Source organism: Trichosurus vulpecula, chromosome 1 (assembly GCF_011100635.1).
Source record: "Trichosurus vulpecula isolate mTriVul1 chromosome 1, mTriVul1.pri, whole genome shotgun sequence".
NCBI classification, from domain to species: Eukaryota; Metazoa; Chordata; class Mammalia; order Diprotodontia; family Phalangeridae; genus Trichosurus; species Trichosurus vulpecula.
Window position 1 is genome coordinate 85,494,632 of NC_050573.1, and position 68,656 is coordinate 85,563,287.

At 39.3% G+C, this 68,656-nt stretch overlaps 2 protein-coding genes across 4 annotated transcripts; one reads left to right on the top strand and one right to left on the bottom strand.

Moving 5' to 3' along the window:
• Positions 1-4,936: 4,936 nt before the first annotated feature.
• Positions 4,937-5,357, bottom strand: LOC118833741 (40S ribosomal protein S15a-like). Its single transcript, XM_036741128.1, has one exon. The coding sequence runs from the start codon at positions 5,352-5,354 to the stop codon at positions 4,962-4,964; it is 393 nt and encodes a 130-aa protein (XP_036597023.1). The 5' UTR covers positions 5,355-5,357; the 3' UTR covers positions 4,937-4,961.
• A 32,178-nt stretch (positions 5,358-37,535) lies between these two features.
• LOC118834658 (zinc finger protein 883-like) lies at positions 37,536-59,464 on the top strand. 3 transcript variants are annotated; one of them, XM_036742102.1, is made up of 6 exons: positions 37,536-38,081; positions 40,116-40,164; positions 41,842-42,003; positions 54,150-54,276; positions 54,515-54,625; positions 55,049-59,464. In XM_036742102.1, exons 3-6 carry the CDS (start codon positions 41,989-41,991, stop codon positions 56,476-56,478), a joined length of 1,683 nt encoding a protein of 560 aa, XP_036597997.1. In that variant the 5' UTR covers positions 37,536-38,081; positions 40,116-40,164; positions 41,842-41,988; the 3' UTR covers positions 56,479-59,464. The 3 variants fall into 3 exon arrangements, with proteins under 3 accessions (XP_036597997.1, XP_036597999.1, XP_036597998.1); XM_036742103.1 differs by lacking the exon at positions 37,536-38,081 and adding an exon at positions 38,757-38,801; XM_036742104.1 differs by lacking the exons at positions 40,116-40,164; positions 41,842-42,003 and having other exon boundaries at positions 55,049-56,882.
• Positions 59,465-68,656: the final 9,192 nt, after the last annotated feature.

Sequence of the window (68,656 nt, forward strand, 5' to 3'; positions counted from 1 at the left end):
CTTTTGTGTATAGCCAGCATAGTGCTAGGTGCTAAGGGAGATACCAAATTTGATAAAAGGTGGCACCTGCCCTCATGGAAGTTACATTGTAGTAGGAGGAGAAGACATAAATAGAGCATTGCTATTAGGCCCAGGGGTTTTCTGACAAGGATTATCACACAAAGATTAAGACAGCAGTGGATACTGAAATCCGCACAACCAACAATTTAATCATTCAATAAACAGGCATTTACTAATTCCTTCTATGCACGTTAGAAATTGAATAAGAAACACTTAACCACTGCCCTCAAACAGTTTATATTTGGTTAAGGAGTTTTGATATAAAGTTGTCCTTTCCTAGTACAAATACATTTCACGAAAGGACTTGGTTGGGTGACTTCTTTGGAGCTCAACCTTCAATGACTGTTAGGTAAAGACTTTCCTTTCCCTATAGCTCTCCTTCCTTTCACAGACAAACTGGAAAAGCTATCCTTATTCATTGCCTCCAATTTTTCTCAATCTTATGTGATCTTGTTTCTGACCACATGTCACAACAGAAACTGTGCTCTTCAAGATCATCTGAAATTGCTGAATCTGGTGGCCTCTTAAAATCCTCAAGCTTCTTGAAATTTTTTCGGTGTTTGACAGTGTCCTTCTGCCTGGATACTCTTTTCTCCCTGGATTTTTATGGTACTGCTGTCTCCTGATTCTCCTGTTCCTTCTTAGTCTCTTTAGCTAGATCATTATTTATGTTCAACCCACTATGTGTGGTCATACCCTTCTTGTTTTGCCTCTTTTTTCTATACATTCTCTCTTTTGATGTCATCAGCTCCCAAGGGTTCAATTATTGTCTCCATGGGGATATGCCTCCCCAATCTATACATTCAGCTCTAGTCTCTTTCTAAACTCCAGCCTCACATCACTGACTGCCAACTGAGCATTTAGAAATGGATGTCCCATGGACCTCTCAAACTCAGCATATCCAAAAAAAACCCCATTTCCCCCCTTCAAATTTACTTCTCTTCCTAACTTTCCTATTTCCACTGAGTTCACCAACACTCTTCCAGTTAACTGGGCTCACAACCTCAGAGTCATTCTCATCAATTCTCTTTCCAAACTCCCTGTGTCTAATCCATTGTCAAGACTTATAATGTCTCTGGCATGTATCTCAATCCATCCTCTCCTCTCCACTTACACCCCAACTTCCCTGGTTCCAGCCTGCATGATTTATGTCTGGTTTATCACAACAGTCTCTTTATAGGTCTTCCTGCCTCCAGTCTTTAGTTTCCATTCTATACTCCACAAAGCTGCTAAATAGTTATTGCTAAAGCACAAGCCTAACCATGTCACTCCTTAGGTCAAGAAGCTTCAGTAGCTGAGTCTTGCCTCTAGGATAAAATACAAATGCTTCTGGCATTTAAACCTCTTCACAATCTAACTATAGCCTACCCTTCTAGGATTATTACATGTTATTCTCCTGCATACACAATGCTAGCCAAATTGGTCCACCAGCTGTTGTCCACATGTGACATTCCATCTCTTGTTTCCATGTCTTTGTAAAGGTTATTCCCCCAGCTTGCAATGCATTCCTTCCTCACCTCTACCTTGCAGAATCCCTGGCTTCTCTCAAGGCTCAACTCAAGTACTCCCTACCATGGTAGGCCTATTTCATCCTCCCAGTTGCCAGTGTTTCCCCTCCCCGCCCCCACCCAATTGATTTTGTATTGACTCATCTGTGTTCAGATTGAAGACACAAATGGTTTCATTTCTGTCTTTCTATCCCCAGCATCTAGCATAGTTCCTGGTATGCATTTAATAAATGGTTATTGAATGAATAAACGAAAACTATTTGTTTTTGCATTGCTTCTTTCTAGCATGACTTCTCCGTCCTCTTGCAAGATTGGAGCTTCATTGGAAGGCTTTCCCACATTCAAGACATACAAATAGCTTCTTTCCAGTGTGAATTCTCTGGTGTTGGATAAGGGTGGAACTCTGACTAAAAGTTTTCCCACATTCATTACATTCACATGGCTTCTCTCCAGTATGAATTCTTTTATGTCGGGTAAGGTTAGACCTCTGACTGAAGGGTTTCCTAAATTCCTTACTTTCAAGCAGCTTCTCTCCAGTGTGAATGGTCTGATGTTGGATAAAATTGGAGTTCCGACTGAAGCCTTTCCCACATTCATAGCATTCATGTGGCTTTTCTCCAGTATGAACTCTATAATGTTCATTAAGGATTGATTTTCCACTGAATGCATCCCTACATTCAGTGCATTTAAGTGGTTTCTCACCAGTGTGAGCTCTCCGATGTCTAATAAGGACAGAGTGTCGGGTGAAAGCTTTTCTACATTCACTCCATTCATAAGGTTTCTCTCCGGCATGAATTCTCTGATGGTAATTCAAAATTGTTGTATTAGTGAAGGTTTTCTCACAGTTGTTACATTGAAAAGGTTTCTTGCTGGAATGAATTCTCCCATGTTCCATGAGGTTGGAACTACTGCTGAAGGCTCTCCCACATTCATCACATCTTTTACTTTGTCCAGTATGAACTCTCTGATGCTGAATAAACTCTGAAAACTGAGTAAAGGATTTCACACAGTCATTACATTTGTAGGCTTTCTCTCTGGTTTGCATTTTTCCATGTTGAGTAAGATTTGAATTTAGACAGAAGATTTTCCCACATTCATCACATTTATAAGGTTTCTCTTTTGCCTGGATTCTCTGATATAAAATGAGATGTGAGCAGTAACTGTAAGCTTTGCCAGTATCATTATATTCATAACACTCTTCTCCACTATGGAATCTCTGATGCTCAATGAAAACCGAGTACTCAGAAAACCTTTGGTCACATGTAGGACATTTATAAATTCTTTCTGTTTTGGAAACTCTGTGGCATATAACAACCTTTGAGCTCCCACTGAGAATTCTACAAAATTCATTATGATTTATTTAATTTATTTAATATTTTTAGTTTTCAGCATTGATTTTCACAAGAGTTTGAATTACAAATTTTCTCCCCATTTCTACCCTCCCCCCACTGCAAGATGGCATATATTCTGATTGCCCCATTCACCAGTCAGCCCTCCCTTCTGTCACCCCACTCCCCCCATCTCCTTTTCCCTTACTTTCTTGTAGGGCAAGATAAATTTCTATGCCCCATTGCCTGTATATCTTATTTCCCAGTTGCATGCAAAAACTTTTTTTGAACATCTGTTTTTAAAACTTTGAGTTCCAAATTCTCTCCGGTTTTCCTTCCCCACCCACCCTCCCTAAGAAGGCAAGCAATTCAACATAGGCCACAGGTGCATCATTATGCAAAACCCTTCCACAATGCTCCTGTTGTGAAAAACTAACTATATTTTGCTCCTTCCTATCCTATCACACTTTGTTCAGTTTTCTCCCTTGACCCTGTCCCTTTTCAAAAGTGTTTGCTTTTGATTACCTTCTCCCCATATCTGCCCTCCCCTCTATCATCCACCCTTTTTTATCTTCTTCCTCCTTCTTTCCTGTGGGGTAAGATATCCAATTCGGTGTGTATGTTATTCCCTCCTCAGGTCAGATCCAATGAGAGCAAGATTTACTCATTCCCCCTCACCTGCCCCCTCTTCCCTTCCTACAGAACTGCTTTTTCTTGCCACTTTTATGTGAGACAATCTACCCCCATTCTATCTCTCCCTTTCTCCCTCCCTCAATATATTCATCTCTCATCCCTTAATTTGATTTTTTTTGGATATCATCCCTTCATATTCAACTCACCCTGTGCCCTCTGTCCATATATATATGTATATGTATATACATATATATGTATATGTATATGTATATGTATATACATATATATGTATATGTATATGCATGTGTATATGTATATGTATGTATGTATATTCCCTTCAGCTACTCTAATACTGAGGTCTCATGAATTATACACATCATCTTTCCATGTAGGAATGTAAACAAAACAGTTCAACTTTAGTAAGTCCCTTATGATTTCTCTTTCTTGTTTACCTTTTCATGCTTCTCTTGATTGTTGTGTTTGAAAGTCAAATTTTCTATTCAGCTCTGGTTTTTTCACTGAGAAAGCTTGAAAGTCCTCTATTTTATTGAAAAATCCATATTTTGCCTTGGAACATGATACTCAGTTTTGCTGGGTAGGTGATTCTTGGTTTTAATCCTAGCTCCATTGACCTCTGGAATATCATATTCCAAGTCCTTTGATCCCTTAATGTAGAAGCTGCCAGATCTTGGGTTATTCTGATTGTGTTTCCACAATACTCAAATTGTTTCTTTCTGGCTGCTTGCAGTATTTTCTCCTTCATCTGGGAGCTCTGGAATTTGGCAACAATATTCCTAGGAGATTTCTTTTTGGGATCTATTTGAGGAGGCGATTGGTGGATTCTTTTAATTTCTATTTTACCCTCTGGCTCTAGAATATCAGGGCAGTTTTCTTTGATAATTTATTGAAAGATGATGTCTAGGCTTTTTTTTTGATTATGGCTTTCAGGTAGTCCAATAATTTTTAAATTATCTCTCCTGGATCTATTCTCCAGGTCAGTGGTTTTTCCAATGAGATATTTCACATTGTCTTCCATTTTTTTATTCCTTTGGTTCTGTTTTATAATATCTTGGTTTCTCATAAAGTCACTAGCTTCCACTTGTTCCAATCTAATTTTTAAGGTAGTATTTTCTTCAGTGGTCTTTTAGATCTCCTTTTCCATTTGGCTAATTCTGCCTCTCAAGGCATTCTTCTTCTCATTGGCTTTTTGGAGTTCTTTTGCCATTTGGGTTAGTCTATTTTTTAAGGTGTTATTTTCTTCAGTATTTTTTGGGTCTCCTTTAGCCAGTCATTGACTTGTTTTTCAGGGTTTTCTCACATGACTCTCATTTCTTTTCCCAATTTTTCCTCTACTTCTCTAACTTGCTGTTCCAAATCCTTTTTTTTTTTTTTGTCCATTGGAGCATTTTATTTGTATGTTTGTTTTACACCCTTAGAAAAAGAATCCCAGGATTTTTCCTCCTGTGTGTTTTTGTCTTGCTTCCTCATGGTCCATGATGCCAGCTGAGGTTGTAAGCACAATAAACCCAAACTGACAGGATGGTAGGAGATTATTCTGCCACTTTTCCAGATCTTTCGATTGAACATCAAATCTGGGGCTGATTACACCACACTTGTTTAATCTGCCCGTGAGGTTCACAACAATTTTTCCTGCTCTGTGATCATCAACGATCTCAAATTCGCCAATATAACCATGCTTCATCATCACAGTTAAGAACTGGACAATTACTTTGGAGCACGGCCTGATGAGAACCTGGCGTTTTCCTCGCTTTTCTGCATTGTTGATGCTTTTGAGAGCATCTGCCAGGACATTCATGTGCACCATGGTGGCAGCGCTGCAAGATGGCGGAAAGAGCTCCAAATCCTTTTTGAGGTCTTCCATGGCCTGAGACTGGTTCATGTTTTTCTTGGAGGCTTTTGATGTAGGCTCTTTGACTTTGTTGACTTCTTCTGGCTGTATACTTTGGTCTTCTTTGTCACCAAAGAAAGATTCCAAAGTCTGTGTCTGAATCTGAGTCCATTTTCGCTGCCTGGTCATGTTCCCAGCCAACTTACTTGACCCTTGAGTTTTTTATTGGGGTATGACTGCTTGTAGAGTATAGAGTACTTTGTCCCAAGCTTGAGGACCAGTGCTACTCCTCCCCCAAGAACCGCCAACCCAGACCAGACTCAGGTCTAAGCTGGCACTGCACTCCCGCTCAGATCTGCCACTTAATTCCTCCCACCAAGTGGGCCTGGGGTTGGAAGCAACTGCAGCTGTAGCTCTGTAAGTAGCCTCAGAGCTGCATCACCCCTGCTGCCCCCTGGGCAGTGGCCAAACCACAAACTCCTTTTACTCTGTCCCAGAAGCTTTTCCCACTAACCTTCTCTGTTGTCTTTGGTGTTTGTGGATTGAGAAGTCTGGTAACTGCCACAGCTCACTGATTTAGGGTGCTAGGGCCTGTCCTGCCCAGCTCCCGGTCTGGTTGGTCCAAGCACAGCTCACGCTGGGCTCTGCTCCATTCCCATTTCTGTGCCATAGACCTTACCTTGCAACCATCCAGGCTGTCCTGGGCTGGAGCTCTGCTTCCCTCTGCTATTTTGTGGGTTTTGCAGTTCTAGAATTTGTTCAGAGTCATTTTTATAGGTGTTTGGAGGGACCTGGGGGAGAGCCCAGGCAATTTTCTGCTTTCCAGTCGCCATCTTGGCTCTGCCCCCTCTACAAAATTCATTACGTTCATGGTCTCTCTCTATTTTGACTAATTTTTGGTAGAAAACTGATACTTCCTGTGAACATCTCTGCTGGAAAACATAATTATCCTGTTTCTTCCCACTAAATTAATTTCTTTATTGTTGAAGTCACATTCACGGCCTCTCCCTCTGGTCAGGAGCTTCTGATATATAGCAATCTTTGAATTCCAATGACCATTTCTACCAAATTCATCATAGTCCTGCCCCCTCTCCTTACTGGTAGGTTTCTTGTAGTCTGCCAGTTCCTGGGGGTTTTTATTCTGTCTTACCTAAATGGTATTATTTATTTTCCATTCTAAATGGACTTTCTGTCCAGAGGCGTTTTCAAAGTTTGGGACCTGGGAATTGTCTCTTAGGGAATTTTGATATGTTTTTACATGCAATTTAGCCTCTTCAGGTAAATCCTCCTTCAGAATAAAATTCTTTGTTAGATCTATTCTTACAACCTGAAACAAAACAAATATGCAAATATTACCCAACTTCATATCCTTTCCCTGCTCATTCCTGACTTTCACTTTCTTCTTCTATGCTATTTCATTTGGTCTCTTAATCTTAGTCATACTTTTCATTCTTCTTGAGGGAGGGACACTTGATTGTGCTTACCTTGTCCTCTGTCATAAGAGAGAGGGTAGGTTGCTAGATTTGCAGTCAGAGGAACTGGATTGAAATCTTATCCCTTCCACCTACTACCTATGTGACCTTGGGCAAGTCACTTAATGTCTCTGTGTTTCAGCTTCCTCAAATGGTAAAATAAAGAGGTTGGACCAGATGACCTCTTAATTCTCTGATATCTCTAAAACTATGATGTCCAAAGGAACATGTGAAAGGAAGTGATGGAGGCGGTAATGAGAGGGACTTATAATGTTGCAACTGAGGGGAAAAAAGCAGGAAGAGGAAGAAGGTGTTCCATTCCAGGCTCCCATGATGATGATGATGATGATGATGATGATGATGATGATGATGATAAGTTGTACCTTCTCTGCTAAGTATACAGTGCTTGCTTTAAGACCTACAGACTTACCCAGAGGGGCTGCAGTGTGGAACACTGAGGAGAAATCCTTCTCTTATATTTCCAATTATGCATCAGCCCACAAAACAGCTCTGCTGTCCAGGATATTGCAGTGGAAAGAGGGCTGGGCTTGAAGCACCGGCTTCAGATCCTATCTCTGTTACTTACATGACACCATAGGCAAATTTCTTAACCTCTCAGAGACTCAATGTCCCCATTTGTTAAATGGGGATAATAGCAACTATAGTATATACTTTACCTCACAAGATTGTCATTTGGCTCATATAAGGTGTTGGTAAAGCACTTTATGAAACCTTACACCACTACATAAATGTCAGCTATTATTATGTTTTCTTGTTCTCATTTTTTTCTTTTGATGATCCCTTGTACCTTCCTACCTTTCCAGGCTTCTTTTACTTTATTTCCCTCCACATACTTTTTGTTGTGTAATCATACTATCCTACTTACTATTTCTCTCACCATCTCCAGACTATTTTTACTGGCTGTTCTCTAGGCTTGGAATGCTCTTCCTCCTTGTCTCTACCTCTTGGGTTCCCTGGCTTCTTTCAAATCCCAGCTAAAGTCTCACCTTCTACAAGAATCCTTTCCTGATCTCCCTTAATTCTAGCACCTTCACCCTGTTGATTATCTCCTATGTAATCTTTGTGCATAGTTGTTTGCATGAATCCTCCATTTGACTATGAGCTCCTTGAGAACAGACTGTCTTCTGTCTTTCTTTGTATCCTCAGTGTTTAGCACAGTCCCAGGTACATACAAGGCATAGTAGACACTTATTTATTGACTACCAGTTTATTTACTGACTGACTGATAGAATTCAGATAGAAATGGTCTGAGGACAAGTTGCTACCCAATTATTCTTTTATATTTAATATTCTATGGACTATTGTTCAGGTAGACAAAATGTCTCCTTTTTGTAACCAAATAAAATTGATGGAATACAGATCCACCTTCTGTAAACTGATAGCATCTTTGGGACAACTCCAGGAATAGACAAGACAGAGATAATCTGGACCTCATCATATTCCCACATGGTTTTAATTTCTTTTAGTATGTATATTTGGGGCTTTTAAAATTGTTATTTTATTTTTCGATGAACAAATATTTCTTTTGTCTTTCTCCCACCCCTGCTCCCAAATTGAAGGGAAAAAAAGAAAAACAAAACCCTTATGACAAATGAACATAGTCAAACAAAACAAATTCCCATTCTGTCCATGTCCAAAAATGTTTGCCTCATTCTACACACTGAATCTATCACCTCATTGTCAGGAAGTGGGTAGTATGACTCATCATCAGTCCTCTGAAAACATAATTAGTCATTGCAATGGTTAGAGTTCTTAAGTTTATCAAGGTTGTTTTTATTCCCAATTTTGTTATTCTCCTGGTTCTGCTCATTTCATGCGCCATCAGTTCATATTATATTTCCAGGTTTCTCTGAAACCATTCCTTTGGCCATTTCTTATAGTGCAATTTATTCTATTACATTCATATACCATAATTTGTACAGCCATTCCCCAAATGATGGGCACTCCTTTAGCATCCATTTTTGACACTATAAAAATGCTACAAATATATAAACAAACACATAAATACTCTTCCTCTTTCTTTGATCTTTTTGTGGTATCAGCCTAGTAGTGGTATTATCAGGTCAAAAAGCATGCACAGTTTTGTTTTGTTTTGTTTTGTGGGGGGAAGGCAGGGCAATTGGGGTTAAGTGACTTGCCCAAAGTCACACAGCTAGTAAGTGTGTCAAGTGTCTGAGGCTGGATTTGATTCCAGGGCTGGTGCTCTACTCACTGCACCACCTAGCTGCCCCAAACATGCACAATTTAGTGGCTTTTTGGGCATAGTTCCAAATTGTTTTCCAAAATACCTTGACCAATTCATAGCTCCACCAACAGTGCATCAATGTGACTATTTTCCCACAGCCCCTCCAGCATGTCATTTTCCATTTTTGTCATCTTTGCTTCTGATGAGCATGAAGTAGAACTGATGAATTACTTTAGTTTGAATTTTTCTAATTACTGGTGTTTTGAAGCATTTTTTTCATATGGCTGTTGGTAGGTTGGATTTTTTCTTTTAAGAAATACCTATTCATATCCATTTATCAATTGGGTAATTGCTCTTATTTTTACCATTTGAATCAAATCCTAATCTTGGAAATGTGTAGGCCTATACTTTGAAAGCTTTCATTCCATGTAGTTTGGAGATTGTAAGTATTTGGTATACTGATATGTTGTTGTTGAATTTTTATAGGTTAATGTTTGGTTCAGGAGATCATGTTTTATATGTGATGATGTTCTAGTTCCAGTATAGTTTTCTTGAAATCTCAAGAATATTTTGGGGTTTATATTTGTTGTCCATGGATTTGGTATCTGTTTCCATATCTAAGTTCTCTATAGTTTGAAAACTTTTCTTTCAGTTTATGAGTATTCAGTATGGCTACATCTATTAAAACTGTTCTTAAATTTTTGACAACATTATGTCTAGATAGTTGCAGGTAACAATTCTTTTACTGATTACTGTTATTATTAACAGAACTGGAAGTTCTAAAAGGGGAAGGGTGCTCATTTAACAAGTCTTCTCTACCTCCTCTAGCACATGGTATATACGTTCTATTCATCAAATGTACACTGAATTATGATTAGGAATGAGACATATGTAGCTCTGCCACAAAACTAGGGATTCATGTAATTCAGAATCAATATTATGTTTGCAATATGCTCAGTATAACTGCAAAAAAAGTTGCCATATTTTTCAAACTGACATGACCACAAAATAAGATGGCACAGTCAAGTAAGAAAAATAAAATAAAGTCAAATATGGTTTGGGACTTAAAGTACTTTGTATCAAAGCTTCCTTAGAGTTTTTCTGAAAAAGATATTCTTGGAATCACATTCTTTCTGGACTGATAATCTTTTACAGGAAGGATTGCAAAGAGATACTATAAAAGGTAATTGAGAACGAGTTAAGAATTAAATAGAATATGCCAGATATCGGGAACGTAGATTCTGGATATATCTGAACAGTTAGACACCTCAAAATGTCTGTGTCTAGTGAATTAGGGGAATTTCTGGGGTGTTTCCCTAGCCAATAGTAGAATGGGCAGTATGAACTTTAAAGGACTTTCTCCAGTCCTGTAGGATCCAGGCTGTAGGATCCATGAGTTAATTATAATTTATCATTCTCCGATAGGACATGAATACATCAAGAATAAAGGTCGTTTCCCTCAGATCTCACATATTATTAGGATATTAATAATGCTTTTATCTCTTATTCCTCAATACATTTGTGTATCCCTTTCACCAACATAGATTACAATCCCTTTCCGGCTTGAGTGTTGCTTAGTCAAAGAAGTCATTCAACCGCAGTTAATGAAGAGTCCGTGGAACTTAGGCTGAACTTTTGACAACATAAAACCCGTAACTGGAAGCTTTGTTGTTATGGACTGTTTTTTAGTGCTCTGCCTCATGCTTTGCTGGCATAACCTTCAGGAATCATCCCTTAATGTCACACAGAGTAACAGAAGTGCGATTCTTTTTATGAATTGCCTTTTTCCATTTATCATATGGATATTGGTATTTCTGGTATTTCTGTATCGTCTTATCTTTCCAATACCTTAGGAAGTCAATAAAAGCAGATAGCCTGCCTCATTTCAATTTTGTCTGTCCTCCGAGGATTGCTTTGCAAACACTAAGTATTTAAGTGCTGGTTGAAGCAAATTGACCATTCTAACATCTCTTCTTCGTTTCCTCGCACAAGATAATTTGGGAAATGAGGCCCAGAGAAGGGCAGGGTCTTGTCCAAGGTCCTACTGAGAGTCAGGGTCACAGGCAAGTTCAGAGCTCAGTTCTGATATAACAGCTAGGTCTGTTTCCGCTCTTGTCTCCATGCTTGAGAGCCTGCTCTATAGCCCCGGAAACACTCCTAGGCCTTTGTTTCTTCCGCCGCGCCCCCCCCCCCCCCCCCCCCCCGCCCCTTGCCTCTGCAAATCCACCTCCTCTAGACCTCAAGAGGGCGTGTCTGCGCGAACGGGGCTGTGGGGGGTGGGGGAAGAGTGTGGAGAAGCAAGGAAGAATTCTTGACCCGGGGAGATAAGGCCAGGTCGCCCCTCCTTCTCCCTTGTGACTCTTTAGCGCTTCACCCTTGCCTCCTAGTGACCAGCGCCCATAGTACCAGACAACACGGTCCTGGGCCTGCGAGAGGCGGTGCTGGACAGGAAGTGAACCCGCACTCTCCACCCCGATTCCTCCTTCCCCTCTGGTTTGACCTAATCGCATTCCGGGACACTCTAGGAAGTGTGGAGGACTTGGCGCCTCGGTCGTTTCTCGCTAAGGCGGCTTACGTGGAGGAGGGGAAAACAATCATAACTATAAGAACAGCAGTAATAATAACAACATAACATTTAATATAACGCGTTTAAGGTTTACAGGTCACTTTGCATGCGCCACATTTAATTCTCAAGACCAGTCTGTGAGGTAAAGGGCGATTATTCCCATTTTATGGATAAGGAAAGGGGCTTAGAAAAGTTGACTTTTGCCCAGAATCACAAAGCAGTAAGATCTGCCCCTGGGCCCAGCGGTGCTGGGTCATTGTACTTTCTCTCCTCTTGCCCTAAGCTCCACGCGCCCCCTTCTCTGCAGGAGATGGGGCCAGGTTCAGGTCTAAGATGAGCTCGGTCTCTTTTCTTCCACTCTTGGGCTTCTTACTTCTCCCCACCCAGTGCCCCCAGAGAGTGTTTACTCAGGTTTTGGTTTCTAAGGTCCCTCCAAAGGGGGGACGACGAAGACATTCTATGTAGCTATAGGACATTTACTAACAAGAATTCATTGGCAGTAATACTTAAAATAGATTTGGTAAATTAGAGTTACTGTTATACTCTCTCTGGGTGTTGATACCTAAACCTCATCAGGACTTAAAGCAGTTTGTAGAAATGCTGAATAGACATTATTACACTTCATCCTATGTGTTCTGGCCAGTCAGCCAGGTCTGGGTTTGGGTTCCTTCTCGTTTTTGTCATTTTCTCTGAAACTTCCATTGCCACCAGTCACCTCTATCTGATAGATCCAGAACCTCCAGACTGCTTCAGTTCTGATGGTAACCTTTAAGCCTAGGCATACATCTCTTGAGATTGGTATTCAGGCACACAGAATCAGGCAAAGAGTCACAACCACAAAAGAAGAATGCTGAAACCCAGGCTCAGACTCAGGCTCACCTAGGAATGGAATGCACTTTAGCTGCAATTCCATTTCCGCTGGAGTATGGCAAAGACCAGTCTATTCCCCTAACCCCACCCCATTCATGGGAGAGCTACTTGCCACATAGACAGTCTGAGGAAGCAAAGTGCCAGACTCCCTTTTAAAAGGTCCACTGATTTGTCATAAAAATTGCCAGAGGACTTGTTGACAGGCACTGCTGCCAATCATACTTATCAATGTACAGAGACATTTTAACAACTAGTTTATTAAATGCTCAGCATAGACCCATAATACACAAAATCCAGTGCATCCTGAGTGGTCATTTCAGTAACCTTGTATGTGTAGGTCTTACATAAACAGGATGAACATAATGTAATTGTACAGAGGGCAAGAGGGGGAAGGTAAAGAACAGAGAGCAGAAGGTGAAGATCTGCATGAGTAAAATTGCAGGTTGGTTAGGAAATACTAGGGATAAAGCTGATTTTACAAACTAACAACACCAGAACTATATCTAGTTACTTGATATACTTGTCTTAAGTAAACAGAGGTAATAAAGTTGAGCCAGAAATTCTCTTATCACTAGAGCTCAAGTTGGATATCAGCTAAATTCTGTAACTTCAAACTAGTTATGTGACTTGATGTCTTAAGGAAAGACATCATAAAGCCAATACAGAAAACTCTCTTATGACATTGTTTCTTCCTGATGACTGGCCAGCATGCACCTAGTCAGTAAGCTCTTTCACACACACACAAGTTTAACATGACCAGGAAGGACAGTTTTGAGCATGCCTTATTCAAGCTCCAATTACACTATTAAGTGTTTGAGATAGGATTCAAACTCCCAGCTACTATGAATCCAGAGCTCTTTCTTCTATCACATGCTGTTTCTTAAACAGAAGAGGTCAGGGAGAGGGAGGAGGGGGAGGAATAAATATGCAGAATTGTTTCTAGACAAAGGTGAAACTGTTGCCTTTTCTTCTGGGGAAAGTAGTATGACACCTGAACCTCTGGCCACAGAAATCTTTTCCAAAGTTGTCTGTAAAATTTAAAGACTTCTTTTTACTGTAAATGAAAGGCTTCGGTAACTTTCGTTTAAAAAAAAAAGATACCCCCTCCTGCCAAAGAGGTAATGGATTTCAAAATCTAGAATAAGTCGTGAATATTTGGACATGGCCAATGCATAGCATGTTGTGGGGTTTTTTGTTTTCCTGGAGTATATGTAGTTTTGTGAGATTTTATCGTTGTTGCTGGGGAAACATATTTTTAAATATTTACTAGCCCCACTGGTATGCTTCTGTCCCCACCTCACTCCTTTGCTGAGATGGGAATTCCACAAGTCTGGTACATTGTGCATATTTTCAGACCTTTCTAATGTATCAATCAGTTTTGCTGATTTTTTTAATTCAATAAATTATATTTTTTAAATAGGATGACTCTCTGGGAGGAAGGAAAGGGAGGAATACTGGAAGCAATTTTGGTGATATAAGAGAAAATTTTAAAAAAAGACTTTTTTTTAAAAAAAACATGAAATACTTAAGAACTCTGAGTAATGCAATGGCCACCAGAGGACTGATGATGAAACCTGCAATCTTCCTATTGACAAAGGGGTGATGGATTCAAGATGCGGAATGAGACATAGTTTTTTGGCCATGGAAAATATGTGGATTTGTTTGACTACGAGTATTTGGCCCAAGAAATGTATTTTACTTTTTTTCATGGGTGGGGTGGTTTGGAGAGAACCTAGTGATAGTGTTACCCCCCCAAAAAAGGATCACTGAATCATTTTATTAAATGCATGAAAGACAACAGAAGGAAGTTCAGAAGGAATTACAACCAGGACAGCTCTGAAAGTAACATATTGACTTTATTATATAGTTTTTAAAAAGCAAGTTATATATAATAGAAATTTGAAGTTTCACATGCAGTCATGTTTTTCTGATCTACTATATGCAGAAATTATGATGTGTATTCATTAAATTCCCAATTTAAAAAATAAAAGTCATCTTGGACTCATTGAAAGCACTGGACAATTTCAGAATTCAATATAGCCTCTCCTCTTTTTCTTACTTAAAAGATTGAGGATTTACAGGTGGAGAAGATCTTAGGGATCATCCCCATCCAGCCTCCTCACTTTACAGAGGATGAAATCAAAGCTACACTTTGAACTCAGATCTCCAACTCCAGTGCACTTTCTGTTAGAGGACACACCCTAATAAATACTAGGTATAATTTAATGTCCGTCTTTGGCAATTGTTCCAGAGTTATGTCTAAGATACATGTCCCATGATGATCATAGCAACAACACTTCATCTTTTTAGCACTAGTAATATAATAGTACTGTTGAATGGTATGAATTATTCAATACCACAATCTCAGAATGCAATTTCAGATAGCCCAAAAGATAATAAAATGACAATGGGTGGGTTTAATTAGGCTGCATTATATAACCAACACATATAAAATACATCATGGAGGGAATGGTAACATTGGAAAAAGGTAGGATGATAATATCCGGAGTGAGGAAATACATGGACATCCTTGATGCTGTATACACAAAAAATATTAAAAGAACCAAAAGATGCTTCTAACATGGGATTTATGGGAAAACAGACAAGACTTTCACAACATGAGAAGTCATTAATGGCTTTCAATCTTCACCAATGAGAAGGGTACCCACAGCACCCTTAGAATCCTCATTAATGGTGATCTATCAGAAGCTGACGAATCAATTGTTCTCGATATCATAGAGGAGATTTTTGGCCAGAAAGGAGTCAGACTAGATGACTTCTTAAATTCTGTGAATCCGTACAACGCTTCCCTTTTCTTGTCTTAGGCTTGTGCCCAAAAGGCTGTCAGCTCCGCCTACCCCTTAGCCTTTGTTTTGTTCCCTAAGACAGCTTTTGTTCAGCCTTTAGTACTTTAGCCAAGAACTAGCTGAACTCTTTCCCCAGATAAGATGGCACCAGGTCGCTTATTCAAGGCCTCCCAAGAAGTCTCCTATACCTGGACCTCGGGCTTTCCTTTTAGTTCACATCCGGCGAACATTTTCAGTGGGGGATAGCGGGAGGGAAGAGGGGGAGGGAAGAGGGGCAGTCTTAGAATTAAAGGGAGAGATGAAGCTTCATTCACTGTTGGGGGACGGGGGTAAGAAGAAGAAAACGAAGGTGGAGCTTCCCCTCATAAAGCTTCTTCTCATGGCTGATTTCTTTTTCCTTTCTTCTCTTCCTCCCTTTTTCCCTTCCTGTGTAAGACATTTTTTGGGGTCCAGTGAGCGCATCCTTACCTAACGGGGCACCGAGACTCCAAACTCTCCGGCTTCCTAGAGCGTCACCGGAAGCGTGTAGAGAGGATAGGCATGCGGAGACACACTTCCTGGCCGGGCTCGCGGACAGAGAGAGCGTCTGTACAGTTTCCCGGAAGCTGAAATGGCGTCTAGGGGGAGTCTCCTCTTTTTCCTCCTATGTTTTCCCCACCGACCCCTGCTTTTAAGCTGGAGTGAAGGGAGAGCTGCGATTGTTTGAAGGGTCATGAGTCGGTTTCCTTTGGGTAGCATCGCTTATGTTTTCTGGGCCCTCCTTACGGCGTTGGTACGGATTTGGAGTTATGCCCTGAGGGTCCCTGAGAGAGTCACTGAAGTCAAAGCTACGTTCACCACACTGAAACATTTTAATTTCTAGTTTCAGTTTTGTTTCATAGAAACAAAAACTGTTTGAAGGGCCCTCATTAATTTTAAGACTATAAAGGGGTAATAAAATAAAGTTTGAGAAGTGATGATAAAGACAAGGAGGTACAAGATGGAACGATGAGTTTGGGAGACAGCAAATAGGCCATTTTGGCCGAAATATTGAGGATTTGAAGGGATATAGTGAGATACGAAATCAGTATAAAAAGGAAGATGAGAGGCAGATTCGTAGGTCTTAAATAACAAACAAAAAATTGTATTTAATCACAGGAGCCAAACTTTTTTTTAATTCAAAATCTTCTATTGCCAATTTAAAGCCTTTAATAATCAATTTCCTACTTTTCCAGTTTTGTTTCATATTACTGTCCTTCATATATTCTCTATTCCAATCAGTCTGGCTTCTACTAGTTGTTCCCCATATACTAGTCCCATGATGGCTATTCCATCACCCACTTCTGTGCCTTTGTAGGAGAGGTCTTCTATGTTGAACCACACTCCCCATCTTTATCTGAATGTTTTAGAACCTAGCACGTTCCAAGGCTCAGTTCAAAGTCATTTCCAATCTCCCTAGACATTACTTCTCTCTCCCTCTTGAAATTTTTTTTGTATTACTTTGCCTGTGTTTCATATTTGTGATCATTGTTGGTTATGAAAAGCATTTGACTTAGTAGAGCAAATTGCTACCAGAAGGACTTTTCCAAGTCTTTTACTTGTCCACTTACTTGTCCATTTTACAAGTCCATTACTTGTACCTCCCATCTGCACATCAAAATCATTCAACACTAAAAGAAAAATCTAGTTTAGCACCTCCTTCATCATCCTTCAAAACTGCATTAACCTTGGTACTCGCAACACATCAAAAGCCTGGATACTCTCTGCCCCTCTGACTGGAAAGCAGAACAAAAAGTTCTACTTAAAATCTCCATGTAAGGATGTCTACATGCTTCTAGGTAAGCTATCTTTTCACCTACCTCCTACCCCCCACAATTCTGTGGACTTGTCCAACATACCCTTGTATAAGGTACCATCTTTCCTGCTTTTTTCCAGCTTCCTTTTCTGTGTTGTCCTTTCCCATTAGACTGTAAGTAACAGAGAGGGCACCCCAAAGATATCTCAAAAACGGTCAGATGAACTGAATCTAGCTTGGTAAGTAAATGCTAACACCTAGCATTTACATAGCACTTTAAGTTTGGAAAGCATTTTACAAATATTTAATCCTCTCAACAATACTGGGAGGTAGATGCTATTATTATCCCCATTTTACAAATGAAGAAACTGAGACAGCGAAGTGACACAGTAAATAGAGCCATAGATCTGGAGTCAGGAAAACTTGAGTTCAAATTTGGTCTCAGGCACTTACTGGTTGTGTGACTTTGGCAAGTCGCTTCACTTCTTCCTGCCTAAGTTTCTTCGCTGTAGAATGGGGATAATAATAGCACCTACCTCCCAGGGTTGTTGTGAAGATGAAATGACATAATATTTATAAAGCATTCAGCATAGTGCTGGGCATACAGTAGAAACTTAATAAATGCTTGTTTCTATTCCTTTGCCTTTCTGAGGCAGAGAGAAGTTAAATGACTTTGACCAGGGTCATACAGCTAGTGTCTGAGGCTAGATTTGAAATCAGGTTTTCCTCACTCCCAGTTCCATTGCTCTATCCACCATCTCACCTAGCTGCCCTACCCTGATGCTGCACTAACAAGTATGGTCACATTATTGACAGAGGGAGATGAGAATAAGATAAAGTAGTTATGGCCCTCAAGCATACAATTATATCTTTACCTGGAATGTCAATTTTCCAGTGAAGTGGAGAGAGGCAGTATAGTGTAATAGAAATTGCCATAGACATGGAGGCAGGAAACATCAATTGAAGTTTCGTGTCATCCCCTTGGAGCCATATGACCTTAGGAAAATCACTTCTTGAGTCTCAGTTTCTTCACTGGTAAAATAGGGGTCATAACATTTGTAGTATTACGACATAGGATTGTCGTATCCTGACAATGGATGTATATATTGAAATGGTAAAATGCTGTGTAAGTAAAATTCATTATTATTTATTGTCTCCTTTGTATTTCAAACATTGAATTTTTTTTACAAAAGTTTATCATCCTTAAATACACGTTTTTGCTTTTCCAGAATTTTTAATTTAAAAATCCATTTTCCTACCCCTTTAATCTTTTGTTCTCATCAATCTGATCCTTTTTTTAAAATCAGAGTTGAGGGGCGGAGCCAAGATGGTGGCAGGAAAGCAAGGACTTGCTTGAGCTCCCCTCCAAATCCCTCCAAACACCTGGCTCTGAACAAATTCTAGACCTGTGGAACCCATGAAATAGCAGAGAGAAACAGATCTCCAGCCCAGGAGAGCCTGGATGGTTGCCAAGAAGGGTCTATCCCATGATGCTGAGAGTGGAGGTCAGCCCAGCATGGGCCATGCCAGGACAGACCAGACCAGGAGTCAGCCAGCTGGAACAGGCCTTGGGGCCATGAAACAGTGACCTGTGGCAGTTACCAGACTTCTCAACCCACAAACACCAAAGACCAGGTTAGGGGGAAACTGTGGGATCGAGTTCAGAGCAGTCCAGCCACCAGCTCTGGGGGTGGAGGAGGTGGTGCAGCAGCGGTAGCAGCAGCACGAAACTCCTGAGGCTGCCTCAAGAGTGCCGCTGTCAGCAGCTTCCCGAGTCCCTAGCTCACAAGGTGGGAGGAATCTAGCAGCAGATCAGAGTGGGAGTGCAAGGAACGCTTTGTGGGCACAAAGACAGATTCTTTTGCCGTGCCCTACTTGGATCTGAATTGCGGTCCTGGTTAGCAGTTCTTGGGGGAGGAGGAGCGCTGCTGTGACAGAGCCTGGGGTGATGGTGGAGTGGAATGAGCTCTGAAAACAGGAGTGCTTGGACCCTAAAGCTTGGGACAAAGTACTCTGTACTCTACAGGCAGTCATATCCTGACAAAAAGCTCAAGGGTCAAGTAGCTGGCTGGGAACATGAACAGGCAGTGAAAATGAACTTAGACTCAAACTCGGACTCAAACTCAAACTCTAGATTCCTTTTTTGGTGACAAAGAAGATCAAATCATACAGCCAGAAGAAGTCAACAAAGTCAAAGAGCATACATCGAAAGCCTCCAAGAAAGATATGAATTGGGCTCAGGCCATGGAAGAGCTCAAAAAGGATTTGGAAAAGCAAGTTAGAGAAGTAGAGGAAAAATTGGGAAGAGAAATGAGAGTGATGCAAGAAAATCATGAAAAACTAGTCAACAGCTTGCTAAAGGAGTCCCAAAAAAATACTGAAGAAAATAACACGTTAAAGAATAGACTAACCCAAATGGCAAAAGAGCTCCAAAAAACCAATGAGGAGAATGCCTTGAAAGGCAGAATTAGTCAAATGGAAAAGGAGGTCCAAAAGACCACCGAAGAAAATACTACCTTAAAAATTAGATTGGAGCAAGTGGAAGCTAGTGACTTTCTGAGAAATCAAGATATTATAAAACAGAATCAAAGGAATAAAAAAAAATGGAAGACAATGTGAAATATCTCATTGGAAAAACCACTGACCTGGAGAATAGATCCAGGAGAGATAATTTAAAAATGATTGGACTACCTGAAAGCCATGATCAAAAAAAGAGCCTAGACATCATCTTTCAAGAAATTATCAAGGAGAACTTCCCTGATATTCTAGAGCCAGAGGGTAAAATAGAAATTGAAAGAATCCACCGATCACCTCTTGAAAAAAGATTCCCAAAAGAAAACTCCTAGGAATATTGTCGCCAAATTCCAGAGTTTCCAGGTCAAGGAGAAAATATTGCAAGCAGCCAGAAACAATTTGAATATTGCGGCAACACAATCAGAATAACACAAGATCTAGCAGCTTCTACATTAAGGGATTGAAGGGCTTGGAATATGATATTCCAGAGGTCAAAGGAGCTAGGATTAAAACCAAGAATCACCTACCCGGCAAAACTGGGTATTATGCTCCAAGGGAAAATATGGATTTTCAATAAAATAGAGGACTTTCAAGCTTTCTCAATGAAAAGACCAGAGCTGAATAGAAAATTTGACTTTCAAACACAAGAATCAAGAGAAGTATGAAAAGGTAAACAAGAAAGGGAAATCATGAGGTACTTACTAAAGTTGAACTGTTATGTTTACATTCCTACATGGAAACATGATGTGTGTAGTTCAGGAGACCTTTCTCAGTATTAGGGAGTTGAAGAGAATATAGACAGAGGGCACAGGGTGAATATGAAGGGATGATATCTAAAAAAATGAAATAAATTTAAGGGGTGAGAGAGGAATATATTGAGAGAGGGAGAAAGGGAGAGATAGAATGGGGTAAACTATCTCATGTAAAAGTGGCAAGAAAAGCAGTTCTGTCGGAAGGGAAGAGGAGGCAGGTGAGGGGGAATGAGCGAATCTTACTTTCATTGGATTCAACTTGAGGAAGGAATAACATACGCACTCAATTGGGTATCTTACTCCACAGGAAAGTAAGGGGTAGGGGAAAAAAGGAGGATGATAGAAGGGAGGGCAGATGGGGGAAGAGGTAGTCAAAAGCAAACACATTTGAAAAGGGACAGGGTCAAGAGAGAAAATTGAATAAAGGGGGACAGATAGGATGGAAGGAAATATAGTTAGCTTCACAACTTGAGCATTGTGGAAGTGTTTTGCATAATGATACATGTGTGATCTATGTTGAATTGCTTGCCTTCTTAGGGAGGGTGGGTGGGAAGGGAAGAGGGGAGAGAATTTGGAACTCAAAGTTTTGAAAGCAGATGCTTAAAAATTTTTTTTAAAAAGTTGTTTTTGCATGCAGCTGGGATACAAGATATATAGGGAATGGGGCATAGAAATCTATCCTGCCCTACAAGAAAGTAAGGGGAAAGGGCATTGGTGGGGGATGGGTTGAAAGAGGGGAGGGCTGACAGGGCAACAAGGCAATCAGAATATATGCAATCTTGGAATGGGGGGAGGGTAGAAATGGGGAGAAAATTTGTAACTCAAAATCTTGTGGAAATCAATGATGAAAACTAAAATATATTAAAAAATCCGAGTTGAGGTCATCCTTCATTGGTACATTTTACCCATACAAAAATATGTCATTTAACCTCAATTGTATGTGTTTGGGAGCAGGGAAGATGCAAATCTAGGATAAGATACAGTCTTTGCCCTCATGCTGCTTACAGACTGGTAGTTAGATAACACACTGAGACAGATTGTTGCAATACACATTGTTACATGGTAAGTATTATATCAAATACTTTGTTAAAATTTACATAAACTATATCTACAACATTTTCATGATCTACCAGTTTGATAGCCATGTGAAAAAAGAAAATATAGTTAGTCTAGAGTGACCTGTTATTGATGTGATGCCCACTTTACGTGATCACCACTTCCTTTTCTAGATATTTACTGGCCATCTCTTTAATGATACTTTCTAGAATTTCACTGAGAATCGAAGTCAAGTTTTCTTGCCCCAAATTTGCAGATTTTATTCTCTTCACTTTTTTGAAATTAGGGGCAGCATTTGCCAATTCTCCATTTCTATGTTGTGCTTCTCCACAATCTTTCAAATATCACTGGTAGTGGTTCAGTGGTCACATTATCCATTTTTTTCATTACTCAAGGGTTTGTTTCATCTTTGCCAGATGTCTCAAATTCTCAGGGAAGCCAAGGGGTGTCTCACTATCTCCTCATTTGTCTTATGTATCAACTCCCCTTTAGTCATTTTTGTTCTGTCTTTTTCCAGTCCAGAGGCCACTCTCCTCAGAAGAGAAAATAAATGCAAATTAAGGATTGAGCAGTGCTCTCTTGTCTCTTTTATCACTTGTTTTTCCTGTTTTCCAAAAGATCATCATTAGGAAGAAGTCTAGACATGGGAGGGAATTGGATTTAAGTGAGGCAAAGCTGCACAAAGTCATTAGCCTCACTATCTCCTCCAGAGTCATTGAAGCACAGTGGCCCAACTAGTCCTATCCCATTTTTGAGACTTTCTCCAATGTGGCTTTAAAAAATCCATTTTTGTTGACCTTGGCTTTTCTCAATAGTTGTACCTTCTCAGATTTATAACCTCAGGATTATTTATCTTCAGTTATTTGCTCTAGCTGCCATCTTCCATACCTACATTTTAAAAATTAACTTTGTTGGTATCTTTGGTCTTTATATCACCTGAATTTCCTAATATATCTCTTCCTCTCCCTCACCCAGAAAGCCATCTCATGGCAAAGAACTTTTCAAATACGGGGAAAACCCAATTTAGCAAAACTACCACATTCACTAAGTTGTACAATATATGAAATGCTATCTATCTGCAGCCTCATACCTCTGCATAGAAGGGAGGGAGATGCATTCTCATATCTTTTTCTTGGGCCAAGATTCATCTCTATAGTTACACAGAATTCTATTTTTATTTTTGGCTCTTTCCATTTATATTGCTGTAGTTGGTGTGCATATTTTCCTGGTTCTGTTTTCTTTACTTTATATCAGTCCTCATAAATTTTCTCAAGCTTCTCTGTGCTCTTCACATTCATCATTTCTTATAGTGCATGAATTCCATTATGTTCATCAGCCACATATTTTAAGGGCATTCTTTAATTGATGGACATCTGTTTTATTTCCTTATTTATTTTATTTATTATTTGCTGCTACAAAAAATGCTGTTACAATTATTTCAGTTTATGCCTTCAGTAGAAACTCTGGGTTAAAGGATATACATAACTTAAATATCCAAATTGTTTAGCCTCTTCAGATAACTCCTATTTTCCTCCTCCTTGAAATTATTTCTCTTTGTGTCTTCTGAATTCGGATTCAGAATTCAATCCTCTTTAACTAATTTTTCTTGTAGAATTTCAGTCCATTCCCAACAGTCATTTAGCCTCTCCTCAGAAACCTCCATGGAAGGGAGTTCTCTAACTTTGGAAACAGCCTCTTCCACTTTCAAACAACTGTAATTATTAAGTGTTTCCTCATATTATGCCAAAGCCTTTCTTTCTTCAACTTCTAATCACTGTTTCTGGGTCTGCCCTCTGAAGTCAAGCAAAATAAATCTAATCTAATCTCTCTTCTATATATTAACTCTTACATGCCTGAAGACAGTGATCATGTCTTCTATAATATTAGTTCTTTAAACTAAGCATTTCAGTACTTTACTATGGCATAATTTTGAATCTTCACTATTCTGGTCACCCATGTATGGTCATGTTTCATCTTTTAAATCAATCTTCTGAACTCTGGCATCCAGAACAGTATGCAATGCTTAATTAAAATATTTTACATATATTTTTGTTTGATCCTCACAATGTACCTTTAAAGTAAGTACTATTTTTCATCATTTTACATATGAAGAAACTGAGGTTGAGAAAGTTGAATTACTTATCCAGGGCTACATAGCTAAGAAGTGTTTGAGGCAATATTTGAACTGAGGTCTTCCAACACTCTATTCACTGTTCTACCTAGCTGTTAATTCAATCTTACATCATATTACTTCCTCTAATTTCCAACTTTGATGCTTTGTCTTGGCCTGGAGATAACCCTAGGTTTTTTAAAGGTTTTCCATTTTACTGGAAAATGTGGCTAGTACTGAAGAGCTAGCAGGACTTTCAGTATGGACTTTAGTGATGAACATCCAAGGACTGGCTTCCCTAATTTAAAAGAAGATCATTCCAAGAGGATTTGCCACCTTGCCACCATGATATTTTTCAACCAACATGGTTAATGAAGCCCTCTAGTAAGGTGTGAAGGGGTTATGATTTGCATGAGGATAAGAACTACTCACACCAATTAATTCATGGATTTTAAAAAAAATTTGAAGATCCCATTAGCTTTTATCTACTTAATGATAATTATCCACACTTAAAACACTTAAAGATTTACAGAATGCCTTCCTCATAATAACCTTGTTATGAGGTACACAGTGCATGTATTATTATCCTCATTTTACTTATGAGAAAACTGAGGTTCAGAAAAGTCATGTGACTAGCTCATATAGCTAGTGAGTTCTGGAGCTGGGTTTTGAATCTACCTCTCCTGATTCTCAAGTCCAAAACTTCTTCCACCTCAAGATATTACACCATTATATTACAATGCTGATTCACAATGAGGTTACAATCTAGCATTGCTAGATTTTTCACAAGCTTCTCTCTAGTTATGCATCTCTCATCTTTTACTTGCATAGCTGAACTTTTTTATACCCAAGTTTACTTACCAGATTTCAGCTTAACAGATTCATCCCATTGTTGCATGCTGCCTAGATCTTTTTAGATCTGGATTCTGTATTCTAATATATTGCCCAAACAGGTGGTGAAAAGTAGTGTATAGAATTCTGGGATTGGCATCAGGAAGTCCTATGTTGAAATCCTACCTGTAACACTTCACAGGCTTTGTGACCTTGAGCAAGTCATTTAACCTTTAGATATACCAGGAATTCCCTAGGAGGTACCTACTAAGTCATAGCTGGGTTTTGATCTTTGTTGGTAGAAAGACTTCTCTACTGTCAAACTCATAGGCTGCTGTCAGCAACTAGCCCAGATTAAAATGTTAACCAGATTAAAACATTAAAATTAAAAATTTAATTAAAATTTATTTTAGATTAAATTTTAATTAATTACCTAAGATTAAAATTAAATTAAAATTGTTATTAAAAATTAAACCAGATTAAAACATAATTAGAAAATGTTTAAGAAAATAAACAAAATATAATACAGCATAAAGAATGTCAATTCATCATTTTCTAAGTCAATATTTGACTCACAGGGACAAATTTCTATTTGAGTTTGACACCACTGTTCTACTGTGATGAGATTATGAATGCTTCATTTTAGGATGTTAGCTATTTTTTATGTTGTCCAAAATTTTGATAACTATGCTATCTAAACCTTCACCCAGTAATTGAGAAAAAATTATTGTATAGAACGGGACCAAGAATATAGTCCTGTGGTGTTTCATAGGAGAACTTTCTTCAGGCAATCTGTTCATTGGTCCTCTTCAAGAACGAAGGTCAAACAACAACAATCTTATTAAACACAACTCTGGCTCTGGCCTTCCAATAGTTTAAAGACATTAAAATGTACTATTATCTAACCACCCCTCCACATGTGTCCACAAATATATTATGACAGATTTTTCTGAAATCCATAAGAAACATGCTTAATCATCATCCTCTGGAGCTGTTGTTGGTCATTGCATTGATCATAGCTTTAAATCTTTCAGTCTTTTTTCTTTACATGTTGTAGTCATTGTTTAAATTGTTCTCCTGCTTCTACTCATTTTAGTATTAGTTCGTAAAAGTCTTCTCATGTTTCTCTAAATCCATTTCTTTTATCATTTTTTATGGTGCAATAATATTCCATTATGTTAATTTACTATTATTTGTTTCGGTATGCCCCAAATGTTGTATGCTGCTTTAGATTGTTGCAACAAAAAGTTCTGCTATAAAATATTTTTGTTCATAGGGGCCCTTTTCATCTTTCTTTCATCTCTTTGGGGTACAAACTTAATAGCAGTATCACTAGATCAAAGGGAATGGACAGTTTAATAACTTTGGGGGTGCTGTTTTTATTTTTGGCATTGTTCTTATATATTTAAATCAATTTCTTATATATCTTTGATATGAGACATTTATGAAATTTGCTGTAAATATTTTTCCCATTTAACAGTTTCCCTTCCAATTTTAAATGAATTTATTTTGTTTGTACAAAAGTTTTTCAAATTGATGTAATCATAATTGTTAATTTTATCTCCATGGATATTATTAATTGCTTTTCTCTAGTCACATAATCTTTGTTATTAATCAGTCAAGTCCAACTTTTTGTGACCCCATGGACCATAGCATGGTAGGCCCTTCTATCTTCTACTATCTCTGAAGCCTGTCCAAGATTATAGTTATTGCTTCCATTACACTATCTATCCATCTTATCCTTGTCCTCTGCCATCTGTTTTTCCTTTTGCCATCAAGGTCTTTTCCACTGAGTCCTGTATTCTCATTATGAGACCAAAGTATTTAAGCTTCAGCATTTGACCTTCCAGTGAATAATCTGAATTAATTTCTTTAAGTATTGACTGTTTTTCTCTCCTTGCTGTCCAAGGGTCTCTCAAGAGTCTTCTACAGCTCCACAATTAGAAAGCATTGATTCTGCAATGCTTAGCTTTCCTTATAGTTGACCTCTCACAGCCATACATTGCTACTGGAAAAATCATAGTTTTGACTATATGGACCTTTGTTGGCAAGGTAATGTCTCTGTTTTTTAGGATGCTGTCCAGATATGCTGTCCAAGAAACAAGCATCTTTTAATTTCATGGCTGCAGTCACTGTCTCAGCCAAGAATCTAAAATCTGACACTGCTTCCATTCTTCTCCCTCTATTTGCCAGGAAGTGAAGGAACAAGTTGCCATGATTTTAGAGTTTTTTTAATGATAAGCTAGCTTCCAGCCAGCTTTTAAACACTCCTATTTCACTCTCATCAAAAGGCTTCTTAATTCTTCCCTTTCTGCCACAAGAGTAGTATTATCTGCATATATGAGATTGTTGATATTTCGCCTGGCAACCTTAATTCCAATTTTTGATTCATCCAGCTTGGCATTTTGCATAATGTATTCTGCATATAAGTTAAAAAAATAAGATGATATGCAGCCTTGTCATACTCCTTTTCTAATCTTAAATCAATCAGTTGTCTCATGTTCAGTTCTAACTGTTGCTTCTTGACCTGCATACAGGTTCCTCAGGGGACAAGTAAGATGATCTGGCACTCTCATCTCTTTAAGAACTTGCCTCATTTTGTGGTGATCCACACAGTCAAAGGCTTAGTGTAGTTAATGAAGCAGAAGTAGATGTTTTTCTGGGACTCCCCTACTTTCTCAATAATCCAATGAATGTTGGCAATTTGGTCTACAGTTTCTTTGCTTCTTCAAAAACCATCCTGCACTTCTGGTAATTCTTAGTTCACATATTGCTAATGCCTAGCTTGCAGAATCTTAAGCATAACCTTGCTGCTGTGTGAAATGAGCTCAGTTGTTCAGTAATTTGAACATTCTTTGGCATTGTCCTTCTTTAGTACTGGCTAACTGACTTTTTCCAATCCATTGGCCACTTTTGAGTTTTCCAAATTTGCTGACATATTGAATGCAACACTTTAACAGCATCATCTTTTAGGATTTTTAATAGCTCAGCCAGACTAGCCTTATTGTTAGTAATACTTCCTAAGGCTCACTTTACTTCATTCATCAGGATATTTGGCTCTAGATCAGTAACCACAGCATTATGGTTATCAGTCATGTTAAGATCTTTCTCATATAGTTCTTCCATATATTCTTGCCATCTCTTCTTAATCTCTTCTACTTCTGTTAAGCCCCTGCCATTTTTGTCTTTTATCATGCTCATCTTTGCATGAAAAATTTCCTTGATAACTCTCATTTTCTTGAAGACATCTCCTGTCTTTCCTATTCTATTGTTTTCTTCTATTTCTTTGCAGTTGCTTATTTAAGAAACTCTTCTTATCCCTCATTACTTTTCTCCAGAATTCTGCATTCAGTTGGTTATGTCTTTCCCTTTCCTTTTCCCCTTAGCTATTTGTAAAGCCTCATCAGCCTGCATTTTGTTTTCTTGCTCTCCTTTTTCTTTGGAATGTTTTTTGTTGCTCCCTCCTATACAATATTGCAAATTTCTATCCATGGTTCTTCTCTTTCTACCAGATCTAATCCCTTAAATTTATTCATCATTTCCACTTCATATTCATAAAGGTCATACTTAGGTCATACCTTTAAGGTCTGATGGTTTTTCTGACTTTCTTCAATTTAAATATGAATTTTGCAATAAGAAGCTCATGATCTGAGCCACAGTAAGGTCCAAGTCTTGTTTTAACTGATTGCATAGAGCTTTTCCACCTTGGCTGCAAAGCATATAGTCAATGTGGTTTCAATATTGACTATCTGGTGATGTCCATGTGTTGCTATGACCAGTGAGTTATCTTGACAAAACTCTATTAGTCTCTGCCCTATTTCATTTTGTACTCCAAGGCCAGAGAAGTGCCAGAGATGAATAGAGGCAGCGAATAGTAAACAGATGTCATGTGGGTATCTGAAATTCTTTAGAATAAAATGCTAATTTCTCCACCTAGTATTTAAAGTGTCTTAGAATCTATTGCCAACCTACCTTTCCAGTTTTGTTTCATATTACTCTTCTTTTATACTTTTTGTGTTCAATCAAACTAGACCACTAGTTATTTTCCAAATTCAACACAGTATCTCCTGCTTCATTGCATTTTCTCAAGTCATTCCCTAAACCAGGAATGTAGCAGGATGCAGTAGAAAAAACATTACCTATAGGGTCAGAGGACCTGAAATATAACCTGGCACTTAGTAGCAGGATGACTCTATAAAACAAAATCATTTATCCTTTCTGGTCTCAGTTTCCTTATCCACAAAATAACAAATTTGGACTGTATGACTTCCAAAGTCTCCACTTAAAGTCTAGCCCTAAAATCTGTGATCTGGGAATGTACACTTTCCAATTCCACCTCTCTGAATCCTTATCTTCCTTAAAGATTTAGCTCACATACCACCTCCTCTGTGGAAAGATCCTCAGTCCAACACCTGTTCTCAATACCACCTCCTTCTGGGAACAATATTTTTTTATTATTTAATTAATATTTTTAGTTTTCAGCATTGATTTTCACAAGAGTTTGAATTACAAATTTTCTCCCCATTTCTACCCTCCCCCCACTCCAAGATGGCATATATTCTGATTGCCCCATTCACCAGTCAGCCCTCCATTCTGTCACCCCACTCCCCCCATCTCCTTTTCCCTTACTTTCTTGTAGGGCAAGATAGATGTTTATGCCTCATTGCCTGTATATCTTATTTCTTAGTTGCATGCAAAAACTTTTTTTTTTGAACATCTGCTTTTAAAACTTTGAGTTCCAAATTCTCTCCCCTCTTTCCTCCTCACCCACCCTCTCTAAGAAGGCAAGCAATTCAACATGTGTATCATTATGCAAAACCCTTCCACAATGCTCATGTTGTGAAAGACTAACTCTATTTTTCTCCTTCCTCTCCTATCCTCCTTTGTTCAGTTTTCTACCTTGACCTTGTCCCTTTTCAAAAGTGTTTGCTTTTGATTACCTTCTCCCCAAATCTGCCCTCCCTTCTATCATCCCCTCTTTTTATCTCCTTCCTTCTTCTTTCCTGTGGGGTAAGATTCCCAATTGAGTGTATGTGTTATTCCCTCCTCAGGTCAAACCCAATGACAGCAAGATTCCCTCATTCCCCCTCACCTCTTCTCTTCCTACAGAACTGCTTTTTCTTGCCACTTTTATGTGAGATATTTACCACCATTCTATCTCTACATATATATATATATGTGCATATATATATATATGTATATTCTCTTCAGCTACCCTAATACTGAGGTCTCATGAATTATACACATCATCTTTCCATGTAGGAATGTAAACAAAACAGTTCAACTTCAGTAAGTCCCTTGTAATTTCTCTTTCTTGTTTACCTTTTGATGCTTATCTTGATTCTTGTGTTTGAAAGTCAAATTTTCTATTCAGCTTTGATCTTTTCATTGAGAAAGCTTAAAAGTTCTATATTTTATTGAAAGTCCATATTTTGCCTTGGAGCATGATACTCAGTTTTGCTGGGTAGGTGATTCTTGGTTTTAATCCTAGCTCCATTGTCCTCCGGAATATCATATTCCAAGTCCTTCAATCCCTCAATGTAGAAGCTGCTAGATCTTGTATTATTCTGATTGTGTTTCCACAATACTCAAATTGTTTCTTTCGGCTGCTTGCAGTATTTTCTCCTTGATCTGGGAGCTCTGGAATTTGGCAACAATGTTCCTAGGAGTCTTCTTTTTGGAATCTTTTTCAGGAGGTGATCGGTGGATTCTTTCAATTTCTATTTTACCCTCTGGCTCTAGAATATCAGGGGAGTTCTCCTTGATAATTTCTTGAAAGATGATATCTAGGCTCTTTTTTTGATTATGGCTTTCAGGTAGTCCAATAATTTTAAAATTATCTCTCCTGGATCTATTTTCCAGGTCAGTGGTTTTTCCAATGAGATATTTCACATTGTCTTCCATTTTTTCATTCCTTTGGTTCTGTTTTATATTATCTTAATTTCTCATAAAGTCACTAGCTTCTATTTGCTCAAGTCTAATTTTTAAGGTAGTAATTTCTTCAGTGGTCTTTTGGACCTCCTTTTCCATTTGACTAATTCTGCCTTTCAAGGCATTCTTCTCCTCATTGGCTTTTTGGAGCTCTTTTGCCATTTGAGTTAGTCTATTTTTTAAGGTGTTATTTTCTTCAGTATTTTTCAGTGTCTCCTTTAGCAAGCTGTTGACTAGTTTTTCATGGTTTTCTCACATCACTCTCATTTCTCTTCCCAATTTTTCCTCTATTTCTCTAACTTGCTTTTCCAAATCCTTTTTGAGCTCTTCCATGGCCTGAGACCAGTTCATGTTTTTTTTGGAGGCTTTTGACATAGGCTGTTTGACTTTGTTGACTTTTTCTGGCTGTATGTTATGGTCTTCTTCATCACCAAAGAAAGAATCCAAAGTCTGAGTCTGAATCTGAGTCCATTTTCGCTGCCAAGCCATGTTCCCAGCCAACTACTTAACCCTTGAGTTTTTCATCGGGGTATGACTGCTTGTAGAGTAGAAAGTACTTTGTCCCAAGCTTTTGGGGCTGTGCTGTTGTTTTCAGAGCTATTTGTACACAGCAAGCTCTGCTTCACCAGTGCTCCTCTTCCCTCAAGAACCGCCAACCTGGACCACGACTCAGATCTGAGCAGGCTCTGCACTCTTGCTCTGATTTGCCACTTAATTCCTCTCATGAGGTGGGCCTGGGGTCAGAAGCAACTTCAGCTGTAGTTCTTTCCTCAGAGCTGCACCACCTCTGCTGCCCCCAGGTGGCCAAACTGCAAACTCCTTTCACTCTGTCCCCACAGTTTTTTCCCACTAACCTTCTCTGTTGTCTTTGGAGTTTGTGGGTTGAGAAGTCTGGTAACTGCTACAGCTTACTGATTCAGGGCGCTAGGGCCTGTTCTGCTCGGCTCCCAGTCTGGTTTGTCTGGGCGCAGCCCACACTGGGCTCTGCTCCCCTCCACTCTCACCTTCGGTGATAGACCTTACTCAGCGACCATCCAGGCTGTCCTGGGCTGGAGCCCTGCTTCCCTCTGCTATTTCGTGGGTTCTGCAGTTCTATTATTTGTTCAGAGCCATTTTTATAAGTATTTGGATGGCCCTGGGTGAGAGCTTTAGGCACATCCCTGCTTTCCCCTGGGAGCAATATTAAAATGCATCTGCCAGCTGAAATCTAAGTCAGCTTTATTAGGTGACAATGGATGTCCATGTAATCTGTTTATTTCACCCTCTTACCATTTTTGTTGTTTATCATATTCTAGCCTGTTGAGATCTTTCTGGATACTGATTCTGTCATCACACATGTTAGTTATCCCTCTTGTTGTTTTTTTTCATTCATAAATTATACATAAATATACTATCTACACTTCCATTCGAGTTGTTGATAAAAAGGCTGAATACAAAATGGGCCATGGAGAGATAGCATTCCCATATGGATTTCCCTCTTGGTCAGTTGATTAAGAGTGACTCTTTACATTGTCATTCAAAAAGTTCCAAATTCACTTATCTATGCTATCATCTTTTTCTTGTCTTTCCAACTTGTTAATAAGGATGTCAGGAGAAACTTTATCGAATGTCTTGCTGAAATTCATACATAACATGTTTGGGGCATTCCCCTGATCTATCAGATATGTCAAAAAAGGAAGTGAATTTAGTTTGGAAATGAAATTTTAAAAAGTTTTATTGACATATTTTTTAACTCTATGGTTATTTCTTGCTATACACCATTCTCCTATTCAACTCACCCCATGAGTTCAAATCTAGCCTTAGACACTTAGACTCTGAGTAAGTCACTTAATTCCATTTCCCTCCAAAAGAAAAGAAATATAATTAGGAAATATTTAATAACATAAATAAAAAATATATTGAATAAAAAAAAGAAATTGAGATTTTAGCTGGGACTTGAAGGAAGCCAGGGAAGCCAGGAGGTGGAGATGAAGAGGAACATAAGGAACAGGCATAAGGAACAGCCAGTGAAAATGCCTGGAGTCTGGAGATGGAAACTCCTTTGAGGAACAGCAAAGACATAGTGTCATTGCTTCATATGGTACATAGGGTTTGGGGGACAGGAGAGAGTAAGGTATAAGAAGGCTGAAAAGTGGGGTGGGAGGCAAGTTATTAAGGCTTTGAATGCCAAACAAGGAGTTCCTATTTATCTTGGAGGTGATAGGGAGCCATTGGTTTATTGAATAAGAGTGTGACCTGGTTGGACCTGTGCTTCCAGCCTACTTCTGGACTCTTGGACTTAATGTCAGGGTCTAGCTCTGTTCATTTCTGGAAGGAATGTCTAGGCTGGTCCTGCTGTGGATTTCTTGGGAATATTGAGGATTGTACTATTCCAGGATCTCAGGCACAGTACAGGCTGGGGACCTGCAAGCTTTTAGTATTTCCAAAGTGGTCTGATCAGGATAAATCTGATTCCTGACTCCCTTATCTGAGCTCTGTAAGTTCCTAACCTGAGTTTGGGTCTGAACAACATGTCTGTGGTCTTGCCCTATTTGGAGTTCCAGTAATTGCTGCTGGACTCAGTCACAAACAGCTGGGTAGAAAGCTCTGCTGGTTCAGAGAACTGCAGAGTTCACAGAACTGTAGGATCTTCTCTGGTTTGGCATTCCTGCCCTACTTATTCCTCTGCAGGCTTCATACTAGGCTGGGACCTGGAACTGAGACCCCCACTCTGTTCCTGGGGATCTACTGGCTATTATGGCATTCAGATTTGCTCCTTGCTTGGTATACAGTTTAGAATCACAACTTCTTCTCACCCCTGAAAGACACCCTTAGAGGCAGTTCCCCTCCTCAGTCTGTCCTGGATCTATGACCCACAGCTGGGTAGTGACAGAGCTGCCAGTTGGCACCTGTTGCTGAATCCTACACAAGTTTAGGCCTGTCTGTGTTGCGTCTAGGACCTCCTCTTGATCTGGTACAGAACTTTTCCTTTGGAGTAGAATGTTCTATACAGCATGATCCTGTGTAGACCCCTTCCCCAATGTCTATATAGCTCTCCTATTTTCATGTATGTTTCTCTTTACATACATGTGTGCATGGGTGAGTCAGTCTCTATGTATATCTATCCTTATTTTCTGTGTACTTGCATATGTATGCCAATCCCTTTGTACATGTATGTCAATATGTATGTGTGAGTGGGTATCTTGTGAGTTTCCATGTACATGCAAGTTTGTACATGTGTGTCCGTGTGTATACATGAGTTGATATCTGTGTGTATTCCCCTGTGCATGCATATTATAGTCTGTCTCCATATACTGATTTGGGTTGGCAGAATACCTCATTGTGACTTTTTCTTGGATTTCCCTATTAACTCTTAATATGTTTTCTATATCTATTTGGAGAAGCTGAAGGAGAGAGAGGGGAATTTGATTTACCTCTTTCCTTCTATTCTGCCATGTTAACTCTATCTCCCCCTAAATTTTCTGATATTTCTCCAAATTACTCAGTCATTACTTCTGTAACTGAGATATCCTATACTGAAACTAGATTTCTTCAGGGAAAGGTCCGTAAAGGGATACAAAAACCAGGAAGAATCTGGAGCCATGTATTTACTCTCTAGAAACTAGAAGCCCAAAGACCAGAATCTTTTCTTTCAATTTCTCTCACCAATTCTGCCCCTCATTCAAGCATAGAGCACCATACCATCAGTCTCTACCACTGAAGAAAATCTTATGCAAATGATCATTGAGCCTTGGATTATTTCACAAGAATATCTCTCCTGCATTCCATTTCTGTATCTCCAACTTGATGCCCCATTAGCATGCCAAACTCAACATGTCCAAAATATTTCTATATTTCCCTCCAAACCCATATTTATTCTAAACTTTCTGGTTTCTCTTGACAATACTACTGTCCTTCCAATCACCCAATCACTCCTCACTCTTGCTTACCCACTATGTTTTATCAGTTGTCAAGTATTAGCAAATCTACCTTCACTTTATCACTCAAATAAATTCCCTTATCTCTGCCTACATGGCCACTCTAGTTCAAGTTCTCATCATCTTTCACCTGGACATTTACATTATCTTCCTAATTAGCCTTCTTATGTCTAGTCTCTTCCCCTCTCCAATTCATCTTCCACATACATTTGACCTGTTACTCACCTATTCAAAAATCTTTAATGACTCCATATTACCTCTTCTAGGATAAAATACAAACTTTTCAGCCTGACCTTTAAATTCCTCTACTGCCGGGATTCAGCATATCTTTCTAGACTTATTTCAAATTACTTCCCTCCATACTTTCTACATTCCAGTCAATATTGACCACTAGGTATTCCCTGAATTAAATTTATATCTCTCTATGTGTTGAGGGTTTGGGGAGTTCAGGTGCCAGAACCCCAAGACTGGAGTTCCCAGACGGGGTCATTGAGAGGGAATGCCCCTCAAAGACCCGAGTACTGAAGAGGGTCAGGACCATCTGGAATGAATTCATGGTCTCAAACATTCTTCAAGTCAAGGAGGCAAAGATTTATTATGCTTTATAGTGGGCAAGGGTTCCTAGGGAACCTGCAACTTTACATGGCTACAGGGAAAGTTTAAGTACAAGATTTGGGGGTGAAACCTGTCAATTAGGTGTTTTGGGGGTGCGATTAGGGAGTGGTTAAGGGGTGGTCAGTTCTTAAAGGAACATGCAGTTTTTGTATCTACTGGGCAGGTATCTTACCCAGAGTTCACTGGGAAATAGCCCAAGGTGGGGCTACCTATGGGTGTGGTTTTGACTGTGAAACTTCACTAAGTTAATTATCAGTCATGACTGCCTGGCAATATCCAGATGGCTTCCATCAAATGTCTTGTTAGACAAGATGAATGTAAGGGAGTATACATTTGACTACGTCTAGGATACATATTAGGCAGGTCAGTAAGTAGTAAATACTGTTATGTCCCAGTGCACAGCCAATTAGCAATACACAGGGAGTCAGTCTATGGTAGGCACAGCTGCCTATTGTGAAAGGAGTAGAGATATGTATTCTGCTAGGGCATGCTGCCCTTGAACTAGAGAGAAACTGTCAGAGACAGTATTTTGAAGCTAGGGAGAGATGTGATTTTAGAACTGGGGTCCAGGCACAGGCCCTCAAGCAGAGACTAAGGAGAAATGTAATGTTAGAATTAGGGTCCAAACGTAAGCACCCCATCACATATATTTCCCCAGGCTTTTCTCCATGTTTGGAATCACCTGTTCCCTTAGAATCCTTAACTTCCTTCAAGGCTCAACTCATGTGCCATGTCCTACTCAATGCCTTTCCTGATCCCTTTAGTTGCTAGTTCTCTTTCCTTCTTGAAATTATTAGATGGTAGTGTAAAATTAGGTGTTGTTTCCTCCAGTAGAATACAAATTCCTTGAGAGTAGAGACTGTTTTTTTGTTTGTTTGTTTTAATCTTTATATCAATGCTTTCATAAAGTCATATTCTGATGACTCTTCATGACATGGAGATGACCCTGGATTCTTTCTCCCCCACCCCAACAGTATTTTTTCCTAGTTACATGTAAAGATTTTTATTTTTTGTAAACATTTAAACATTTATTTTTGTAAAATTTTGAGTTACAAATTTTTCTACTTTCCTCCCTCTCCTCCCCCCTCCCCAAGACAGCAAGCAAACTAACATAGGTTATACATGCACAATCATGTTAAACGTATTTTCATATTAGTCATGTTGTAAAAGAAGCATCAGAACAAAATGGAAAAACTACAAGAAAGAAAAGACAAAAAACAAAAAAAGTGAAAATGGCATACTTTCAGCTGCATTCAGACTCCGTAGTTATTTCTCTGGATGTGGTTAGCATTGTCCATCATGAGTCTTTTGGAATTGTCTTGGATCATTGTATTGCTGAGAAGAGCTAAGTCTATCATAGTTAATCATTGCACAATGTTGCTGTTGCTGTGTATAATTTTCTCCTGGTTCAGCTTACTTCATTCAGCATCAGTTCATGTAAGTCTCTCCAGGTTTTTCTGAAATCTGCCTGCTCAACATTTCCTATGGAACAATGGTATACTATTACATTCATATACTACAACTTGTTCAACCATTCTCCAATTGATGGGCATCCCCACGATTTCCAATTCTTTGCCACCACAAAAAGAGCTGCTATAAATATTTTTGTCCATGTGTGACCCTGTGTTCTTGCAGGCTATACCAATGGAGAGCAAACTCTATCAGGCTCTTTGATACCAGAAAGGCTTCCAGTATGGACCAGGTAATAAAATGAATATTCTTTTGGAGGACCAGCCAAGAACAGAGAGGTTGATTACCAGTAGGCTGACCCCTTGCTGATAAATTCTTTAGCCATGACAGTCCATTAAACAAAGAAAAATACAAAATGGTCCTCAGTCCTATGTGGCCCACTTCCATTTCTGTGGTAACAATGTCAAACTGCAGGAAAGGAGATAGAGAATGCCAAGAATCACATGGTTTTTTGACTCCCTGTCAATATTAACTTACCTATTGGTATTTTAAATGTGAGATCCTTGTCCAGTAAGCCCAAGGTGAAGGAACTGAATTATATAAATATTGACTTTCTAACCCTAAAGGAAGAAGTTAAAAAGATGGTTCAGTCATAGGATGAGAGCTAAGGATAACTGATAACTCTCAGTCCCTTATTGGCATCCTCTGATGTCGAAGAAATAAAGAATGCCCTGGTACGTTGAGTGGACCTTCTGCAGTGCATTTGTGTGAGTATATGCACAAAAGTGAACAGGCTTGTTTAGAGCGGGCATGGACAAGCCGGGATCTGCATCTCGTGCGGTCATGTCTACACTTGATGAGATTATGGATCCATAGAGGTGGATCCCCAGTATGCCAAGATAATTGCCCAGCACATAGTGAAATGACTTGTACATGGCAGACAATTAATAACTGTTAAACCGAACTGAATCTAGAACTTAATAATACAAAAGAACAATGAAATTAAGAAAATAAAACAAAAAAATTTTTAAGACCAATCAAATTGACAAACTATTATTTTATTTTAGAAAAAAGACAGGGGAGGAAATTAAAAGACCGACATAAGCCCATTGAAAGCGTTTAAGGAGTGCCTACTGAACTGAATTGAATCGAATCATAATCCGCTCCCTTTAGAGTTTAGAGCCGCCGCAACCCGCTTCCCACCGCCAGCCACAAAGACAGAGGCGCGGAGTCCTCCAGCCTTCCTAGAGCATCCCCGGAAGTGTGGCCTCAGTGGGCGGAGCCGGCTGCGGTCGCACTTCCTGTCCGGGGCCGCGGCTTGGATTCCTGCAGGTGAGCGAGTCTGGGCCTGAGGAGGCGGGGTCTCCCGGCCCTGGTACAGCCCGGACGCAGAGCGGTCCTGGCCGCAGCTTTCCTCTCCCCAGGGGCTGCCTTGATAGGGAAGTTAGGGGTCCTGGGTCCAAGCTCCGGCTGTGCCCTGACTACCCCGCCAGACGTGGGGCGGGGCCCTTTCCCTCTCCGGGCCTCAGTTTCCACATCTGTGCGATGAGGGGACGGGATGACCACGGCATCCTCGACGTGGAACCGAAAGGGACCCTAGAGCTCTAGTCCACCCCTCTCTCCTTTATTTTACCGATGAATAAACTGAGGCCCAGCCAAGGGAAGTGACTTGCCCAAGGTCACACACAGGTGGCAGGGATTTGAACCCAGGTCCTCCGACTCCAAATCCAGGGCTCTCCGCACTGCACCAGGCCGAGGGTCTCTCCCTAAGGTCCTTGCTGGTTGTCAGGGTCAGGACTCAGTGACTGTTCCTGTGGCTCCCCAAGGAGCAGATTCGTGCCCACCAAGTGCTGAGTGAGCTCTGAGGCCAAGGTCAGTGCTGATGTGAGGGGGAGGGGAGCAGCATCTGACCGGGGCGCCACACCGCCCTAGGAGTGAAGGAAATACTTAGCTCTATGATCTTGGGGTGACAAACTTCTCACGCCCCCAGCGACCCAGCTGTACCCCTCCCTTCCTTCCTCCCTCTCTCGTCTCCCTCGTTCTCTGTCCCCACCCTTTCTTTCTCTTCTTTACTGCCTTTATTCGCACATCGCTAGCATGGTGATGTACTACCTCAGTTTTTCAGGTCCGGCAGGGATAAGTCTCTGTAGAGTACTCCAGTCTGGAGGATGTTAACTGAGTGCAGGATGAAGCCAAAAAAAAAAAAAAAAGCCAACCCTTTACCCTCTTCTGGTTTTTCCAGATCTTTTCTTAAAGGATCTTCTTATTTCCTGCTGGTTATCAGCCTCATCCATCACCATGCTTATCCTTTAAGGTAAACACACTTTATTTTCTCCAGTAGGTCTACTGGAAAATAGAAAGGAAAGGGGCAATTAAATGAACATTCACTACCTTTTCTCTTTCAATCAAAAAACTTGCAGGCCTTGAAAATGACACCAGATATGTGTCCAGATCGTGCAAAGTTCATCCGAATTCAGTAGTCATATGCGCTAGTGTTCATGCAAAATAAATTTGCATACGCTCTACTTTACATGAGTTCCATCATTGGGCTGCCATCTCCCCAGTGTGCAGGAGGCTGACAAGTATCCCTAGGTACTATTGGATTATATCTTTCTTGATTTTTTTATGGCGTACTATACATTAGCCTATTTGGGGCTGGATAGTTCAGGCACTCCTGCTGTGGTTTATTAAAAATTCTGGATGTTCTTTCTCGTTATTTATGGAGGAAAGCCATTTTTGGATGCATTGGCCAATGACCCAAGTTCTAGACTTACGGACACTTGAGATCTACTGGGGATATCTGCTGTCCTAAGTAGAAAGATGCTACTGTGGCCTCTGCCCTGCTGAGACTTCCAATGACAGAATAACAGGAATGGAGTTGGTTTCCTCCAGGTTTAGCTTCTCTCATGTTAAGGCAGTTGTTTTCTGATTGATTGATTAAATATTGAAATAGATTTGGTAGCAATCCACATTTTCTAACACTACACAGATTAAATCTCATCGTCCTTAAAATCCTGATTGATGCCATCTCCATGTTGGGTCTCTTCCAAATTGGGATATGGGTGTTTGGCTATGATCTATGGATTCACTGGGCCCAGTCCCTTGACTCCCATAATTCTTATGTTCCTACCCAACTGGTTCTTCTACAGATAGCGGTTCATTCCCTATGTTGTCTTTTTAGGGCCTGTTCACTTTTCAGTACTGTTTTCTGGTTTCTAGTACTTTCTGGTTTCAGTTACATGATATGTTATGGCTTTCCACCAATATTCTGTATTGTGCTAGAATTGCCTCCCAGTAATCCTTTACAAAACTGTTTCCCATTTGGAGTTCTTAAGCAAACTCCAAGGTTAAAATATTTGTTTTCCTCAAATGTTTTTCTTTGCTGAAGCCATCGATAGTTGGTAGGCTTCTCTTAATTCTTCTCTCAGTCTTATAACCTGCCGGCTATGGGTTGCTACATTACTTCTGTCTGTGACGTTCTAAAGCACATATTAATAATTCATTTTTTCCAAACATCTCCAAATAAGATGGGGACAAATCCTGTGGCGTCATTCCTAGAGCCACTGTGAGCATGTTTCTGAGATGGCACGCATTGGCTCTGTGGACCCTTCTACCCTGGTTGAAATGTTCACAGCACATTTAATAAGATACAATTGACCATTGTCAGAGTTCTTGGGATTGGTGAGGCATTGTTCTAGATCTCTTACGTTCGAGTAATTTGTAGTCATCTCTGATCTGAGTGGATCCTGGGCAGGGAAGCTATACTTTGAGGAAGAACTCCCATAACCCTTTGAATATCATGGAGATCCTCTGATTCTGAGCTGACTAAGCCCATGCATATCAAGTAAAGTGGCCAGTCTCTACCGTGACATTTCTCACATTATTCCGATCCCCTTCCAAGGACAGGAGGTCTACACATCAGCCCTAAAGGCTTGCTGCTCCTTACGCTCTTGAGGTAAGTGGGTAAAATTGGCATTACTTTCCTTATGATTGAAATTAAGGTAAACTGAAGCACAGAGTTCTGAGCAAGTTCAATTTATTGGTAAAGCTAGCAACCACCAATAAAAGGGGTCTTTAGCTCCTCAGCAAGCCAAAAGACCCCCAATGAGGACAGACATAATTTTTACGAACAAAAGGAAGAGCATCAAAAAACTAGAAGGCAGCATCATAGATGGGGAAAACAGTATCAAAACTTGCTGCATCATAGATGCAGTATGATTGGTTAGAAATCGGAAATGCGGGCTAACAACAACCCTTCCTTCTATCTAAAAAATTCTGATTGATTTAGACCACCTGCAAGAATAACTAATGGTATATAGATAAAAGCTTTCTTCTAATTGTACAAGGAAAGTTAGTGGTATAGAGATAACAATTTTCTTTTAATTAATGTGACTTATTGGGAAGGTGAACTTTTCAACTTAACTCAGAAAGGAAAACTGAACTTCTGAACTCATGAACTTCTGAACTTAACTCAGCAACAAAGAAATTTGGCTTAGGCAGCCAAACAAAATGCCAGTGGTGATACAGAATAGAATCAATTACAAAATAGAATCCATTTGATTTTCCCACTTTGGTCATACCTAGTGTATATGTTTTATACTCATATATATTCACTGCTCCCATATTGGAGGAGCAGGATCTCTTCATACCATATCTTGTTTTTTCTTGACCTAGTTGCTCAGAATCATCTTAGGCAGCTTTTATAACCTTGCATAACCTTGCTTAGTTTTTAACAAAATAATCCATTACTAAGTCCCAGCTTCTGCCGGCTAAAACACTGATGTTTACTACCTGTGAGACTTTGAGCCAGTGACTTCACCTCCGTGGGCCTTAGTTTCTTCTGTAAAATAAAGGGTTTGGACTAGATGACTTCTAAGGTCCCTTCCAACCCTACCTCATGATCGTGTAATCCCTACCTTTATTAAGTTTATAATCTCTTAGGAGAGCAAGAAAGACATAAATAACTATATATAACCATATATATGGCAAATTTCGTGACCTCTGGGGCTTGTTTGCCTGATCTACAAAATGCAGGGGTTGGATTGGATGCCTTCTAAGGACATTTCTGGCTCTTAATACTTTTCGATTGTGTGACTGATTTGAAGTTAATACAGAAGCATGTAGATGAGGGTTCTTAATCTAGAGCCTGCTAACCTTTTTTGGGTAATTTTATAACTATTTATATATTGTTGATTTGTTTGTGGTCTATGTATTTTATTTCATGCATTTAAGAATATTTTTCTGAGAAGGTATCACAGGCTTCACCAGACTGCAGAGGTGTTCATCATATAAAAAGATTAAGAACTCACGATAAAGAAAAATACAATTTTCTTCTGGAGACACTAAAAATTGAGAGAAATAGGGAAGAGAGAAATTATTAGTTTTCATAACTATTAAAAGGCAAAGTCCTGCCCTTTATCAAAATTGTATTCATTTTCCTGGGGGGTAATAACTGGTCATTGTGACTAGCTTTGCTCACTGTCTTTCCATACTGTTCCCATGAGGGGTTAACAGAATCAGCTACTTGCCCCTTTTGTGTACTCCTGTGGGACAAATCTATTCTCCAAAATTTTGGTTGAATGACAGTGACTTTGCTGTTCAATTTTCAATTTCCTGTGATGCTTATCTTCAGATCCTCATCTGTGTACAAAGACAGGAAGGAGGCTTCTCAGAGAAACAAGAATCCTGGCGGCAGCTCGGGGGTCAGTGCCTTTTCCACCTTCCATCAGCTTCTCTTCATCTGAGCTCCTTCAGCAGCAGAAGGTTCTGCACCACCTTAATGGTCTTCAACATGGTATTTGCCCTCTATCTCTGAACTCTCCCTTTAGATGCCAGCCTCCTTTGGCCTTATAGCTCACCCATTTGGTGTCACTAAAGTACCTTAGCCTCAGTGATTTAGAGTCTACCAAGCACATTCCTGACAACATCCCTGACGGGTTGTCATTGAAGATGTTACTCCCGTTTCACTGATGAGAAAACTGAAGCTCAGAGAGATTAAGTGATTTGCCCATTATCACAAAGCTTATGAACAGAAGAACTGGGACTCAAACCATCCAAGTCCAGTGCTCAGTTTTCTTAGTCTGGAACCTTCTCATCGTACTCTGACAAATAACTGGAGTGTGCCAATGTGTGTGTGTGTGTTTTTAATTTAGACCTTTGATTTTATTGGTTAAGGAACCTTCTGATGTGGCAACTTCCTCTACTGATGGAAATCAGCCACTTATCTGTGATTTATAATCTTAGAGAGTTGTCTGGGTCACTGAGATATTAAATGACTTGCCCACAGTTACAGAGCTAGTAGTGTGTGTCAGAGGCAAGACTTCAACTCAGGTCTTCCTATTTTTACCCTACCACGCTGCCTTTCACTGTATAAAACTAAGGTAAATTTCAGTAGCTGGGCATATTCAGCATTCTGTTTAGGGACTGACATCTGCATTGCAAAAGCAAGTTTTAAGGGGATATTGAGGTAGAAGAAAGAAGCCTGATTTCACACACATGAAGTAGAATTCAGCCCTATTGCCCTGTTTTAAAGTAAAATATGATATAGGCATGTACAATCTGTACCAGGTGGGTAGTAAGACTTTTACTTTGTATTATTAAGCTCCTCCTCTGAGTAATCTATACAGGTGTTTTTTTTTACATTCCGGAAATCAAACTTTTATATTATTTTCTTTTTTTCTCTTTTTCATTTAGAGATTTTTTGTTTTTAGTTTACAACACTCATTTCTACATAATATATAGGTTTTTTTACATTAAACTTCACAAAGTGGTTTAACGATTGGAGAGATTAGAGAATCATTTTCTTTGGGTATAGTTTATCTAGCTACAAATACACCTAAGTTTGTTATCATTAGCTCGGTGGTATCAAACTCAGATAGAAATAGTCAGATAAGCATATTGACTTAGAAAACCACAAATTAACGTTATTTCGTATTTGTTTTTATTTATTTTGTTAAACATTTCCCAATTACATTTTAATCTGTAGTTTTGCAGGCCCACATGTGGCCTGTGGGGTGTGAGTTGGACACCCCGATCTAGCCCACATTTCTCCATCTTATCCACAAGGATTTAATGACAGAATTTGTTTAGTAGCTTCCTGAAGTTAAAAAAAAAACACACACGCAACAAAAACCCTGTTCCACCAGTGTGGTTAACCTGTCAAAAAAAAAGAAATGAGTTTCATTTTTGTCGTGACTTGTTTTTAAGGAACTCATGCTGCTTTCCAGTGACCTAATTTGTAAACCGTTTTAAAACTAATCCATTGTAGACTTTTATGAGGCAATAATAATAATAATAATACTAGCATTTATGTAGCACTTTAAGGTATACAAAGCCCATATACATACATGCTATCTCATTTAATCTTCAACAACCCTTTGAAATAGATGCTATTATTATCATCTTTATTTTACATATGCGGAAACTGAGACAGAGAGGATAGGTGACTTGGCCAGGGTCACATTGCTAAGGAAGTATTTGAAGCAGGATTTGAACTCAGTTCTTTCCTCCAGGTCTAGCACTCTATCCACTGTACCTCCTTGCTTCCTCTCTGCTCTTCGGTTTCTAGAATCCATCTTACTCATTTTTAGAAATATTACTCATTTTTCATATCTAGTCTTAGAGCACTGTTCTCATTTTCATGATTTTCAAATATGATTGATCATTACTCCACAGAAATAATTATATATTCCTTATGTCCTCTCAGACATAAATAAGAAAAAACCTTAAATTAAAACTATTGGGATGGAATCTAAGAAAAAAATCTCCCTTTGAGAGATAGTGTGCTGAAAAACATAACAGAACTTTTTATGCCCAGCGTGCTTTCTTTATGCTGTAAAGTTATGTTATTGAAGAACTTTAAACATAAGCAAGACTGATTAAACATATGAGAAAATGATTTATGTTAAAATTTTTTTTTCAATATGCAGATCTCTGTTAATCTCTATTTTGTGAACAATTTTTTCCTTCAGTCACAATTAGTATAAATATTCTGTTACTGCTTTATTGGCTTCATATAAATTCATGTAAGGTTTTCTGTATCACTTTATGTTCTCCTATTTATCATTCTTAATTGCTTTAGTATATTCCATTTTATTCGATATGAATGAGTTTATTCAGCCATTTTCCTATCCTTGGACACCTATTTGTTTCCAGTTTTTTAAAATTGCAAGTTACATATTTTTACAGTTTTTTTAAAAATTACTTTTGGGGTGATCATATTTATGGAGTTAATAGATCAAAGAGTATGATTATTTCTATGTTAACTATACTGAGACATAATTTATTAGAATTGAAAATCATGCCTGATTGAAGCTAGCATTTTAAAAAATTGGTTCTTAATCTTTGTTGGCAATAGGCAGAATGTGAATACTTTAAAAAATTATTTTATATACTGTAACCTTAATGATTCATTTATCATTCATTGTCTTAATCCTTTGTTAATTTTCTTTATCATGCCTGTTTTGATTTGTTATGGGTTCATCTTATCCTTTTCCTTACTGAACTCATTGTCTCAGTATTTTTTGAGTCCTGTTGCAGGCTACGAAATCTGGCACAATGATGATTCGGACACCAAGATTAGGGTAATATAGAGTTTACTTACAAGATGTAGCAGGTGATATTCCAAGGATGCTTGTTGAATGCAGCTTCCTGTGGTCCCCTTTGAAGATGCACTCAGGAGCCTTCTGTGGAGGCAGGCCACACAGAGCTGCAGTTCTATCAGGTCATCTCATTAATAAAGGCTGAAATGTGTTACTATTCCCTACCCCCCTGTGCATGCCGTTTCTTCCCCCCTCAGCTCCCCCCAACCCCCAGTCACCTTCCCCTTCCCAGTGTTTATACTCTTTCATATCAGTGACCCCACAGGGGTTTGGGCAGATCCAGTGGTTCCTACTTTGGCCTCCCCATTAGAATAGCCTAGACTAAAATAGCCTGGACATCTCAATCACTGGATGGAGTCTGTACTCAACCTCAGCATATCTACATCGTGCAAATGTTCTGGCTTTCCTGGTCTTGTAGTAAAAGATTCATATGTCCAGTTAAAGAGGGACCATTGCCAGAGTAGTACCATGTTCCCCTCCCCTAGCTTCCATGCCTTCCATCTATCATGGAGGTGGGGCTCAGGGAGATCAACCTTAATCCACTGAAATAGGGCTGGGTCACCCTGAGCTCCCAGTATTGTAATGGTAGCTAGTAGGGCTTGGAAGAGGGAATTTGAGGTTATTGTTCCAAGTTACTTAAATTCCACCTTGATCAGCAACATCCAGGAGGCCCCCTGCTTACCCTTTTTGCATGCAACTAGGTGAGATACGATTTTCCAGATTAGTATTTATTTGTAGACTCAAATTGATTTAACTCTTTAACAATGTATTTTAAGAATTCCTGCACTTGGATAAGGTTTTGACCCTCTTTTGAGATTAGCTTGTTCACTACCATGGGTTGGGGCTTTGACTACCCTATGAAAACGGATTGTGAGGAAATGTGACCAGCTGACCCAAATTTGGGAATCCATTCTTTTCTCTCCCATTCCCACCACTAGTCAAACATAGGTGAGTCTGTCCTCTGCCAAGATGTCTTGTTTCCATCAGACTCCAAGGTGACTTCGATTTCCTCCTTAATACATCTCCCAAAGGGTCAGGGTCAGAACAGTCAGCTTCCCACTGCCACTCAGCCAGGTGAGACCTCTCCCTACCTGGCCCTCATGGATTCTTCAGACCTGTTTCCTTCCCCTATTTCTTGATAACTATCAGGAAGAGCCACAAAGCTCCTTCCATCCTGATTTCTTGCTGGACCTAGTAAGCAATGCTCTCTGGGTTTAGAGGGCACCCTTTTCTCTCCCACTATTAGGGCTTCTTCCACATAGCCTTGGGCTTCTGAGCAATAAATTACTAGGTGCTTGTGTCTAGCTGTTCTGGCTAGGAGGTCCTAACTCATTCCCTTTTTGTTTTATAAACCAAAAGGTCCTGCTTGCTACATCAAATGTTACAGATTAGGCAGTCTGATGGAGTAATCCTTCAGGCACCAAGGGTAGAGTAATGCACACTTTACTTAGAGCTAGCTGTGTGATACATATTAAGTGTAACTTCTGAGAATTTTCCTTGCTTCCTGTGAAGAATCTCTGAAGATGGCCCACAAAGAACTAGGATCCTCTCAGATCTAGGAAGCCTCTACTTTCCTGGGTTCTTGAGGCTTTGTAGGACTCTAGGACTTTTGGCTCCAGGCAGAGAAGAAATCACCCCTTTTGGTCATCACTTATTCTGGTTCCATATTGGGATTTCTAACTGTGCCACAGTCATGACCTACCATATGTCCCTTGGATTTTCTTGGTTTATTTTTGTGTCCCTCCTCTGCCCAGAGAGATAGTTTATCCCTTAAATTGCTTTTTCTTAGTAACTTTTCAGGCAGTCCTTCAAGTGCTCCCTCTTCCCTATACAAATATTGAGTTTAATGTAAATTCAACTACTTGATCTTTCTGTGATTGCTGTTAATGTTGGTTCACCAGCAGATATATCTTGTACTGGCATGCACTGAGTCCACTTAGAATGTGTTCAAAAATGGCCTGATTGAAGATTTTAGTCCTATTCATCAGCCCTCCATCAGTGTCTTGTCCTAATAGAGAGTATTCTTGTCTATGTATATAGTTAAAATCTTCCTTTATAACTTAATCAACCAATTTTGTATTTCCCTCGTTTTGTTTGATGTTTCCAGTGCTCCCAACCATTCAGCAATTATTTTCTACTTTTTTTTGACCCTTTGCTGTTTTGAAATCATTCACTTTCTTTTACATAAAGCCGTTCTTATTTTGCCACCCACTAGTATCCTCTTTCCCAACCTACTTCGAATTTAGTTGCTTTGTATATATTCATATTTATTAACTTTGTGATATATATACACACATATGTATTTGTGTGTGTATGTGTATGTGTGTATTAGGTGTACTTGGGATTATTCATTCTGCACTTGTATTTTCTGCACCTAGCACAGTGCCTTCCATGTAAGAGGTACTACGTTATTCTTGGTTAATTAATCCGGTGCCTCGTTGTGGTATAGAGTTGGCTCTAGGTTCTTAAAGATTATTTCATTGGAGCATAAGCCCTTTCAGGCCCTGCCAAGCAGAGCAGGTTTTATGTGCAGGCCTAGTGACAGACTATATGTATATCATCCAAGTGTCAGCCTAGCTATGTTTGGAGAGGCTTGTCCCCACACAGCCTAAAGGCTGGTGAATATTTAGGCTGCTGATAATTTTTTTAAAAAGTTGTATTGCTGTTCCAACAACTCTCCCTACCCCTCCCCAGTCCTTCTTTCACCCTTCCCTTATAACAAATAAGCCAAGCAGAACGAATGAACACATTGGCCACATCTGAAATAGGTGCTTTATTCCACACCTCTAGTAGGTAATTTCTCCTAGAGGTGAAAGATGCTGTTTTCCATCAGTTTTACGAAGTCGCGCTTGTTAGCTGCAGCAATCATGGTTCTGAATGCTTTCAGTGTTGTTGTCTTTTACAGTAAGCGGTGCAGGGGACAGAGTGTTGGGCCCCCGAGTCAGGAAGATCTGGGTTCAAATCCAACTTCAGTCGCTTACTTGCTTTGTGACCCTGAGCAAGTCACTTAAGCTTTCTCTGCCTCAGTCTTCTCATCTGTAAAATGGGAATAATAATAATAGCACCCACCTCCCATAGTTATGAGGATTGTAAAGTGCTTTATACAGCACCCAGCCCACAATAAGTATCATATAAATGTTATCTGTTATTATCATTCCTGGGGTCGTGGTGTACGTGGTGCTTGTTCTGCTTCAGTTTTTATCAGTTCATACACATCTTCCCAAGTTTCTCTGAATTCCTCATGGTCTTCATTTTTTATAGCACGAATTCTGTTATGTTGGCTTATCAGTTCCTCCAGTCATTGGGTACCCGCTTTTCCTCCGTTATTTAATGTAAAGAGTACTAACCCCAGTTCCTTCTCTCCTCAAGACTTCGCTGTCTTAACGTCTGCCATCCCAGTGGACTTGCTGTCAGAGGTTACCAGTGTCTTCCTCAATCATGATGTCCATTGTCTTTCAGTTTTCATTCTCTTTCCCCTTAAGTGTAGTATTTGACACACTTAATTCCCTTGTGGGTACGAATTTGGCTAGATTTTTATAATTCAGAATGTGCCTTGAAGGATTCCCTGAAGTGTAGTGAGGAGGGAGAGTGTTCCGTACTTCATAGGGGTTCAGCTGTGCAAAGACACAAAGAGGTAGGAACTGGACTGTCATTTAGACTTTAGAGGAAGCATCGAGAAGGTCAGTTTGACGAGAATAAAGAATGGAGTGTCTGGGGCATCTAGGTGGTGCAGTGAGTAGAGCATGGGCCCTGGAGTCAGGAGGACCTGAGTTCAAATCCGGTCTCAGACACTTGACACACTTACTAGCTGTGTGACTTTGGGCAAGTCACTTAACGTCAATTGCCCTACCTTCCCCCCTCAACAAAAAAAAAAAGAATGTTTGGAGTGTCATATGCAGTGACTACGGAAAGGCAGGTGGGAAATCAGATTGAGGAGGGCTTTAATTATCAGACCAAAGTCTGTTTTTATCCTAGAGGCAATAAAGAACCAGAGATTTATAGATAGTGGAATAATGTGGTCAGATCTCTGGATTTGGCATCTCAGGAAGGTGGGCCAGCAGCAAGCATTTGTGAGGCACTTACCACGTTCCAGGTGCTGTGCTAAGTACGCAGATATAAGCCAAAGATACTCTTTTCTCTCAAGGAGCATGTGTTCTGTAATGAGGGAAGACAACACAAAAAAGGGAGAGGGAAGGAAGGTTCCTATGTGGCGGCAAACTGTGGAGAATAAAAAAAAAATGATCTGGGAGGAGAGAAGCATGGCTGACCTTCACCCATCTCCAAAAAGGGCCCAGCCTGGCAGAGGGATATTGCAAGGTGTGAGGGCCCCAAGAGCTGAGGGAAGTTCCAGGGCAAGAAAACAGCTGAACGATGGTGGCAAAGTCCCCAGCAGGAAGGCGACTTGGCAACCATGTAGAAGATGGATGCTTTGACGCAACAGACAACAATCAGTCACCAAGCATTTATAAAGCACTGGCTCTGTGCCAGGCACTATGCTTGGTGATGGACAATGAAACAATCCCTCTTCTTAAGTAGCATCTTATAAAAACTGAAATAAATCACTTAATAGTGGGATTGCAATTGACAGCACAAGTCACATTCTACTTTTATAGTTAATACTAGAAAGGAAGTGTGCATGCTTTAGCCTTATTCATTTGGTCTCAACATTGTCTTTTTTTTGTTTAAACCTGAGTGCTTTTGTCTGAGTGTTATCTTACAAGAGACAATGGTATAGTGAGAAAAGTGAGTGCTGCATGGAGTTTGGTCTCTGCCTCTGACACCAGCTCTGTAACTATGGGCAAGTCACATAACCTTGCTGAGCCTCAGTTTCCTTATCTGCAAAATAGGGATGACATTTATGGTGTTCAACCCGAGGAAGATCAAGTGAGATTATTAGGCAAGGTGTTTTGAAAACCTAAATGTCAGCTATTGTTGTCTTCATGTCGTAGTTGTGTATGTTGTTCTTTTGACTTTGCTTTATTTTGCATCATTTCATAAAAATCTTCCCATATTTCTCCAAAATTTTTATTATTTGTCATTCCTTAGAGTACAATAATACTCCATTACATTCATATAATGCAATTTGTTCAGCCATTTCCCGTGTTGGTAACTTTTTACTCCTCTTCTCCCAGTAGCTTTTGGGACAGAGAAATATTTGTCTTGAGGGAAAGGTTGCTTAATGGGTTAAGTAGATTGTTTCAGACTGACCCTAAGCCACAGATTCAGAGGAACACTCCCTCCCAAACTAGCCAGACTGGATTTGATTCCACCATAAAGGGAATCTGTGAGCTGAGGGAGATGACTGCAGAGGAGTAAGAGAGAAACAAGAAAGAGTTGTGGGTCATTGGTCTATGATAGAATTTTTATCAATGATTCATCAATTTAACATTTATTAAAAGCCTACGCTATCATGGAACCTCAGAGTTTGAAGGATCCTCAGAAGCCATCTCTTAAATCTCCACCAAGTGGTCACCCAAACAAGTGGTCTCAAATTCAAATAGAAATAGGGGCTGCTAGTCCATGTAGAAGGATCTTGGCAGGATGCATATTGACTTAATTTTAAAATGTAATGTTATCTATGTTTTATTTTGTTTTTATTTACTTTGTTAAATATTTTCCATTTACATTTGGGCAGTGAGTGTTGTTTTGGACTCATATGAATCATAAATGAACATTTTATGTCATGGTTCTTAAAACTTTCAGTTGTTTGTTTTTATGATTTTGTTTTCCTGATTTTATCCTTTTCATTCATCTGTTTATAAAAGCCCTCAAAATTGTTCCATTTTATAATTTGATATTATAGTACAAATTGTTCCTCTGGTTCTACTTACTTCACCCTGTGTCAGTTCATATAAGTCTTTCCATAATATTTATAAGTCTAGAATCACCATTTTCTTCATTTCTTGAAGCACAGGAGTACTGCAGTCACATTCACATACCTCTATATGTTTAGTTTTTACATTATAAAGGTTTACAAATTAGTCTTATTTTCTGAGAGCTGTCTTACAATAAAGTAAAACACAACAAACTAAAACAGTTAAACAAAACTAATCGTTAGTTTTCAGTTTTCTGTTGCCGCAAAAAAATAGCTGCTATAAATATTTTTTTACATAAGGAAACTTTTTCTCTTTCTTTGATGTATTTGAGTATAGGTCTAACAGTAGTATAACTAGGTCAAAAGGTATTCAGTGTTTATTGCTTTTTATGTATATTTGCAAAATGTTTTCCAGTTACTCTACCCATTCTTAGGTCTGCCAACAATATGTCAATGTGACTTTTCCCAAAGCCCTTCCAACAATTATCATTTTCCTTTTTTGTCATCTTTGCTACTCCATTGGGGTATGGGTTAAATATTGGAATTGCTTTAATTTGATTTTCCCTGATTAGTAGGAATTTGGACCATATTTTCATAGACAGCCTAGACTTCTTATTTTGAGAACTGCCTGTTCATATGCTTAGACTATCAACTGGGAAATGGCTCTTTTTCTTATAAATTTGAATCAACTACTTACATATCCTGTGACAGAGATCTTTATCAGAGGAACTTTTAAAGATATTTTCCCTTTTTTGTTTCCCTTTTATTCTTAGCTTAATTAGATTAAAAAGTGCAAACACTTTTTAATTGTATTTAATCAGAACTATCTATTTTGTCTTTTGTGATCTAGTTTGATCATTTTCTCCTATTCATAGATATGATAGGTAATTCTTTTCCATGTTTCTGTAATTTATTTATAATGTGATCTTTTACATATAGTGGTCATATACCCATTCGGAGCTTATGATTGTATAAGATCTGAGGTGTTGGTCTAACTCTAACTTCTTCTATACTGCTGTTTAATTTCCTCATTAATAAAAATGACAGTGCTACCCAAATTTATTTATTCAATGCTATTCCAATCAAGCTACCAAAGGATTACTTTATAGTACTAGAACAAAATAATAATGAAATTCATGTGGAAGGAGAAAAGAGGTCAAGAATCTCAAGAGAAATAATGGAAAGAAATAGGAACAAAAGGCGCCCAGCAATGTCAGATCTCAAACTGTACCAGAAAGCAATAATTATTAAAAAACAATTAGGTAGTGGCTAAAAAGTAGAGAGATTGATCAGTGAAACAGATTCGGGATACAACCTACAGAAGCAAATGTATCTGATACTTTAGTAAACTCAAAAATACTTGTTTTAATCATCCAAGGTTCATCTTCTCACCCTCCCACCCACCCCCCCAGTTGTGAACACGAGAAAAACAAAACCCATTATAAATATGTATGTTAGTCATTGAACATTTATTAAGCACCTACTATGTGCCAGACACTTTACGAAGCTGGGGTTATCAAAAACCACAAAAGATAGTCCCTGCCCCCAACAACTTTACAATCTAATGGCGGAGACAGCAAACAAATACATACAAACAAGCTATAAACAGGTCAGAGATAGGAAATAATTAAGAGAGTGAAGGCACTAGAATTAAGAGGGAAAGGATACCTGTAGAAGATGTGATATTAGTTGGGACTTAACAGAAGCCAAGGAAGGCACTAGGTGGAGGTGGAGATATATAGTCAATAACTGAGTGTATTTCAAGTAAGTAAAGATTATGCGTTAGCCTGGTGTAGTGAATAAAGTATTGGTCTTAGAGCCAGAAAGTTTGGATTCAAGTCCTTGTTTTGGCACTTGAATGAAAGAATGAATGAAAAAACTGTAAGCACTATGTGCCCCTTGCTGGTATCTCCACTGTGCTGGAGACACAGATATGAAAATGGGACAGTCTTGTTTCCTGAAGGAGCTCTCACTGTAATGGAAACAACACATATAGTAGAGTTGTGGCCAGGGAAGGGTGAAGTCACAGGGATGTCGAGTGGAGCCATAGAGCGGTCGAATACTATGACCTTTCCATTAGAACTGGATAGTATTGATTTGATTACTGTTCCCAGATCAAAAGGTAAAGGAGGGTGTGAGGGCACAGAGATTCGAGTTAGGGAGATAGCAGCATAGCAGGAAGATGACCCGGTCAGGTGGTTGTAGCCTGCTAGATGTAGTGAGTTTTCATTAATAATTAGCACAACCTGTGAATTCTAGTTTGGAGGGTGCAGTGGCAGCCCTGGGGAGTATGGCAGGAAGTTGATTAGGAGTTAGGAGACTGGTGCCAACCAGATACTACAATGAGCTCTCACCAATCAGCATAGCAAACCTGGGCAAGTCATTTCCTCCTCTCTGGACCATTTCCTCTTCTATAAAATGATAGGGTTGAACTAGATAATCTCTAAAGTCCCAACTCTAAAATTCTGTGAGTTTTTTTTTAAATCTATATTAACAACATTCCCTGAGATGGTTAATGATTAGTAATCCTTGCCGACAAAATTATATGCAAGGAAATACAATACTATAGTTAATGGATTCTTTTTGGGGTGGGAGGCATGGACCCCTTCTTGAAATAATGTTTTTAAATACATAAAATACATAGGATTACAAAGGAAACCAATTACATTGAAATAGTTATCAGAGTATTTTAAAAAATAAATTAACAGAATCTAGGTTAAGAACCCCTGATCTAGGTGAAAGATGATAAGGGCCTGATCAATGAATGAATTCATGAAAAGCATTAATTAAGCACTTAATATGTGTCAGGTACTGTGTGAAGTGATACAGATACAAATACAAAATTACAACATCCTCTGCTGTCTTAGAGTTTAGACTCTAATGAGGAAGATAGTACATTGGAGAGTGGCAATAAGGGAAGGGAGTTATTGTCTGGGAAATCACAAAGATGCTAAGTAGGACATTGGAGTGCTGTGCCCTTTCCAGAGGCAATGGTAGTGTTGTTTTTATCGAAGTTCTTAGAGCAAGAGGTAGAAAGGATGGTGTGGAGTGTGGACACTTAGGGCAGGGCAGAAAATGGCCAGGGTGAGCAGTAGTGAAGGGAAACTTTATATTCAGATTTCTTACCAAGGTACCAAATACTTAGAATCACAAATTATGTCTAGTACTAAATAGGAATCAAGCAACATGTTCTCCCTTATAATAAGATAGGCTTTTTCCCCCCCTATTTAGACCTATGATTTCATTGGTTTATGGAACTCCTGGTAAGTAAACTTCTACCAATGCTGAACAGCAATTGTTTGGCCATTTATGGTTTTAGAGATTTGTTTGGGGCACTAAGAGTTGCTCAGGGATACATGACTAGCCTGTATGTGTCAGATGTATGACTTGAACCCAGGTCTTCCAAGCACTGCAGCTGGGTATTTTACCTACCATGTCATACTGCCTTTATACAATATGTTACATATTTTAAAATTCTAAAATCATTCCAAACTTCCATGAGGCAGCAAGAATGTGTTGTTTCAGGAGCTGGTGACCTTTGAAGATGTGGCTGTGTATTTCACACGGAAGGAGTGGGGATGGCTCGATCCTGCTCAGAGGGATCTTTACAGAGATGTGATGCTGGAGAACTATGGGAACTTTGTGTCAATGGGTAAGAAGTCATTTTTATTGGAACCATTTCCAAATTAACCACCTTCTAGAAAGAGATTGTGGCACTCAACTCAGAGGCCATTCAACTGTCTCTTGTTGGACCTTTCTATATATTAGCTATAGCTTTAAAAATCATTCCCTATCTGTCCCCTGCAGACTTATAGCCTAGGAGTGAGCTTAAAAAGTTCTTGTGTTTTAGTATGAATAATCATGTTCTGTGTATCCTTTCCTAAAATCAGGCCTTCCATTCTCCAAACCTGATGTTATTTCCCAGCTGGAGCAAGGAGAAGAGTCATGGGTTGAGGATATGCAAGAACCTGAAGAAGAACTTTCTCCAGTTGTTTACAGTGGTGAGTGGGTGAGATCATAATCCACTGGAGAGAGTGGAAAATGAGAGCACAGCTGATTTGTGGACTGATGAGCAATTTTAAATGCCAGGAGAGGAATTTAAGGAGTTGAACCTGGAATTGGAGTTGGGAGTAGAACTCCTCACCCCTCTTAGTGGGTGAACTTTGTTTGGGCTTACCTTTTCTTCTATCCTGGATGTTCTTCCCAGGGTGGCGATCATCTGAATACCTTTTCTTTCACCATGTTGTCATTGGAGCTCTTAGTTATTTCTAGCACTTTGAAAGTTTTTTTTTAAATTTCTGTTCTGCTTTTATACCAGTTTGATAATTTTTTCTTTTTTTTCTTTTGATATCTTTTTTCTTCGTTAGTTTAATTTTTCTCCAAAAGAAGTGGTCATCTTTACTTCCTTTTTTTTTCTTCTTCAGGTTTTAAGAAACAATCTGAGAATGAAAATTTTACTCTAAGGGAGGAAATCCCTAAAACATTTGAAGTATATGGAAATATGATAGAAAAATCCCCAAGGGACATATTTCAAACCACAGAATTTGGACTAGCCTTTGGACAGGAAAATAATATAGACGGGCAGACAAGACACTTCTCAGAGGAAAGATGGAGTAAATCAGCTTTGCAATCAAGAGGCTCTCAGCAACTGATGATTTTCCATAACCAGATGTCTGGAAATGGAGGCCAAGAATATAATGAATTTGGTAAAACCTTCAATTGGAACTCAAAGCTCATAACTCATCAAAGAATTCCTAAAAGAGGAAGAGGCCGAAATTTTTCTCAGCATTTAGCCCTTATTCAACACCAGGGAATTCACAGTGGAGAGAAACGTTATGGATGTCGTGATTGTGGTAAGACCTTCAGTCAGAAGTCAGGATTTACAAGACATCTGAGAATTCACACTGGAGAGAAGCCCTATGAATGCAATGAATGTGGGAAAAGCTTTAGTCGTAGCTCAAATCTCACAGAACACAAAAGAATTCATACTGGAGAAAAACCCTACAAATGTGACAAATGTGATAAGGTCTTCAGGCTAAAATCAAATCTCAATTGTCATGAGAGAGTTCATACTGGGGAGCGACCTTATGAATGCAACATCTGTGGGAAAAACTTTCCTCAGTTGTCCAGTGTTATGAAGCATCAGAAAATTCATACTGGAGATGGCACTTGTAAATGCATTGAATGTGGGAGAATCTTAAGTAGCCAGCTCCGCCTTATTGAACACTGCAGAATTCATACTGGCGAGAAACCTTTTCAGTGTAGTGAATGTGGTAAAGGCTTAAGCAGCAGGTCAAGCCTTCTTCAGCATTACAGGATTCATTCGGGTAAAAAACCTTTTAAATGCAATGAGTGTGGAAAATCCTACCGTAAATTCTTAGGATTAATTGATCATCAAAGATACCACACTGGAGAGAAACCTTATATTTGCAAGGAATGTAAAAAAGCCTTCAGCCGCCATTCGGTCCTTATTCGACATCAAAGATCTCACACTGGAGTGAAACCATTTAAATGTGATGAATGTGGAAATACTTTCACTCGAAGATCTGTCCTTAATGAACATCTAAGAATACATTCTGGAGTAAAGCCATATGAATGTAATGAGTGTGGGAAAACCTTTACTCGAAACTCCACCCTTAATGAACATCAGAGAATTCACACTGGGGAGAAACCTTATGAATGTAATGCATGTGGGAAAACCTTCAGATGTGGCTCATATCTTACTATACATCAGAGAATTCATACTGAGGAGAATCCATATGCATGTAACGTATGTGGGAAAAACTTTAGTTTGAGCTCCACACTTATTCGACATCAGAGAATTCATACTAGGGAGCAACCTACTAGGCTCTAAGCTACTTGAGTCCAGTGACCTAATCTTAGTTAAACTTTGCATTTTCCCCTACCTCTGCACCTTGCTTAGTTAATGGTTGAATTGAATTAAATGTTATGAACATGGAAATGCCTTCAGAGTTCTGATCTTATCAGATAGTAGAGAATTCATACTGGAGAGAAGCCATGTGAATATAACATATAAAGAAAAGCCATTATTTACCAGTCATTTCTCATTCAAGACCAGAGAACTTACACTCCAGTTAACTTACAAATGAAATAGTCATTGGGAATGGACAGTCTTACAGATCAGATGATCTGTGGTATGTCACATTCTTATAATAGACTACAAGGTTTTTGAGGGTAATGGCTAAATTTTTAAAAATTCAGAATGTATAGCATCCAGGCCTGTGCCATTTTTAGAGACAGATACTTAGAGACTTAATACACACTTGTTCATTAAACGACTCAATTGATGACTGTAAATTCCTTCAGTGGTAACTCCCTTAGTCATTATTTGAGGTTCCCATCTTGAAGAAGGAGTATGAGTAGGACTGGAGATTGTCATGGGAACACAGGTCATAATTAAAATCCTGTGAGTTAATATGGTCCCTAAGCAAGTGTATCCTTAGAGAAAACATGACCCAGTCCTGACACCTAAGAAATACCAACGTTTGAAGAATGGTAAGAAATGGAATAAGTACTTAGGTAGTTGGAAGAAAGTCATTGCATCACAGAAAAGTCAAACTAAATGGGTTTTAGAAATCAGTTGTCCAGCTTCAGTATGTATATCCAAAAGCTTGCTGAATATCTCCATCCAGTTGTCCTGTCAACATCAAAACTGAACTCACACTTTCCTTCCTAAACCTGTGCCTCCTCTAAGCTGCCCTTTTTCTCTTGAGGGTACCACTATCCTCAGAACCTCCTTAATTCCCACAGTCCTCCCTCAATCCCCCTATATCCATCCAGTTTCCATTTCTTGCTGTTTCTTTTTTCGCAGTGTCTTTCTAATCCAATCCCTTCCTTTCACTCACATAGACATTGCCTTAGCTACTTAATACCCTTATAATTGGTCTTCCTGCTTTTAGTCTCTTGCCTCTCCATTCCTTCAAACACCTTCCAGAACAATCTTTCTAAAGTATAACTGTGACCATGCATTTCTTCTGCTCAAACAACTTAAGCAGCATCACAGTAGAGTGTCATGGCCTTGAGGGCAAGGATTTTTTGTTTGTTTTTGTCTTTTTATCTTCAGACCCTAACAGTACGGTATCTTGAAAATAATAGGCATTTAAGAAATCTTTTAAATTTGTTGTTCTAAGTTGAAAGAAACTGAAACACAAAGGGGGAAGTAATGGACCTAAGGAAGCCTAGAACTTAATTCTCCTGACTTTCAGGTCAGTACTCTTAACTGCTACCTCTAGTAAAGTATTACTGTAATTCAGCAGTCAGATGAATAGAAGTTCTCCACTGGTGAATCTAGTGGCAAAAAAGGCTCTCATCTGTTTAGGGGGGGAAGGATGTAGAGGGGAGCATTAAGTGAAAGGGCCTACACTACAGAAAATTGCTGAATGGCTCTGCCAGCCTGGGGCTGAAAAACCTAGAATCAACTTGGTCTGAACTCTTGGGTGGGGAGTAGCCTAGAGGAAGAGTTGAAGAGAAAACTGAAGAATTGCCACATTATGGCACTTAGATAGTGGTGGCTTTAGAGAATCTTAAGAAACTTAATTGTTTCCCAAAGGGTAGGATGTTTGATCATGTGCAATGCCACTAAAATCATGAGAGGTGAGGATTCAAAAGATATAATTGTATTGAGCTAGGAGAGGATAAATAACTTCAGAGATGTTTGCTACCAACCTCACTGCATATTTGCCGTATGTGTCTATGAACCATGTTAGAGTGCCTAAAAGAGAAGACAGAATCCTTGAGCCTGTTGAATTTGGGCAGCACGAAGAGGGAGATAGTATCCAAAGTTGTTGCTGTGCAAAGGATTGTGGGGAGGGGTTCCAGGGGGATACTAATAAATTAGGATTCTGGCGTGATATAGTGGAAAATACTCTGGATTCAGTACCTCCCCAATAAAATTAGGGAATTTGACTATTCTGGTAGATGCCAGCCATGGGCCATGGGTGCTACAAAATTACTGTATCATAGAAGTTCCTGAATGCATACAAACACCAAGCTCTGCTGTTTTGTTCTTTAACTCCAAAGAAATAGGTTAGTATGAATAATGGGGTTTTTGTTGACCAATTTTATATTATTGATGTTTCAATTGTGCCTAATAAGAAAAATTTTTTCCTGACCTTTCAGAATGAAATATGACCTTTACTTTTGCTGAAACCTGCCCCCTCCTAGAGTGGGTCTTTGGAGTTGTCTACTGTCTGATTTCACGAGGTATCCAATTTGCTTTTTCACTGATAGTACTGTTTTGTTTTTGAATGATTATATTCTCTTTCAGCTTAATCTAGTTTATATTTTTTTCTATGATGAAAGGTTCTAAGACTATATTGTTCTATTTTAGAGAGTAGTAGCTTGTGAATTTTTGTGATTTCACTAGTTATTTGGGCTTGGAGACTCTCCTACTAGAAATCAGTTTTGGGTGTTTAATTTACCCAGGATAGCTTTTTCCCTATCAATTTGTAAGATGTGTTTTAGTGAGAATGCTGAAAAGAACAATTAGAACATTCAGAAACTGATGGATTCCAGTGCCCTTCGAGGAGCCTTCATATAGAAGCATGGTGAGCACTAGAAAGGGGGCTTGCAGTGGGCTTGCAGATTGAATTGCTTGTGAGTCATGTTTATGGCTGTGAACGGTTGCTGTATTTTCATTTTCAGTGGAGGCTACTGTGTTTACAGCAGATTTTTGGAGTAATGTAAGTGTAAGTGAAGTAGAATTATAATAAATAAGCAAAAGTACCTTCTGTAGGCTGAATATGATCTCACAATATGTATTACCTTTTTTCAAATGTGTGTAGATTCTGTTGTGATTAATAAAAATACAAGATTATTTAAAAGCATTGTTGAGTTCTTAGCCTTTTCATCATACATTTTCTCAATCATTGGATGCTGATAGTACAACTATTACCGTAATGGGGCTCTGAACCAACCTTTGCCTACCTCTCAGATCTCTCCCTACTTTAAATCCTATGATTTGGATTCAAATCTCATATCTGTGTGACTTTGGGCAAGTCACGTGCCCACCTTGAGCCTCAGTTTCCTCACTTGTAAAATGAGATTAGCCTAATGATGTCTGTGGCCTCATCCAGCTCTATAATCCTATGAGCCTGAGAATAGGGGGTCATTATTTGGCAAGCAAAAATCCAAAGTTACAGAGCTTAGAGATGTAGTAATTTAGGGAGAAGGGAAGATTAAAGATCGACATTGAAGAAACAGATAAGAAGACTATTGAATTTGAGGTTTAGAGATTATGTAATCAGATCAAAGGGGTGATACGATCAGTATGAATATTGAAATGTCTGAGCATGATAACTAGAACTGGAGAGGGAAGATAGCCTCATAAGTCCACTAAAAAAAGAGGGACCCTGTGGAGGACAATGATAAGGATAAAGAGAAGGCAATAAGACATTCAGAGTGGGAAGAGACCTCAAGTGCATCGAGCTTAACCCCTCTGTTTTAATTATAAAGTTTTTTTTCTTACATTGAGTCTAAACCCATGGCAATTTCTACCTATTGTTCCTAGCTCTGCCCTCTGTGGCCATGTGGAACGAATCTAATTCCATTTGAACATAAGAGCCCTACAAATGCTTGAAGACAACTATCACATACCCTTTATGTCTTTTCTCCTTCAGTTTGAATAATCCAGGTTCCTTTAACCAATGCTCATTCATATTGTATGATTTCAAGGCCCATCACCATTTTGATCAACCTCCTCTGAATGTTCTCTCATATGTTTCAAAAAGTTGTGGTACCTAAACAAAACACAATGCTGAAGATACAATATGGCCAAGGTGCAATATAACAGGACCTTTTACTTAATTTGATAGCTTTCTTAATGGAGAGTAAGACTGACAGTTTGGATTGCTGTGTCAAACAGTTGAATAAGTTTGCAGTCCACTAAAACTCCCCATGCCTTTTTTTTCAGATGAGTTGTCTGGCCCATACTTCCTTCATCTTGTGTTTGTGAGGTTGATTTTTTAAACCTAAATGGAAGTCTTTACTCTGTTAAATTTTACCTGACTAGATTCAGTCCAATGTTCTAGCTTGGTAAGATTTTTTTTTTTAGATCTTTCTTTCATCCAACATGTTAACTATACCTCCTAGCCTTGTGTTATCTTTAAATTGGATCAGTATACCATCAAATCCTTTACAGAGGCATAGTAGATTAAGTGCTGAACTTGAAGTCAGGAAGACCTAAGTTCAAATCTCACAACTGATATTTACTATCTGTGTGGCCATGGTCAAGCCACTCAATCTCAGATTGTTTAATTGCCTGTAAGATGAGGATAATAGTAGTTGCAGTATCTACCTCGCATGGCATAATGGATCAAGAGCTATTTGGAAAGCCAGGAAAACTGACACATCTGTATTATCCTGAGTAAGTATCTTCTCAGGACTCTAGACCTCAAAGATTCTAAGTTACTGAGAAGGTGCCAGCCTGCATTGGTAGAGGGAATTTCCTTATCCGGGAATTCCCTAAAATGATGAATTCCAGTACCTATCTTTAGCCTACCTACCTCATAGAATTATGGAAGGCTTAAAAGACATGATGTATATGTGATAACACAGATCCACTACTGGGCCAGCAAGGCTGGAATGCTCACCCTTTTGTAAAGAGACCTCAAGCTCTGACCCATGTCTGCAAATTTGGTTCCGTCCTTCCAGAGGCTCACCCTTACGTTTTTCCTTTATCCTCCCACCTCAGAGCCTTGGAGAGAATCACTTAAAGCTTAGGTGTGGCTCACACTTAATGTCTCCCTCAAAGGTAAAGCAGTAAGATATTACTCAGTACACAATATAGATCAGGTGTAAGACAGATGTTTATTTCCTACACAAAATAAATTCTTAAAAGAATTGCAAGCATGCACTGACAAAAGACTTAAACATAAAGCAATCACTTATAAATACTGTCTTACTCTCCCAGGAGATTGATACATAAAACATTAAAACTTGAAGTATTTAGTGAGATTGTTCAGTAGACATTTCAACATTACATTTCAGCTCTTTACTTTCTGAGTAACTCCATCAAAATACACATCTTCTGGAGAATTAGACCAGTGATTGTGCTCATCCTTCTGCCTGTGGTCATCTTCTCCAAGAGGCACTATAGTAGCTACAGAAGGCACCTCCTTTAGTTTAACCAGCACTGACAGAGGGACCCAAGAGCTCCTGACATCTCAAATTCACAAGCCAAGGTTAGAAACATCCATCTCAGGATTACTGTTTGAATACTTATGCTCAGGAAAGGAAACAGAAGAGGTATCCCAATTTAGGATCACCTGGATGAATACCTGCTCCAGGAACCACATGTGAGCAGTTGAAATTTTTGTCAAGGAGGAGAAAGGATTCCCCTCCTTAGTCCTTCCAGGAAGTCCAAGAAAGGGATTTCCTAGTCACAAATTCCAGGCTAAGGTGGAAGAAAAAGAAAGTGGAAGCTGTCTCTCTTTTCAAACTGATGCAGCCTCCCACAGCTGGAGCCATTATGGCGGATGTCAAAGGACCAACTAGGGTTTACTTCATTACTCTAAAGTACCAAATCCTTCAGCACTGAGATAGAATGCAGAAGTGGCCCAGGGTCCTGCAGTTGGGGGGTCAGGAGGAAGTTACCTATTCCTACTATATACAGAGAATGTGTTGCAGACTTTAAAGCACTGTATAAATATCTGTTAATATTCAACTTATTCTTATTTTTTTTTGGATAGAGATAAGATAGAAATCCATTAGAATGTCAACTCCTTTAACCCAAGGACTGTCTTTTGGCTCTTTTTGTATCCCCAGCATTTAGCACAGTGCCTGAAATGTTGTAGGCACTTAAATGTGTATTGATTGATTGTTAAATGGTTCTGGGACAAGTTGTTATCCTATTATTCTTTTCTATCTAATGTTCTATAGACTTTTGTAAAGGTAGATAAATTAACTGCTTTTTAAGAATTGAGATGAAGTTCATTTTCTTACAGATCACACTGAGAGAGAGAGAGCATCCTTGGGACAACTCTAGTAGCAGATGATATGATGGAGATGTACCACATCTAATTCTCACATGGTTTTTATTTCTTCTACTTGGCCTTCCATTTTAAAAGCTTTTCATTCAATGAAGTTTAGAGATTTTTACATATTAATTATATCATTTGTTAAAAACATTCTTAAATTTTTAGAGTTCAGTGTTATGTCCAGCAGATTTTGGACAACGGTTTTGTCTGCAATAACACTTGCGTTCCAGGACAGCTTATTCGATGAAGTCTCAAAGATATTTTGAAATCTGTATTTGGCTCATGGGGATTCATTGTCCGTTGGTTAATGGGAGATAGTGAGCTTTTGGCGTGTAAGTCTGGTCACAAATACATATCTTGTTGGGTGTTCAGTAGGTACTAAGATTTTTGCAATCTGTAGTGATGTCTTATATGGTTTCTGCTATTGCTTAAGTCTGATCTCCATGAAGATATATAAAATTTTTAGTGACCTGATCCTGAATTGACACCATAAATCTCTACTTTCTATAGCTCAATACAAAGACAGCCATTTTTTTCATTAAAGAATTTTAGACGTTGTGTTCATGCAAGCGTCACCTATGGAATGTACTCTTAAATCTTAGCCATTTTGTATGCTTCATTGGGAGCTAAACCACTTTTGTGTACATTTGGAATATCTAGCAGCATGTACCTTTTGTCAAACTTTCTGTCGCTTAATGAAGTGATGTCTGTTTGTTCCAGACATAGTTCTGTAGGTTTTTAACCTGTTTATCATGTGCTCTGAGAACATCTATTAGTTTTCTTACTCCTCTTTGACAAAGAAGTGTTAATAATTTCCCCTCACCTCTTTGAGGTAAAAATTGAGGCCATTTGCTGTGAACTCTCCCGTATACCTCAGATGCCTTCTGCCACTAACTCCTCCTTTATCCCTGACACAAAGACATAGCTTTATTCCTTATGAAGGTCCACGCCTCCACTTGTACAAACAATCTCAGTCCTTTTCATCTCCTCCAACAGACTGCCTCCCCTCTGTCACCTGTACTATATCATTTATCTTCGATCTCTCCCAGTTTACTGGCTTCCTCACTACTGCCTCTGAATATGCTCATGTCTCTCCCATCCTCAAAAGCACCTTCACTTGATCGTTTCCTCCTCGCTATCATCCTCTATCTCTTCTGTCCTTTGTGATCAAACTCCTTGAAAAGGCCATCTACAATAGGTGCCTCCATTTTCTTTCCTTTCACTTATTTCTTAACCCCTCACAATCCAGCTTCTGACCTCATCATTCCACTGATACTGCTGTCCCTAAAGTTACTGATGATCTCTTAGATACCAGATCTCTCTCTCCACACACACACACAAACACACGCACATGCACACACACACACACACACACACACACACACCTATATGGGTATATATACATGTATATAGGATTTATTTATTTTTACTGTTTTTTAAAAAATTTTGAGCTCCAAATTCTCCCTTTCCTGCCCCTCTCCCACCCACTATGAAGGCAAGCAAAATTATGTGGATTATACATATGAAATCATGCAATACATACTTCCATATTAGCCATAGTGCAAAAAAATTCAAGAAAATTATACTTCAGTTTGTACACATAGTTCATCCGTTCTCTCTCTAGAGGTGGATGACATGTTTTTCATCATGAATCCTTGGGAATTGTCTTGGATCGTTGTGTTGATCTGAGTAGCTAAGTCTTTCACAGTTGATCATCATCACAATGATTTTCTGGTTCTGTTCACTTCACTTTGCATCAGCTCATACAGGTCTTTTTCTGAAATCATCCCCTTTGTCATTTCTTATAGTACAGTAGTACTCCATCACAATCACATGCTACAACTTGTTCAACCATTTCCCAATTGATAAGTATTTCCTCAGTTTCCAGTTCTTTGTCACTACAAAAAGAACTACTATAGATATTTTTGTGCTTATGGGTCTTTTTCCTTTTCCTTTGATCTCTTTGGTGTAAAGACCTAGTAGTGGTATTGCTAGGTCAAAGGTTATACACAATTTTTTAGCCGTTTAAGCATAGTTCCATATTGTTCTCCAAAATGGCTGGGCCAATTCACAACTCTACCAACACTTCAATAGTGTACCCATTTTCACTCATCTGCTCCAGCATTTGTCATTTCTCATAGGTGTGAGGTGGTACCTGAGAGTTGTTTTAATTTGCATTTCTCTAATCAGTAGTGATTTAGAGCATTTTTCTTATGACTGTGAAGTTTTTGTTTCTTCTTCTGAACACTGCCCATTCATATCCTTTGACCATTTGTCAATTGGAGAATGGCTCTTAATTTTACAAATTTGACCCGGATCTCTATATTGAGAAATGAGGCCTTTATCAGAGAAACCTCGCTGTAAACATTTTTCATTTTTACTTCATTATCTATGGTACCTTTTAGCACAGTGTAGTTTCCATGATTATCTCTTTTAATTAGGCCTATTTTTGCTTTTGCTTTGTCTAAGATCCTGATTGCTACCTTGGCTTTTTTACAGCAGCTGAAGCATTATAGGTTCTGCACCAGCCCCTTATTTTAACTGTGTATGTTTTTCTGTTTCAAATGCATATCTTGTAAACAACACATTGTTTCTAAACCATTCTGCTATCCACTTCCATTTTATGGGTGAGTTCATCACATTCACAGTTATGGTTACTATGTATTTCCCTTCATCCTATTTTCTTCTCTTTGTTCTTTTCTCTCTCTTTTTATCCTGTACCTACAAGAATGAGGTCAGTAAAAATGGCTCTGTAGATCTTCAGTTTGGTAGGCAAACTAATGTCTCTTCTCTCCCATGCTTTCCTTTGGAGTCTCCCAAACACTGAGCTAGATCCGCAATGTGTTGTCAACCTAATCATCTATGTGTACATCCCTGGGAAGTATACTGCCAAGGTAAGTGAACTTATTCACAGAATTCGAAATTTCTCCATTTGCTGTAACTGATGGTTCCACATATGGATGATGTGGTGCTGGCTGGTGGAGAACCTGTTTTCTTGGTGTTAATTGTTAGGCCAAATTTAGCACCGGCAGCAGAGAATCAATCTGTACTTTGTTGCATCTCAGCTTCATGAAACTGCATTGAGTGCACAATCATCTATGAACAGAAAAAATCATGTACCAACTCTCTCTCCACTTTAGTCTTGGCCTGTAGCCTTTTCAAGTTAAATAGATTACCATCAGTGCACTATCTGACCTTCTACCAGTGCTATACCAAGAAACTGAATTGCTTCCATTTGAATTATCTAAGGAAGATTCTGAAGGTCACCTGGCAAAATAAGTACCAGATACTGATGTCATTTCTTGAGCTAAACCGCCAAGCATTCAAACTCTATTACAGGAGCACAACTCCAATGAGCTGGCCATGTTGCTCAAACACCAAATATACATTTTCCTAGAAGACTATTTTAGAGAGAACTCACACAAGGCAAGCACTCACACAGTGGTTAGCAGAAGTGATACAAGAACACTCAAGGTATCTCTGAAGAACTTTAGAACCAATTGGGAGACATGGGAGACATTGACAAAGGACCACCTAGTATGGCATGCTCACATCAAAGAAGCTGCTGTGCTCTATAAATGAAGCAGAATTGCAGTAGCTCAAAAGAAATGTGAGATGTATAAATTTAGAGACATCTCCACTCCAAATGTTCATCTGGACTATTTGTGCCCAACCTGTGGTAGAACCTTCCGAGTTCATAATTGGTCTGATCAGCCATAGTCAGATACACTGTACCTCGACTCCAACATAATAATGTTATTTTGGTCCTCTTCGAGAATGAAGGCCAACAACCAGCCATCCTGTACCTCCTCAAAAGTCTGTTTTGCTTCTGACCACTGTCTCTCTTAATTCACTCTCCCTTTTATAATCACAGCCCTCCCCCTTCCTCTTGTCCCCTTCTCATATTTCCCTGTTGTGGACAGTAGATGTAGGAGCTTTGACTTTGTTGTGTGTGTGAGTGTGTTTTCATCTTCCTCGTCACCATAGCAACTATCAATAGTTTTATTTTTTTCATTGCTTGCTCTTCTTCCCAGCCAATCAGTTGATTTTTAACTCTTTGTTAAACTAGGACTCTGCTTCTAGAGTGGAGGGCGTACCCTCCCAAGCTTCAGGGGTTTTGTGCAGCGATTTTCAGAGATACTTCTAGGGACCTGTAAGTTTTCAGTTCTTCCAGGGTGTATGATCTAAGGAGAGGCATTTCCTCCTCTCCTGGCCTGTGAGTGACCATAAACACTCTTTTCTGCCCTGGAACTGTGAGGAAGATCCCCGCTGCACTGCTGCCACAAGTTCTTCTGTGCTAGTAGTCCTCACCCTGGGACTGCCACCCGGGATTGTGACCCGGATCGTGACCCAGACCGTGACCCAGATCTGAGTATGGGCAAAACAACAGAGTCCTGCCTCAGTGCTAGCAAAAAGACCCTTGTAATCTTCTAACCAGTTGTTTGACCCCCTTACCACCTGTGGGTTGCTGCCACTGCTGATTCAGTGGCTCCCAAAGCCTGCTTCTGGTTTGCTGGGGCTGGGGCTGTGCTGGCATAGCCTGTGTTGGACTGTGCTCCTTTCTCAATCAGGTGCAACAGATCTTTCCTGCAGACTTTCCAATTGTCTTGAGCTGGAAATTTGTTTCACTCCATTTTTTTGTGAGTTCTGCTGCTCTAGAATTTATTTAGAGTAGTTTTTAAAAGGTATTTGGAAGGGTTTGGGAGAAAGCTCAAGCAAGTCCCTGCCTTTACTCTGTCATCTTCTTCCGCCTCCTATAACTTCTTGTAATATAATGGCTAGGCCCTTTTTTGATCATAGGTTGAACTTTGTTTCAACCCCAGGCACATGTCATAGGCCTTTTCTTCTGTTACTCAGCTTTCCTGTAGAGATCTTTTACGACACAGAATACTGCCAAGGCACTGGCCCCTGAGAACCTAGCCAGCTTCCACATCCTAGAGCCAAATTCTCCATGGAATTGGAAGAAGGGAGGGAGGAGCAGGGTCTGGGGTTGGGTTTTCTTGTAAGCCTATTCATCAATTTGGCTAGCACAACCTCGCTGCTGGTAGCATGGTGGACAGTGGGAGAGGGAGTGCTATTTGAGTTCAGGTTGATGTCCATTCATGGTTTGGAAGGTTTTTTTGGAACTGTTTTTGGGTTCCATTTGTCCTAGACTATGGGGACAACTGAGGTTGCTTTATCTTTGGTGCATAATTTCTATTTTGGAGAGATCTGAGAGGTCAGGAGGAGTAGAGAAAATGTCTAGGTCTTCATCTTGTTGATCACATGTCCCAGAAGTTACATATGTAGCATATATATGTATATGTGTATATATATATATATATATACATACATACATACACACACACTAACATGTTTATTTATATGCTTGTATATGTATGTTAGTAATCTCTAGAGTTGCCTGGGTTTCTAATATCACTCATGAGCTACTGCTGGTCTGTGTCCCATTTTAATCAGGCAGTAGCCATCGTTAGCTTTTTTGCAAAGGGAATTTACTAAGGTGGTATAGTAAAGACAGTTGGTACAAAACATTCCCTCCTGCAAAAGTCTGGGGCAGACTCTCCCACAAGTGCCTAGAAGTCCATGGCAGAGGAGGCTCTCACATGTACTCAGGGCAAGCTCATAACTTCTAGTTAAAGACCATGTACCAAAGGAAAGAAGAATAGAAGCTTCTTGGGTCCCCATCATTGACAAAGGTTTGCCTAGGAGGCTGTGAGCTCACCAGTCAGCCCATTGAGGAAAATGGCACTTCCCCAGCCCTCCAGGGCTCAGAGAGTCATCTTTACACCTGTGTCCAGCAGATAGGGGAAAAAAAAAAACTTAAGCTTTGTTGGTGCCTTTTAACAAATTCTGGTTGAACATCCATTTAAGCGGCTCTCCAAGGTCGTACAGTGAGCTGACAGGAAAGTTACAGGATAACTGTGCACGCTCTGAAGTCAAAGGCAAGTGTGCTTTTTAGCTTTCTAGGAAGCGGGATCCCTGTGCATCTGCGTGGATTACAAGGCGGGCTCCACACACGGGAGGGCCAGTCCTTAG

Bases quoted from the DNA above. Each gene is read 5' to 3' on its own strand.
- LOC118833741 (XM_036741128.1), bottom strand. From the start codon at position 5,354: ATGGTGCACATGAATGTCCTGGCAGATGCTCTCAAAAGCATCAACAAT.
- LOC118834658 (XM_036742102.1), top strand. The intron at 54,277-54,514 runs GTAAGAAGTCAT...TCCTAAAATCAG, and splicing joins TGGGAACTTTGTGTCAATGG to GCCTTCCATTCTCCAAACCT. The intron at 54,626-55,048 runs GTGAGTGGGTGA...TTTCTTCTTCAG, and splicing joins TTCTCCAGTTGTTTACAGTG to GTTTTAAGAAACAATCTGAG.